The sequence below is a fragment of the Alnus glutinosa genome, chromosome 14 (genome assembly GCF_958979055.1).
Source record: "Alnus glutinosa chromosome 14, dhAlnGlut1.1, whole genome shotgun sequence".
Taxonomy (NCBI): domain Eukaryota; kingdom Viridiplantae; phylum Streptophyta; class Magnoliopsida; order Fagales; family Betulaceae; genus Alnus; species Alnus glutinosa.
Window position 1 is genome coordinate 17798630 of NC_084899.1, and position 71897 is coordinate 17870526.

At 38.8% G+C, this 71897-nt stretch overlaps 4 protein-coding genes across 5 annotated transcripts; 1 reads left to right on the forward strand and 3 right to left on the reverse strand.

Moving 5' to 3' along the window:
* Positions 1–22818: 22818 nt before the first annotated feature.
* On the forward strand, positions 22819–23378 carry LOC133857867 (uncharacterized). Its single transcript, XM_062293228.1, has one exon. The coding sequence runs from the start codon at positions 22894–22896 to the stop codon at positions 23164–23166; it is 273 nt and encodes a 90-aa protein (XP_062149212.1). The 5' UTR covers positions 22819–22893; the 3' UTR covers positions 23167–23378.
* An 8309-nt stretch (positions 23379–31687) lies between these two features.
* Positions 31688–42685, reverse strand: LOC133856758 (probable serine/threonine-protein kinase At1g54610). Its single transcript, XM_062291806.1, has 7 exons — positions 42281–42685; positions 41221–41505; positions 39837–40154; positions 38765–38989; positions 35622–35713; positions 33468–33576; positions 31688–32065 (listed from the first exon to the last, which is right to left on the reverse strand). Exons 1-7 carry the CDS (start codon positions 42683–42685, stop codon positions 31688–31690), a joined length of 1812 nt encoding a protein of 603 aa, XP_062147790.1.
* A 4989-nt stretch (positions 42686–47674) lies between these two features.
* On the reverse strand, positions 47675–56166 carry LOC133857614 (TSL-kinase interacting protein 1). 2 transcript variants are annotated; one of them, XM_062292883.1, is made up of 8 exons: positions 55872–56166; positions 51240–51381; positions 50732–50955; positions 50391–50629; positions 50072–50312; positions 49184–49681; positions 48481–48600; positions 47675–48389 (listed from the first exon to the last, which is right to left on the reverse strand). In XM_062292883.1, the coding sequence occupies exons 2-8, from the start codon at positions 51364–51366 to the stop codon at positions 48297–48299; spliced, it is 1542 nt and encodes a 513-aa protein (XP_062148867.1). In that variant the 5' UTR covers positions 51367–51381; positions 55872–56166; the 3' UTR covers positions 47675–48296. The 2 variants fall into 2 exon arrangements, with proteins under 2 accessions (XP_062148867.1, XP_062148868.1); XM_062292884.1 differs by having other exon boundaries at positions 51240–51417.
* Positions 56167–60171: 4005 nt separating this feature from the next.
* LOC133857312 (uncharacterized) lies at positions 60172–66196 on the reverse strand. Its single transcript, XM_062292529.1, has 3 exons — positions 65858–66196; positions 64485–64565; positions 60172–60730 (listed from the first exon to the last, which is right to left on the reverse strand). The coding sequence occupies exons 1-3, from the start codon at positions 66014–66016 to the stop codon at positions 60323–60325; spliced, it is 648 nt and encodes a 215-aa protein (XP_062148513.1). The 5' UTR covers positions 66017–66196; the 3' UTR covers positions 60172–60322.
* Between the last annotated feature and the right edge of the window lie 5701 nt (positions 66197–71897).

Consider the following 71897-nt stretch of genomic DNA (forward strand, 5'->3'; position numbering starts at 1 on the left):
ACTTCAACCCATAGATGATGCACCATCTTGGGATTCAATAGCTTACAATGTGGAGTCCTTTGACGAGTTCAACGATCAGCACCCTCTCTTATTAGTTAATCAGTCATCAGGGATGGGCGGACGACGGCCACAAAAGCCTTTGCAAGTAAAAAGGGTGGTAGTTCTGCAAATGCGGGCTCTGAAGGTTTTGCTACAATAGGAATGTCCACGACAGGAGTTTGTTCAGAAGCTGTGGTCTTTAACTTAGAGGTTAGGGCAAATGCGGTCTCAAGAGAGGAGTTTTTACAATTCACCAGTCCTTGATGCTTTGACAAATAGTCCTTCTAATGGTGAGGGCATCTAGGTTTTGTTAGGGGACTTTGTAGCGGTTCTTTTCCAATGGCTACGCGAGCCAGTCATTGTGACCCGCTCCTCGAAGCAGGTAGAAGTTCATTCTGGCCGCCACGTGGGGGGTTTTGGACTGAGTAAGCGGCATTTTGGCAGGCCGCGATTGGACTACCCTGGCCTGTCTCAGGGACAACATTGATTAGGTTCTACGGAACATGCACCTGAAAGATTCCTTAGGGTACTGCTCGTAGCGTACCCTTTCTACAGTGGAGTAAACAAAAACGAAGTTGAGGGTCGCCGTAGTTCCCAGACGGTCCGTTTACCTGAGCATGGTGCCAGGCGTGCTACCAAGTGCTTCAACAGCATGGATGCTGGGCCGTAAGCTGTCTCAAGTGGGGACATCGATTAACCCATTGACCCCTGACAGCGAGGGCATCCAATTTTCGTCAGGGGGTTTTGGAGCACTTCCTTTTTTGGGGCCTGATCGGAGTCGTCAAAGTTCTTTCAAGCAGCCACACGGGGGGTTCCAGACCAATAGGCAGATCTCTGGCAGGGCCAAATGTTAACTTGTACCACCCCCTTTTTAGATCGCTCTGTAGAAGTTTCAGACATTAACCTATAGATGATGCACCATCCGGTGGTTCAACGGCTTATAATGTGGAGTCCTTTTGCGAGTTCGACGATCAGCGCCTTCTCCTATGAGTTAATTGATCATTAAGGGTGGGCGAACTACACCCTCAAAAGCCATTGCAAGTACAGAGGGTGGTAGTTCTGCAAATTCAGGCTTTAAAGGTTTTTCTATAGTAGGAATGTCCTCGACGAGAGTCTGTTCTGAATTGGTGGAGTCTTCAACTTAGAGGTTTAAGGCAAATGCGGTCTCGAGAGGGGAGTTTTTGCAATCGACCGGGCCTTGCTGCTTTGACAAATAGTACATCTGATGGTGAGGGCATCTAGGTTTCGTGAGAGGTTTCAGATTGAGTAAGCAGGATTCTGGCAAGGTTTGATGTTAAGCTTTACCACCACCTGCAAGGCTGGTTTAGAAGAACCCTCGGACACAATGAGATTTTTGATGCAGCATTCGGGGGTTTGGTAGCCTATGTTGTGGAGTCCGCCAATGAGTCCGACGATTTGCTGAACTCTGCTATAAGTTCATCAGTCATCAGGGGTGGGCAGACTTCTCCCTTGGAAACCTTTACAAGTGCAAAGGGTGGTAGTCCGTCGAATGTGGGCTCTGATGGTTCTTCTAAGTAGGAGGGTTCACGGCCCCAATCTATTCGAAAGCGAGTTTTCAACTCAGAGATTAGGGAGAATCACGGCAGCTCTAAGTTGGCCCAATTTTCTGAAGTTGTTTAAGTGCCTCCATGCGATTGGCAAACAACATTCATGAAGGCCTCAGAACTTGTGCCATCTGGGGGCATTGACGTCGATTGATCCTCTTAGGGAGTGGTGTAGGGGTTTTCTACCTTTTAAGAGGACCAATTGGGGGCACTAAGAACTCTTTTTTTGGTGAGGTAGGGCGGAGGCATTGCTTGCTGTTTCGGGGATAAGGCTTAGGGGCTATGCAAGACGTTGGCCAAGATATTTATTAATCAGGAAGCGGAGCTGTTTTCTTCTCGAGGACGCAGAAGAGGGTGCATCCTAAAGGGTCGATGTAGGCGCTTGCTTGGCCCATTGCTGCCCGAGCATGCATGGAGAGAATGATCAAATGGGCTCACGATTGGACTACTAGGGCCTGTCTCTATGAGAACAATGATTTGGTCCTTTGAAATGTGCACCTGGAAGAGTCCTTAGGGTACTGCACGTAGAGTACCCTTTCTATGGTGGAGTAAGCGGAAAGGAAGTGGAGGGTCACCGTAGCTCCCAGAGGTTCCTTTTACCTGAGCTTGGTGTCGGACGTCCTACTGAGTGCTTCGACGACATGGGCGAATGGTCGTAAGCGACCTCGAGTGGCGACATTGGTTAACCCACCGACCCCTGGTGCTTCGACGTTGTGTCCTTCTCACTGCGAAGGCATCCAAGTTTCGTCAGGGGACATTGTAGCACTTCCTTCTTCGTCGGGTTGTCGATGCAACCCACTCTGCAAAGAGAGTAAGGTTCTTTCAACCAGCCTCACAAGGGGTTCTGGGCCGAGTAGGCGGTTCTCTGGTACGGCCAAATGTTAACCTATACCACCGCCTATTTAGGTGGTTCGGAAGAAGTTTCGGACATTAACCCATAGATGATGCACCATCTGAGGGTTCAAGGGCTTACGATGTGGAGTGCTTTAACGAGTCCAATGATCAGCGCCCTCTCCTAAGAGTTAATCGGTCATCGGGGGTGGGCGGACTACGTCCTTAGAAGCCTTTGCAAGTACAGAGGGTGATAGTTCTGTGAATGAGGGCTTCAAAGGTAATGCTACAATAGGAATGTCTACGACGGGAGTCTGTTCAGAAGCAGAGTACTTCAACATTGAGGTTAGGGTAGATGAGGTCTCGAGAGGGGAGCTTTTGCAATCCACTGACCCTTGTTGCTTTGACCTATAGTCCTTCTGATGGCTAGGGCATCTTGGGTTCATCGGGGGACTTTATAGTAGTTCCTTTTCCTGTGGCTACGTGAGCCTGTTGATGTGACCCACTCCGCGAAGCAGATAGAAGTTCATTAAGTCGCCACGTGGGGGCTTTTGAATCGATTAAGCAAGATTCTGGCCAGGCCTGATGTTAAGCTTTACCACCGCTTGTAGAGTTGGTTCAAAAGAAGTTTCAAACATTAAAAGATTTTTGACGCAGCATCCAGGGGTTTGCCGGTCTATGTTGTGGAGTGCAACAATCAGCCAAACTCTGCTATGACTCCATCGGTCACCAGGAGTGGACAAGCTATTCCCTCGGAAGCCTCTACACATACAAAGGTGGTATTCCGGCGAATGTGGGCTCCGATGATTCTTCTACAATATGAGGGTTCACGGCGGGAGTCTATTTGGAAGCTTAGTCTTCAACTTAGACCTTAGGGAGGATCACGGCAACTCTGAGTTGGCTCATTTTTTCTGAGGTGGTGCAAACACCTCCAAGCGAGTGGCAAACCATGTTCATGTAGGCCTAGAACTTGTGCCATCTAGGGGCGTTGCCTTCAATTGATCCTCTTGAGGAGTCGAGTGAGGGTTGTTTACCTTTTAAGGGGACCAATTGGGGGCACCGAGAACTCTTATTTCGACGAGGTAGAACGGCAGCGTTTCTTTCTGTTTCGGGGTTAGGATTTAGCAGCTATGCAAGATGTTTGCAAAGATATTTTTTCTTTTCTGGAAGCGGAGCCTATTTTCTTCTTGAGGAGGCATAAAAGGGTGCATCCTAAGGGGTCAATGTTGGCTCCTGCTTTGCCCGTTGTTGACCGAGCAAGCGCGGAGAGAAAGAGCGAATGGGCTCACAATTTGACTACTAGGGCCTGTCTTTTGGACAACATTGATTGGGTCCTTCGAAGCGTGCACCAGGAAGAGTCCTTAGGGTACTGCATGTAAAGACCATTTCTGTAAACTGCAGTGGAGTAAGCAAAAACAAAGTGTAGGGTCGTCGTAGCTCTTAGAGGGTCCTTTTACCTAATCTTGGTGCCAGGCATGCTGTCGTGTGCTTCAACTACAAGGACGAAGGGCCATAAGTGATCTAAAGTAGGGACATCGGTTGGTCAACTCACCAACCCCTGCTGGTTTGACGTAGAGTCCTTCTGACAGCGAAGGCATCCAAGTTTCGTCTAAGGACTTTGGAGCACTTCCTTTTTTAGGGCTAATCGGGCTTGTTGATGCAAACCGCTCCGCGAAGCGGGTCAAGGTTCTTTCAAGCAGCCACACGGAGGGTTCTGGATCGACTAGGCGGGTCTTTGGTAAAAACTGATGTTAACCCGTAGCACCACCTGTTTAGGTTGCTCGGTAAAGGTTTCAGACTTTAACCCATAGATGATGCACCATCTAGGGGTTCAACGACTTACGATGTGGAGTCCTTTGATGAGTCTGACGATCAGTGCCCTCTCCAATGAGTTAATCGTTCATCGGCAGCGGGCAGACTATGCCCTCGGAAGCCTTTACAAGTACAGAGGGTGGTAGTTCTCCAAATGCGGGCTCCGAAGGTTCTGCTACAATAGGAATGCCCACGACGAGAGTTTGTTCAGAAGCAGTGGAGTCTTCAACTTATAGGTTAGGGCAGATACAGTCTTGAGAGGGGAGTTTTTGCAATCCACCGGCCCTTGCTACTTTGATGAATAGTCCTTCTGATGGCCAGGACATCTAGGTTTCGTCAAGGAACTTTGTAGCGGTGTCTTTTTCTGTGGCTACATCGGCCCATCGATTTGACCCACACCGCGAAGCGTGTGGAAGTTCCTTCGAGTCGCCATGTGGGGGATTTCAGATCGAGTAAGTAGGATTCTGGTAGGGCCTGACGTTAAGCTTTACAAGAGCAAAGGGTGGTAGTCCGGCGAATTCGGGCTTCGACGGTTCTTCTACAATTGGAGAGTTCATGGTGGGAGTCTATTTGGAAGCTGAGTCTTCAACTTAGGGCTTAGGGCGGATCACAACAACTCTAAGTTGGCTTACTTTTCTAAGGTGGGGAAAACACCTCCAAGCGAGTGGCAAACCAAGTTCGTGTAGGCCACAGAACTTGTGCCATCTGGGGCCATTGACGTCGGTTGATCCTCTTGTGGAGTGGAGTGAGGGTTGTTTACCTACTGAGGGGACCAAATGGGGGTACTTAGAACTCTTATTTCGGCGAGGTAGGGCGACAACGTTGCTTGCCATTTTCGGGGATAGGGCTTAGCGGCTATGCAAAACGTTGGCCAAGATATTTTTTGATCAGGAAGCGAAGCCTGTTTTCTTCTCAAAGCGGCAGAACAGGGTGCATCCTAAGGGGTCGACGTAAGCGCTTGCTTTGCCCATTGCTACCCGAGCACGCATGGATAGAATAATCAAATGGGCTCACGATTAGACTACTAGAGCCTGTCTCTGGGACAACATTCATTATGTCCTTCGAAACGTGCACCTGGAAAAGTCCTTAGGGTACTGCACGTAGACTACCGTTTTTTGCGGTGGAGTAAGTGAAAACGAGTGGAGGGTCCTTCTGCATGAGCTTGGTACTGGGCATGCTGCCGAATGCTTCGACGGCAAGGACGCAAGGCCGTAAGTGGTCTTAAGTGGGTACATCAGTCAACCCTCCAACCCGTGCTCCTTTGACGTCGAGTCCTTCTGACAGCGAGGGCATACAAGTTTCGTCGGGGGACTTTGGAGCACTTCCTTTTTGGGGTCTTAATCGGGGTCATCGATGCAACCTGCTCCGCAGAGCAGGTCACGATTCTTTCAAGCAACCACAAGAGGGATTCCAAACCGAGTAGGCGAGTCTCTAGCAAGGCTTGATGTTAACCTGTACCACCGCTTGGTTAGATGGTTCAAAGGAAGTCTCGGACATTAACCCATAGATGATGCACCATCTAGGGGTGCAATGGCTTATGATATGGAGTCCTTTGATGAGTCCGATGATCAGTGCTCTCTCCTATGAGTTAATCCATCATCAGGGGTGGACGATCTGTGCCCTCAGAAGCCTTTGCATATACAGAGGGTGGTAGTCTTGCCATTGTGGGCCCCGAAGGTTCTTCTGAGGGCAGCAGGGCTGCTTACCTTTTTAAGACTAGGTCTTAGCGGTTGTGCGAGATGTTGGCCAAGATATTTTTCGATTGGGAAGCGAGGCCCTTGTTCTCTCCTTGAGGAAGCAGAAGGGGGTGCATCCTAAGGGGTCGACGTTGCCCCTTGCTTTGCTTATTGGTACCTGAGCACGTGTTGAAAGAGTGATTAAATGGGCTCATGATTTAACGACCATAGCCCGTTTCTACGACAACGTTGATTGGGTCCTTTGGAATGAACACCTGGAAAAGTCCTAGGGGTACTGCAGGTTGCTTATGCTTTCCGCGGAGTAAGCAGAAACAAGGGGAAGGGTAGTTGTATCTCCTAGAGCTTCCTTTTTTTCGAGCATGGTCTCAGATTTGCTATCGAGTGCCCCGATGCCAAGGACACAGAGGCGTAAGAAGTGTCAAGCGGGGACTTCGGCCAACCCATTTGCCCCTACTATTGTGATTGAGAGTTGTTCTGACAGTGAGGGCATCTTTATTTCTTCGGGGGACTTAGGAGATGTTACTTTTCTGGTGGCTACGCAGGCCGTCGATGCGACCCGGTAGGCAGGATTCTGGTAGGGTCGGCAAGAGTCTATTCGAAAGCCAAGGATTCTTCAACTAAAAGGTTTGGGCAGATCACGCAGCTCTGAGGTGACCCACTTTTTTCTGAGGTGGTGCAAAAACCTCCAAGCAAGGGGCAGGGCATGTCTGTCCATACCACAAAACTGGTGCCATCTCGGGTGGTTGAGGTCGGTTAATCCTCTTGGGGTGTGGAGTGATGGTTGTTTCCCTTCTTGGGGGCCCAGTGGAGTCACTAAGAGCTCTTATTTCAGTGAGGTAGGGCGCCGTTGTTGCTCGCTGTTTTGAGGATAAGGCTTAGAGGCTCTATGAGACGTTGGCCAAGATATGTTTTGATCGAGAAATGAAGCATGTGTCCTCCTTGAGGCAAAAAATGGGTGCATCCTAAGGGGTGGACGTAGGTGCTTGCTTTGCTTGTTATGGCTCGAGCACGTGCAAAGAGAATGATTAAATGGGCAACCCCCTCCACAGAGCAGATCAACTTTCATTCAAGCCGCCACATAGGGTTTCCGGACCGAGTAGGCAGGTCTCTGGCAGGGCCTGATGTTAACCTGTACCGCCGCCTGTTCGGGTGGTTCGGAAGAACTTTAGGACATTAACCCATAGATGATGCACCATCCAAGGGTTCAACAGCTTATGATGTGGAGTCCTTTGACAAGTCAGATGATTAGCTACCCTCTCTCCTATGAATTAATCGGTCATCAGGGGTGGGCAGACTACGCCCACAGAAGCCTTTACAAGTGCAAAGGGTGGTTGTCTGGTGAATGTGGACCCCGAAGTTCGTCTACAATAGGAACGTCCACGGCGAGAGTCTATTCAGAAGACGAGGATTCTTCAACACAGAGGTTAGGGCTGATCACAGCGGCTTTAAGATGGCCCACTTTTCTGAGGTGGTGCAAACACCTCCAAGCGAGGGGCAAGCCACGTCCTTGCAGTCCGCAAAACTGGTGCCATCTGGGGGCGTTAAGGTTGGTTTATCCTTTTGGGGAGTGGAATTAGGGTTGCTTCCATTCTTAGGGGACCAAGTGGAAGCATTGAGAGCTCTTATTTCGGCGAGGTAGGGCTGAGGCACTGCATGCCGTTTAGGGATAGGTCTTAGCAGTTGTGTTTGACGATAGCCAAGATATTTTTTGAATGGGAAGCGAGGCCCTTGTTCTTCTTAAGGAGGTAGAAGGGGGTGCATTGCTTTGCTCATTGCTGCCCGAGCACGTGTGGAGAGAGTGATTAAATGGGCTCACGATTTAACAACTAAGGCCCGTCTCTACGACAACATTGATTGGTTCCTTTGGAATGAACACACTTAGAAAAGCCCTTAGCGTACCGCAAGTTGCTTATGCATTCCGCAGAGGAGTAAGCAGAAACAAGGGGAAGGGTAGTCGTATCTCCTAGAAGGTCCTTTTTTCCGAGCAAGGTCCCTAGCCTACTGTCGAGTGTCCCGAAGGCAAGGACGTAGGGTCGTAAGCAGACTTGAGCGGGGACTTCGCCCAACCCATTTGCCCCTGCTGCTGTGATCGAGAGTCCTTCTGACAGTGAGGGCATCCAAGCGTCGAGGGACTTTGGAAAGGTTCCTTTTATGGTTGCTACGCTAGCCGTCAATGCGACCCGCTCTAAGGAACGGGTCAAAGTTTGTTCTGGCCACCATGTGGTGGGTTTCAAATCGAGTAGGTGGGATTTTGGCAGGGCCTGATGTTAAGCTTTACCCGTTTGATCATGCAGCATACGGGGGTTCGACAGCTTATGTTGTTGAGTCCTCTGTTGAGTTTGACTATCAATCGCATTTTGCTATGAGTTCATCGGTCATCGGTCATCGGGGGTGGGCGGACTTCTCCCTCAGTAACCATTGCAAGTGCAGAGGGTGGTAGTCCGGCGAATGCAAGCTCCAAAGGTTCTCCTACAATAGGAGGGTCCACGACAGGAGTCTATTCGGAAGCTGAGGAGTCTTCAACTCAATGGTTTGGGTGGATCACAGCGGCTTTGAGGCGACCCACTTCTATGAGGTGGTGCAAACACCTCCAACCAAAGGGCAAGGCACTTCTGTCCAGACCACAAAACTGGTGCCATCTAGGGGCGTTGAGGTCGGTTAATCCTCTTGGGGTGTGGAGTGAGGGTTATTTCCCTTGTTGGGGACCTAATGGAGGCACTAAGAGCTCTTATTTCAGTAAAGTTGGGCGGTGGCACTACTTGCCGTTTTAGGGATATGGCTTAGTGGCTGTGCGAGACGTTGGCCAAGATATTTTTTTATCAAGAAGTTGAGCCTGTGTTCTCCTTGAAGAGGCAGAAAAGGGTGCATCCTAAGGGGTGGATGTAGGTGCCTGTTGTGCTCGATGTGGCCCGAGCACGCGCAGAGAGATTGAAAACGGCTCACTCTATATTGTCTCTATACCGCCGCCTATAAGGGTGGTTCGAAAGAAGTTTTAGACATTAACACATAGATGATGCACCATCTGGTGGTTAACGGCTTATGTTGTGGAGTCCTCTAACAAGTCCAACGATCAGCCGCCCAATGGTATGACTTCATCAGTCATCAGCAGTGGGCAAACTGCGCCCTCCAAGCCTTTGCAAGTGCAGAGGGTGGCGGTCAGGTGAATGCGAGCTCCAAAGGTTCTGCTACAATAGGAGCGGCCACAGCAAGAGTTTATTCAGAAGCCGAAGAGTCTTCAACTTAGAGGTTAGGGCTTATCACAGCAGCTCTAAGGTGGCTCACTTTTTCGAGGTTGTGCAAACACCTCCAAGCGAAGGGCATGCCACGTCCGAAGTGTGTTGTCAATCTTGGGTGATCTGTCGTACTTCAATTTTCGATCATGCTTGATGATTTTTCAAGCTTGAATTCCCATCATGCTTGATGATCCAGCTGCTTGTGCCTCATGGCACAAACTAGTGCTACCACGTGGCAGTTGCCACATGGCGGCCGGCCATTTGCTGCCAGCTGCAGCCCCATTCTCGGCCTAAATCTGACATCTTAACATGCTCTAATTGACCTGAAATTTTTTGAGTAGGTAGATAATTCTGAGACGATCGTTTTGATAGCTCATTCAAAGCATTTAGAGTTTGTTTTCCTATTATTTCATGTGTTTGGATATTCAGGTCACAAAGTCATTTAGCCTCTCTTTTGACCCCTTAATGTATTCGAATTGATCTACTATTTTATGGGTAGCTAGATGACTCTGAAACAAACGTTTTTACATCTTAGTCGAAGCATTTTGAGTTCATTTACCTATTGTTCCATGTGGCCAAATATTAAGGTCACATAAATCACTTTGGTTCTCTTAAGACTCAAATATATCCCTATTTATATAGCATTTTTATAGCACGTTCCCAACACGTATAAAAACAAAATGATAATATATTTTTATCATTTTATTGAAGCTTCTCAATTATTATACGAGATTGAATTTCTCGGGTGTCACATCCCTCCCTCCTTATAAAAATTGTCCTCAAAATTTAAGTCCTAACATGTAAGCATTCTTATAACTTAAAATACTCAAAATAATAGTTAAAGTATTTCTTACTTAAGCTTCCTTTTTCATATCTTGCTAAAGCTTCCGTGAAGCCTCTTCTACACCAAAATCTTGAAACTGAGAATTTGCAAAAGTATCATGCACATATTTCTATAGCATAGATACACAGAATACATCATGTACTCCAACTAACTCAGGTGGTAGCGTAACTCTATATGCCACAGGACCCACAACCTCTTTCACCTCAAAAGGGCCAACATACCTTGGGCTAAACTTTCCCTTTTTGTCGAACAGCATCACACCTTTCAATGTGAAACCCTTAAAAATGAACAGTCACCAATTTCAAATCCCAACCAGCAACGATTTATCTGCATATCTTTATATGCACGTTACTTATCTTTAACCATTTTATTCTAGTCCAACCTTCTAAGCATGAATCATAATGTCCATTAGTACCTTAAGGTCATTCCTATCTCCCTTTCTTACTAACCTTGCTATTTCTTTAAACATTCATTGCGCCCTAAAACCAAGGCAACAGCAGTTCGAAAATGGATAAGAGAGGAAAAAGGGTGTGAGAAAATAATATTCTATAACATCTTCCAACTCTCTTAATCCATTACTTACTTTCAATTTCTAGTTTATACTCAACTTGTATTATGAAATCCTCATGATTCGTACGTAAACCCTGTTGATTTTAAGTGCTGCCTTTGCACTACCTCAATAAACCTTAAGGATTATCTGTGCCAAGCATACCATTCTTGCTATTAAAGCCACATCTAAGTCCTTACACATGGCTTATTGGCATTCATCCTTATAACTCATCTTGTTACCCACTCCACCTCATAACCGAGCGATTCAAATCTTACTACAGCATCTCCACTCCTTAATAAACCTCATGATAGATGTTACCACAACTTTTTTGTAGGTCAGCCATACACTAAAGTCCACTCCACTTCTCCACTTTAGTGTAAACGTCAACTCTTGACAGGGTTCCTCGCTCAAACCAAATATCTTGTACTCTATATTAAGGGGACTAATTTTCAGTCCTGTGACCCTTGAACATCCATCAAGCTTCCAACTTGGGTTACATGTTTGCAATACTTTACATTGTTAGTTGCAGTTAATACTCGAATATAAATCTGTTTCCTCAATTAACCACCTACTAACACCTTGTAGCATTTTTTTTCACTTCCTTAAAAATCCACTAGGCATTGTCGTCTCCTTTTATGTTCCTTTTATGTTAGTGATGCATCATGACCTAATCATTAAATTGTCATAATAGATCAAGTAAATATTCCAAATTCTCAGCTCATCATTTGTTATTGAAGTTACATCTCCTATACCTAGGAGGAAACCTTATTCATAACCTATAACCTCGACTTTCCATCATTACGACATGCGGTCATTCATAATTATTCTTAAGCTTTTATGCGGTTAGGATTTACCACATTCTAAAACCCTTTAATCTTAATTGGGGCCTAACCATCCCCTCTTTCTTCGAAGAAGTCTTAACTCCGATTTCTCTTTTATAAAGTCCAAAACTCTAAGTCGGTCCCTCGTGCTGAGGAGTCACTTTCCTGGCATCATGATTTGTTCCTTAACACTTGACTAAGCAACTCTTAATTCTCTCTTATATGAAATTTTAGTAGTAGACAAGACGGTGTTGTCGATTAGATTTTCAAAAATGCATGGTCTCCTATCTTGATTCATACGTCGATCTTTAGATGTAAACCTTTGCAGTGACCCATTAGTTGTGCTCTTCAAACACTGCATATGGTGGTGGAGAACTCTCTCATGCAATTGTACTAAACCAGTCTCTTATTGACATTGTTCTTTTTGTCACAATTACTCGGTTGTGGCAAATGACAACCCAACAGATGTTAGACGAATTACTTGCCCTTGCTTCTAGATTCTTGTAAGGTTGAAACGTCCATTCCATAAACCTTTTCAATTTCTCGCTTAGTCACCCAACCTTATATAGTACCATGATCTATTTCTTGTTCAGGTATAGACACTACCATCCTCAAGAGGTAAACTGATTAGATCTCTAGATTTAATCCAATTTAACTATACCTTTAGTTGTACCTCAATCATGACAAATCACTTATTTTATTGATTTGTCCAGCATACTTTCAAAACCATACTTTCTATTCTTGGAGAAGGGAGCCTTCCCAAGAAACCAACTCAAAGTCCATCATATCTCTAAACTCACAACATTACTTAACTTAGATTCTTGGTGTGCACATGGAACCTTCATAACCTACTGATCTGATATACTAGACTTTTACCTTTCCAAACTAGTTATGAATTACTTAGTCCCCAAAATATGATTTTCCGAACTCCTTAAAGTTTATTTGGGAGTGTATTAACACCTGAGGATTCTCCCCTTTAATCCAAAAATTGCTTCAACTGAGTGATATCGAGGGGTTAGGAAAATCTCTTTCCTATAAGCACACAAAGTCTTAACATAGTGCTTAGTTAATTTATTACCACAACATTTCTACTGGCCTGCAAAAATAGTAAGCACCCAAAGTCTGAAATTATTTATATATACTCCCCAGTAGTATCATTCATGATTACACCTCAAAAGTGGCACTAGATGCCAATTCATCCTAGACAAACTGTCGTTCTAACACAATGCCTCAAGTTGGCCAAAGTTTGGCGCTGTCTAAATAATCTCAAAATTTGCGCCTATCCATTGCTTCTCTAGGTGTGCAACTGGTGTCTCTGTAACGACCCACCCCAATGACACAATATTGTCCGTTTTTTGCTCCCCCAAACCAGACTTCCCAGGAGGTCAGACTTCCCAGGAGGTCAGCCATCTCGGTACTATTCTAGCAGAAGTACGCTTAACTGCAAAGTTTTGATAAGTTCATGGCCATTACGGCTTTAAAACGCATTGTGTCAAGAATTGTGTGTTTATACATATAAGCATATTCCCATTTCCAGGCAATGTGGGACATCATAGTCTCCTTGATTACCTTACTCTAGCAAGGGTATGATGCTCCCTTTCCACAGGGCAAGACTCCTATGCTTCGGTACATACTGGTGCATGGGTGGGTTGCTTTTGTTGATAGCCGCGACGCTGTGACCTTGATCTTCCAGCAGCTGCCATAGGGCAATCCTTTTGATAATGGCTAGATTTACCACACCTATAGTTCCAACAGCTGCCATAGTTCCTGCCCTACACTCTCCAAGATGCAGCTGTCCACATTTGGCGCATGGAGGTTTCTGGCTTCTTGAATAGCCCGGAAACTTCTTTCTATAGTTTGACCACATTGAAAGCACCCACTTGTTCCAATCCTGCATTCCCCAATGCATTTCTTGCCACAACTGAGACATAATGGCCTTGACAAGAACTTTGGAAGAGGGCCCAAGAAATGGTCTCCTTGTTTCCCAAGTCCTTCGCCAACAAATCCTTTTGGGCATGCCACCAAAGTCTAGCTTCTCTTGTCAATGTGTAGGTGGCGTAATTAACCTTCTGTTCCACCGGGCAATCCACAACTCAGCAATTCCTTGATACTCACAAGCCAATCTTATGCTCCAGAAGGGTGTAGAACTATAGATTACCACCGAACATAGGATATAGATGTTTATTAAATTCTTTGAAAGAACATCTTTTATTATTGCTCTAGATCCTCTCCTTCTGGATGCTGAATATCATCCCTTCTAGTCGATATGCTATTCTTTCTAAGGCAGGTACAACATTCGTTCTTGGTTCCATCTCCCAACTGGATACACTCTTCTTTATCCATGCCTGCTTAAATACCTTTCCCTGAAGTAGAATAACTATTAGTATATTCTTATGAAACATTCTTTTACAATATCCTTGTGCTAGACCCTTTGGAAAAGGACTGCACAACTTTATACTTATTACTTAGACCTACCGAGTATAAAACTTATCCCATTTTTAGACTAATCATAGCCTATCCTCTGGAATAGATTCAATCTCATAGCCTAAATCCTATAGACTCTAATAAGATCAAATCCTAGGATCCCCAAAGCCAAACTACTTTGATACCAAAACATTAACGCCCCGCCCTATAGACTCTTCTCTTGTATTTGATGTACAAAGGCGAATCTTCTAATGTTAAATGTTAGTGGTGCAAAAGAGGGGAGGGATGTCCCATGTGTAAAGTGTGCTAGGTTTTTGTGTAGGGGTTTTTAAGGAGTGGATAAAAGGCTATCTTAAGGTCTTTAACAGGTGTAATATTCTTTTATATATATGTGTGATGCTTGTGTCTTGTTTATAATGTGGTCTTTTGATACTCTATCTGAATCTGTAGATTGAAACTTGCTAAGTTGCAAAAATATATAGAGTGTTCCTCAGTTTATGTACTTAGCCAAGAATTTGAACCTGAGTTTAAGACGTCAATGCTCTAGAAAGAAGAGTATCATTATGTGGAGTTTAACCATTCCTCCATGCACTATTAATTTGCTTATCTATATATTCTGATGCCTTTATTTATTTTATATGCAAAAATCAACCATATGTGTTTCTGACTTTGCTATGTGTACTTGGTTATTAAGGGTACTCATACGATTCTTATTTATAAAAAATAAAAATAGAAGTACATAAATGGCATTAATTTTCTATAGGGTGTTTGCAAAACTTCGATCAATTTCCACAACATAGATTATTGGATTAAAATTGCGATTTCATGGAATGCAATTATATTACATTCCATCTATAAAACTTTATGAGGCAGAGCAGTGCAGGCAGTTTAATATCCATGGGACATGTAAAAGAGCCCCTTTTTGTGCTTCTCTGACATTTTATGTCCAAAATTATCTCACTATGCTTATATAATCTAAGATATTAGAAGGGCTTATTTTGCTACTCTGGCATATCTATAGCCTTTTTTGGAAAACCCTTGGTGGGATTTTCAAAAGGGAAATTTTGTTTTAGGGTACTGCTTTGAGTTAAGAGAGGATATTGCATTTTTATTTAAGAAATGAATTTACACCTACAATTTTCTGTTTACTGAACAAAATCTAGATGATCTAGACCCACCTAGATAAGTTATTGGATTCTTAAATTGCCTTGTGAATTTGTCTATGTAGTTGCATATGACAATTCAAAATATGATGGTCACCACTAGGAAAAGTTTAGTTCACAAACCTGTAAAAATGTGTTGCCACATGCCTTTTGTAGCCAAATGGTATTTCTCCCCCCTTCAAAGGGCAGAGGCCTGGAGTTTAACCATTGTTTCTTTTCTTAGGGATGGGGAGGGTGTGTTGATCTGAGGAGGGGAGAGCTTCCCTCTACATTGTGTAGTTTTACCATACTAGAAATAGAAAAAATAAGGAAGAAAAAGAGTTTCATCCGGTTCAAGGTTGGTGATGGATGCAGGGTGTTTCTTTGGTTTGATCAGTGGCATCTTGCAAGATACCTTCTTGACAATTTTGGTTTTCGGGTGTTATATGATTATGGCCTGCCTCTTACTTCTAAACTTGATGCTATCATTAAAAATGGGGACTGGTATTGGTCACATGCCCGATCTGATGCTCTTGTGGAGATTCAGAGCAAACTTCATGAAGTGGAGATAGGAGGTGTTGACATGCCTGTATGGAATTCTAGAAGTTGACAGTATTCTTATACTGAAACGTGGGAGAATTTAAGAGAGGCACATCCGGTTGTTACTTGGTGGAAGTTGGTCTGGTATCCATGTCTATCCTTCGGCACTCTTTTCTTCTTTGGTTAGTCTTTCGTGATGCTTTGGTAACCAAACAAAGAATGTGTTGCTGGGGTTATTCAGGCAAGAGCCTTTGTCTTTTTTGCCATGGTTGGCAAGAAAGTAGAGAACATATTTTCTTTAGGTGTAGCTTTAGCCGTCGGATTTGGACTTGTGTTATGGCTGACTGCTCATTCTTGAATGTTTCGTTAGATTGGGATAGTATTGAGAGTTGGGGCTCTGCTATTCTACATAGAAAAAGCCTTAAGGCTTGCTTGGGAAGACTTTGTCTTGGAGCCATGGTTTACCAACTTTGGAGGCAAAGAAATGATCTACTACATTGTAATACCCCACGTACAGAAGAGGCTATTTTGGCTCAAATTAAGTGGGAAGTACGAGCTAAGGTCTTGGCTAAAGGACACTTCAAGTGTATTAGGAAGAATCTGGCTATAGTGTATAATTGGAATTTACACCCTTTGTTGTAAAGATTCCGCTCTGTTTCTGCAGATTCTTGGGTATCTAAGTCTGTTTGTGCTCTTGTAGTTGGCTGTGTAAGGGCTTATTGCTGCTTAGTATTAGTAGATTTAACGGCAAATTTAACGGCTAAATTTGTGCTAGATTTGTGCTACCATATTTAGTCCAAACTATATTTAGAAGTATATATTGTACAATTTGGTAGGAGTTATTTTTACCTTGTATAGTTTTATTCTTTCCTTTGTAATGGCTGATTTCCTGCCGTGTAATGGTCAACAGTTTCTATATAATGGAAGTAACTCTTACAAGGAGAGGCATTCAAACCAAATCGCTATTTTGACATGGTATCAGAGCCCCAATTCTCTCAAGTTGAGTATTTTTTTTCTGTTTCTTTCTGGGTGTTGGCTGACGTATTCTTGGAATTTTTTTTGTCGATCGGTTTCTCGGCCGATTGGTGGTATTTCATGGTGGTTTGGCATTCTCGACCCTTTCTGTTTTAGTTGTTGTCAACGTTCGGAGATTTGATTGTTGGCATTTCTGTTTTGCACGAAGTCTTGTGCATTCTGGTCTGTGGCGTGGTGCAACGTCTTCTGGTTCAGTGGTCCTAGGTTGTTCAGTTTCTTCTTCTTTTTTTCGGTGGTTCAGTGCTGCTTGGTGATCTGGCCGTGTCTGTCTTGCCGTGCTGCTCATGTAGGTGTGTCTTCTTCGTGAACTGTTGTGTGTGAGGGCAAACGATCGTGGGTGTTTGGACGATCGTGGGTGTCTTTCTTCTCTTCACATGTATTTTCTTCACGTGGTGGGGTGACTCAGGTCTATATTTCTAGCTCTTATTTTCGGTGCAGTGCATTTTTTTGGGTATTGTTGATGTTGGTTATTGCGTCTTGTGTGGTTGCTATTGGGCTATGTTTCTTGGGTTTATTTGCTGCTGGTTTTTATTGGCTATTGGGTTTCTTGCTACTGGATTTTATCAGTCTTAGCAGCCCTACAGGCGGTTCACTTTGAGAGCCAGGGGGATCAATTCTCAATGAAACTCCAACCTGAGTTTGAAAATGCACGTGCTGAGTTAATTAATTGCACACTTGTCCCATCTTTGGAGGTTTGTTTGGGTGAACTCTAGCGTAAAGAACAACGACTTGCCTCCCATCTTGGTCTCGCTCAAGATGCTAGTAGTTTTGAGATGGTTAATATGGCGTATGCGGCCCAAGGTAGAGGATGATCCAAATCTCTGCCACAGTGTTATAATTGCAAGGAATTTGGGCACATTTCAAAACATTGTAGGAAGAAATTCTACAATTATTGTAAGAAGGTGGGTCATATAATACGGGATTGTTCTATGCAGCCTCAGAATCAATCCGCTCCTACTTTTCATACTACTGTTCAGTCCACTTTTGTGCCTCCATCTTCCGCACAATGCATTGTTCCAGGCTCTTCTTCCAACATTACACCCGAGCAGGTTCAAGTTCAACAGATGATTATTTCAGCTCTTTCTGCTCTTGGTCTCCAAGGTAAGCCACATTTTCCTTCTTCTCCATGGTTAATTGACTCTGCGGCTTCCAATCATATGACTGGCAGTCCGGCAACTTTACATGATGGTAAACAACCTATTCAGATCACCAATGGTAGCATTCTTCCTATTACAGCAGTTGGAAGTTTGGGCTCTTCCTTTACTAATGTTTTTGTGTCTCCTGATTTATTTTGGAATCTCACTTCGGTTGGACAATTGGTCGAAGAAAATTGTTCTATTCATTTTGATCATTCTAGTTGTTGTATGCAGGATCAGGTGTCGGGACAGGAGATAGCGAAGGGGCCTAAAGTGGGGCACCTTTTTCCTCTTTAGTCTTTTTCCATTCCTCGTTCATTTTCTGTTGGTTATTCTACTGTTGCTAATAATAATAGCCAATTGTGGCATAAGAAATTGGGTCATCCCAACTCTGTAATTCTGACACATCTTATGAAACATGGTTATTTGAATAATACAAATGAGTTTTCTTCATTGTCATTTGATTGTGCTCCTTGTAAACTTGGCAAAAGCAAATCTTTACATTTTCCTCTGCAAGGTAGTCGTGCTTCTACCTGTTGTGAAATTATTCATTCTGATGTTTGGGGTATAAGTCATGTTATTTCTCATGCTCATTACAGGTATTTAGTGATATTTATTGATGATTACAGTCGTTTCACGTGGGTCTATTTTCTTCGTTCTAAAACTGATGTGTTCTCAATCTTCCAAACTTTTGTTGCTTATGTAGAAGCCCAATTTTCTACCTGTGTTAAGATCTTACGCTCCGATTCTGGGGGAGAATACATGTCGCATGCTTTTCAATCTTTTCTTCAACAAAAGGGTATTCTCTCTCAGCGTTCGTGTCCTTACACTCCTCAACAGAATGGCATCGCCGAGCGTAAGAATCGTCATCTTTTAGATGTTGTTCGTACATTAATGCTTGACTCTTTTGTTCCTTCTAGATTTTGGGTAAAAGCCTTATCTACAGCTATCTACTTAATTAATCGCCTGCCTTCTTCTACTTTACATCTTGATTCTTCATACTCTCGTTTGTTTGGTGTTCCTCCTGATTATAATTCTCTATATGTTTTTTGTTGCATTTGTTTTGCTCACTTACCTCCCATTGAACGTCACAAGCTTGCTGCGCAATCTGTTCAATGTGCTTTTCTTGGCTATAGTAATTCTCATAAAGGGTTTGTGTGTTATGATGCAGATGCTAACAAAATTTGTATTTCTAGAAATGTATTTTTTTTTAAATCAATATTTCTTTCCGTCCCGTCCTAATCTTGTATCTTCATCTATTTCACTTCCTCTATTTCACTACATCCTTTTGATGACGTCTCTAGTATCCCTTCTCATTTTAAGCCAGGTCTTGTGTATCAGCGACATCGCCCACTGCCTCTTCCTTCCTTTGAACCGCCACCTGATCCTATCGTGCAAGCGCCCCAACAGTCTACTTGGGTTTCCCAACCCCCAGATTGGTATGGTTTTTCTTCTGCTCTTTAGGCTACTCTTGATACTACTTCTGTGCCTAAGTCTTATTCTCAAGCTTCTACTCAAGAATGTTGGCGCCAAGCTATGCAGGATGAACTTCAGGCCCTTCAGGACAATCATACTTGGGACATCGTCCCTTGTCCTACTGGAGTTAAGCTTATTGGGTGCAAATGGGTCTACACTATCAAGCTACGAGCTGATGGCTCTATCGACCGACATAAAGCTTGTCTGGTGGCACTCAGGAATCGGCAAGAGTATTGGCTTGATTATGAGGAAACATTCGCTCCCATGGCCAAAATGACTACTATCCGCACTGTTATGGCCATTGCTGTTTCAAAAGGTTGGTCACTTCGCCAGATGGATGTGAAGAATGCATTTTTACATGGTGATCTCAAGGAAGAAATATTTATGTCTCCTCCTCCTGGCTTGTTTCCTCCCTCTTCTGTTGAGGTTTGTCGCTTGAAGCAGTCTCTGTATGGTTTAAAGCAAGTACCCCAAGCTTGGTTTGAAAAAGTTTCGTACTACACTCATGTTTACTCAGAGTCAGTATGACTCCTCTCTATTCTTTCTCAAGACTACCCTTGGAATTGTTATCCTTCTTGTGTATGTCGATGATATTGTGATTACAGGATCTGATCTCCAGTTAATTGAGCAACTCTAACAGTGCCTCAAATCTTCGTTTCATATGAAAGATCTTGGTCCCCTGTAATATTTTCTAGGACTTGAGGTTCAATCTTGTCCGAATGGCACGCTCTTACATCAGCATAAGTATACTCAAGAACTTCTTTCTTTAGCCGGTCTTCAAGACTATAATTCGGTTCTTACACCTATGGAGGTAAATTTGAAGTTACATCAGGCGGATAGTGATCCATTATCTTATCCTTCAATGTATCGGCAGCTGGTGAGCAGTTTGAATTATTTGACTATTACTCAACCTGATATCTCGTTTGCTGTTCAGCAAGTTAGTCAGTTTATGCATGCTCCATGCCAAACACATTTGGCCACTGTCTGTCGTCTCCTTCGATATCTCAAAGGGACATCTAGTCGCGGCTTGTTTTTCCTTTTCGGGAATTCTTTACAGTTGGAGGGTTTTAGTGATGCCAATTAGGCTAGTTATGCTGATACACGTCGTTCTATTACTGGTTGGTGTATGTTTCTTGGCGATGCTCTCATTTCTTGGAAGAGTAAGAAGCAGCCTCGTGTCTCGAAGTCATCCGCCCAATCTGAATATCGGACTATGTTGTCTGCATGTTCTGAAATTGTATGACTTCGAGGGTTGTTAGGCGAACTTAGCATTCCGTAGCTTACTCCTACTCCTCTTCATGTTGATAATACTAGTGCTATTTAGACTGCTACCAATCCTGTTTTTCATGAGGCGCACCAAACATATTAAAGTGGATTGTCATTCCATTGAAGGCTCTTCAAGAGATTACTCTTCCTCACATTTCCACTGAACACCAAACCGCTAATGTTTTCACCAAGGCTCTCTCTTGTCTTCGCCATCAGTTCTTGATTGGCAAATTGATGCTTCGCAATCGCCCAACATCAATTTGAGGGGGGATGTTAGCAGATTTAACGGCTTAATTTGTGCTAGATTTGTACTACCATATTTAGTCCAAACTATATTTAGAAGTATATATTGTATAATTTGGTAGGATTTATTTTTACCTTGTATAGTTTTATTCTTTCCTTTGTAATGGTTGATTTCCAGCCGTGTAATGGTTGACAGTTTCTATATAATGGAAGTAACTCTCACAAGGAGAGGCATTCAAACCAAATCGCTATTTTGACACTTAGTGGCCTGTGTCCCAGTTTTTACCGAAGGGTTGTAATTGTGTGTTGGTTTTATAAAAGCTATTATTCCTCCAAAAAAAAAAAATAAGGAAGAAAAAGAGGGCACAACTATTTTAATATTTACTGAAGTAATGAAATTTTACACGTTCTTAACAATAACATATAAAATAGAACGAAATAAAATTAGAAGTTCGACTGGATACTGATATATCTTTCAACATTTGTTAGACATCTTGCAAGCAGAGCATAGTGTTATTTAGATATGAATACTGATATGCTTCCTACTTGATAATTTAACTTTGTGTTCTGTTGGCTGCCAAGAAATGACCCTCAAATCCTAGTTTGTTTTCCTCTATTCAAAGAAAAATTAACATCTTTAGTTGGGTCTTGTATCAACTGACAGGTAAAGCTGAATTCCTGAATTCCTCCGAGTAATTTTGTTGAATTCCTGAATTCCTGAATTCCTCCGAGTAATTTTGTTGAATTCCTGAATTCCTGGATTTCTTGGAGTTGCGGCTGGAATCCACTCTTGCAGGTGGTCCTCAATCTCATTAGATAGGCATGTTGACAAGCTGATGTGAATTAAATGCATTACCAGAATATATGAGAGAGGGCCAAGATGAGAGAGAGGGGCAAGTTTGTAGGAATTTCCTACGATCTAATTTGTAGGAAATTTTTCGTTGGGTTTAAATTCCACCCTTATACACGATGAAGGAATTTTTGGGTGGAAAACTAATCCTAGTTTGTAGTCGAGCCAAAAAATAAAATAAAATAAAAAGCAAAATGCTATTTAGCATTTCTCTAAAATAAATACCGGCCTCGTTATTTTTCACAATGTGGGACTCGGCACTTGTGGAGGTTGGATCCTCCACAATCCAATTGGGCCTCGTGGTCCTCACCACCAATACTTTGTAATAAATAATAATGGTGGGATGAGCACTTGGCAGACCTCCTCCTACGGTTGCTATAGTTGCACCACCCCAGCCAAACCAAAGATGACCCACCACTACTGAAACCCAAATGAACACATCATTGGTGGCATATTGTCATGAATAGCATCAGCCACCACATCCGGCTACCAGTCTCTCACCATACATCATCCTAATGAGCAATACCCTCATATCAACTGCAAAATATTGGCCTCACTAAATAGTAAATAGGGCCCATCATGTTTAGATTCTTTTTCTCTTCTTCATTTTCGATATTTAACATGAAATTAGAGATATTTACAAGTAATCATAGGTTTGTATGGTGCTAAATTTGAAAAAAAATTATTTTTGTCATGACTATGCCATATCACCTGTTAAGCCTGCCAATGAGTATCCAGCTCATCAACCAATGAACCCAGATACAGCCACCCAGCTCTACACCGAATCCCATCTATTAGGGTGTCAGCATCGGTTCCCATTATCCTAGCAAGAAGTGAAGGTTTGCAAGGGTCATGCGCCCCTAGGGAACACCATGGCAAAACTTCGAACCAATGCGTGCCACCTAGCCGGCAGCTACGACAAATCGACTATAAAAGGAGGCGAATAGCAGGTAAAGAGAGATATCTCCCGTTATTCTTTTTTTCAAATACACTAACTTAGGCATCAGAGCTATCTCCCGCCTGCCCAATCCAACAAACTATTGTACTCGTCTCTCCCCACTACTTCGCCACGGTCAATTGTTCCAACAATATGTAAGTCCGACTTTCACCCACTATAAACATATTAATTAGACTCGCACTGATAACACTCCTACATCATCTAACACTATATATATTCAAGCACTTAAAAGACTCAGGAATTATTGTCTGCCACTTTATTAAATATGCGTATCTTAGCATCGAATCACCTCCTTATGAAGTATGTGGGTAATTCAATATTTAATCATCAACTAAACCCCTCGACGTGGCCCTTGCATACCACACATTTGCGTATAAAAACATTATCCCAGAGAAATCTCTTCCTCTAAAATTTCTCGAACAATTTAGGCCATGGAAAAGAGCAAGTCATTCTCAGGGTACTACTCCACCCCCTACACAGAAATACGGTCTGCTTTCGACCTCGACAGGTCCAAGTCATTCAGCTTCAATGGCGGAAGTGGCAGCAGAGATGTGTCGGGCACATCTGGCAATCCAGAGCTCAAGAGGAGGAAAAGGGTGGCGTCCTACAACATGTACGCCAAGGAAGGTAAGCTCAAATCCTCTTTTCGCAACAGCTTCAAGTGGATCAAGAGCAAGTTTACAGACAACTTCGACGACGAGTGAAGGACGTCAAATCATTTGTTCTTTCTCTTTATATATATATATATATATAAATTCTCTCTATCTCGTTGGATGCTAGAGCCTGATTGAACACGCCAATTAAGCGCACTTGTAATTGAATGGACTTTTCTTTTTCGCTTCATTAATTTCAAATAATTGTATCAAGAATGTTCTACTATCGAATGTGTTTATAAAGTTTATGGGTTTGTATTGGAGACCTGATATTCATCCCTGCCTTCATTTTTGGTGGGACATTATGGTCAGTGGGTATCTCCGTAAGAAATGTGAATTTAGAATATTTCTCCCTATCAATTGAGGGATCCATATATTGGTATTTATAACCACTAAACAACCTTACAACTTCTACATCAATAATGAAATGTTATAACTATTCATCTCCTATTTAACTACACATATTCTAACATATGAATTAATAGGAAGTGAAGTCTCTTCAACTATCTAATCATTATCTTTAACTTTATAAATTTTATGAATGGTCTCTTCATTGTCTTCATTGGGATGTTTGTCATTAACGCTGTGAGTTGGAACTTTAACTGTCTTTACGATAGAACTCTGCTTTGAATGGAGTTATGCTTCAACAATCTCTAATGTTGGAACAGTTTTCGGACAGTAGAGCTCCTACAAAATAGAGAAAGAAGTTGTCAAAGTCTATTAGTCCCTCGTGCCGATGTTAAGTTAGTCTTCTGCCTGAGAGAGTGAAATGGGTTGGAGAGTTTATGAGAGACAGAATAACTTATACCTCTGTTTGGGTTGTTTTTGGAGAGTATCACTTTTATAGTGAGTGTTAGAGAATATATTGATACCGTATATTACGGGACTCTCCATATATTAGAGGATTTGATTTAATCATCATTAATTGTAATTGATTATAATCAAATCAGATTTGAATACATTCAATTCTGATTTGATTATATTATATCTACATACCATTTTATATTCTCTCTATATCCCTATAAATAAGGATCATTTGTATTGTAAATTAATCAAACAATAAGAGCAACAATGTAGCCATTTGGGCTTTACTCTGTGGACGTAGGTCATAGACCGAACCACGTAAAATCTTTTGTCTCTCTTATTTTATTATTTCGCATTTTATTTCTTTTAGGTTTCAGATTTCTTTTATGGTATTAGAGTTAAAGGCTAACACTAATGGTCGATCAAAGGTCATGTGAATTCTTTTTATTATTATTATTCTGTTTTATTGCCTTCTCCTTAATAGTATGCAAATCTCCTCATCATAAATTTTGCATACTTCATTTGATGAAGAAAAAAAAAATACTCCATTGTTTTGTTGTTTTTTTCTTCACCGCATAACCTGTTTGTACTTCTCTTTTTTTGTTTTTCTTCATTTCCCTTTGGTTTGTGTTTTGTCAAAGTGGTGTACGTGAGTTGGAGACAAGTTTTACTCCAACCCACGCCACCTGTGTCTCATGTGGAGACAAAACAAACCAAAATCCCCTCGCTTTGTTTCCACCCTTCACAGCCGGGCTCGATCTCTCTGCCGCCGCCCACGTCTCAGATCCGGCACCTCCTCCTTTTGTTGTGCAAGCCCAGCGTCAGTGCTCATTCCTCTGGCCATCTATGGCCCGTCGCAAGTAGAGCTTCTCCTCACCATCACAGTCACCACCTTACCACTCCTTCACCAGCTATCCATCAGGCCCACCGTCCTCTTCAAGGTTGCAATCGCTTTGCTCTTATTCCTGTCACCTTCTTGTAGCTAATGTTGGTAAAGACGATTGTTGCCCCTATGATTGTTGTTCAGAGAAAAGGTGTGAAAAAAAAAATAAAAATAATGGATAATTGTACCGTTGATCCTTGTGGTATGCCATAATTATTTTTCACTCCATATGATTTAAAAAGTGCATGGGAGGTCCTTGTGGTATGCAATAATTACAAATCGATCCCTGACGTCAAATTCTGTTAAAATTTTTAACAGATTCCGTCAAATACCACGTCAACGCCACGTGTCGCCATCTTATTGGCGACACGTGGCGCTGACATGCACATCTTAATAAAATAATATAAATTTATTAAAAAATAAATAAATATACTTATTTTTTAAAAAAAAAAAAAACAAAAACAAAAAATGGGGCAAGGGGGTGGCAGCCACCCCCGAAGGCCACTGGGGGTGGCTGCCACCCCTTTGCTCCATTTTTTCTTTTTTTTTCTTTTTTTCTTTTTTGTTTTTTTTAAAAAAAAAATAAGTATATTTATTTATTTTTTTAATAAATTTATATTATTTTATTAAGATGTGCATGTCAGCGCCACGTGTCGCCAATAAGATGGCGACACGTGGCGATGATGTGGTATTTGACGGAATCTGTTAAAAAATTTAACCGAATTTGACGCCAGGGATCGATTTGTAATTATTGCATACCACAAGAACCTCCCATGCACTTTTTAAACCATAGGGAATGAAAAATAATTATGGCATACCACAGGGACCAACGATGCAATTATCCCTAAAAATAAATAAGGAGAAGTTTGTGCGGCGCAGGTACAAGTCTTTCAAGTTTTAATAGGGGTTAGGGTTGTTTATGTGTAATGATGATCTTTATGGTGGAAAAAAAAATGAGGGAAGACAAGTGAAAAAAATAAATAAATAAAAAGAAGCCCATAAAAGAGGCCAAAGTTGCCCACATTGTCCTGGCCATATGTTGGCCCATTACTTGTTTTCGACCTTTGTGGTATTGTTTCAAACCCGGGCCCATTTCAACTCATTATTGGCTTCTTATTTTAGCCCATAGTTGGCCCATATTATTTTGGCATTTATGGTATTCTTTAAAACCCATGCCATTTTAGCCTATAGTTGGCTCCTTTTTCTTTGGCCCATAGATGGCTTCACCTTTCTTTTCTTTTGGCATTTGAGGTATTCTTTAAAATCCATGCCCATTTCAGCCCATAGTTGGCTCATTTTCTTTGACCCATTATGTGTTTAGCTTTTGAGGTACTACCTGAAACCTCACTACCTAGGCTCATTTAGCCCACAATTGGCTTGAAGAAGAAGACAAAGAAGAAGAATAAACATTTAGCCCACAGTTGGCTCGAGGAAGAAGAAGACGAAAGTTGTTCTCTAAACTGAGTTATATCCGACCCAACATTAAAAAAAAAAAAAAATCAAACTCAAGATTTCAAAATCTTCCACCTTGAGTTTGCAGTATATTACAGTACTCTCTATATATTGGAGGATTTGATTTAATCCTCATTAATTGTAATTGATTATAATCAAATCAGATTTAAATACATTCAATTCTGATTTGATTATATTATTTGTACATACCATTTTATATTCTCTCTATATCCCTATAAATAGGGATCATTTGTATTGTAAATTAATCAAACAATAAAAGCAACAATGTAGCCCTTTGGGCTTTACTCTGTGGACGTAGGTCATAAACCGAACCACGTAAAATCTTGTCTCTCTTAATTTATTATTTCGCATTTTATTTCTTTTAGGTTTCAAATTTCTTTCAATGAGGAGATTCTGAATATGATGCTTGGATGCTTGCTGCGTGGCAGTTTCATATCCCTTTTATTGCTGTCATGTAGTTGGCTGTTTTAGTGGGTCTTTTATATTATACGATACGTTTACAATTTTTGTACAATTTCAATAACTTTTTTTTTCAAATTAACCATTGGATCTGTTTTCTTATATGTGGATCCTACATATTCAATGATTGATTTTTTTTAAAATGAAAATAAAAAATTTTTGGAGTCGTACAGAAATTGTAAACATATCATATCTCTTTTAAACTGGGCCCCAATGTCGAGTGGGCCGGGTATTCGGGTTTCCAAGGCCAACATCTAGTATGAATAGGGGAGGATCATTCTTACATTAGTTTTCCTACGCAACTGAATTCAGAAAAACAAACAGGAGAACACGTAGTGTACAAAAGAAATATGTGATTGAAGCAACTGATCTTCTACAAAAGGATAACCTGACATAACTCTCTGCATATAATACAATTATCCACCATATTCACGTTTAATTTCATTGAAGATTCAAAGTTGTGATCTTTCAAAATTTCCACCAAACGATGATCGGTATTTTCTTTGGGCATTTGGGTTTAATTGCCATTAAGCAATGATTTTCCTGAGCATCTATGAAAGATGTTGTGATCTCGCTATAAAGGAATACGTTCTCTTCTTAGTTGTAATGTTTGAAGTCGAAAACTAAATTTTCTGGGGAATAGTATCCATACTCCCTTCAAACTATCACTCCATTGTCAATGTCCCCATAAACTATTATTGATTGAGCAAATGTCCTTAGCACCCAAACTACCAAAATTGTCAATGGACCCCAATGACAAAAGTATCCTCAATAAAAAGTTTTTTAAAAAATAAAAAATTGCATATATATTTTTTTTTAAAAAAAATAGTTCTTCTATGGGTGGCTCGAACACACCCTTGTCCATTGAGGGGAGGTTCGGTCGCCCCCTCAATTTTTTATTTTTTTTTTCAAAAACTCTCAAGCCACCCCCGATGGCCACGAGGGTGTTTCAGCCAAGCCACTCTCATTTTGGCGAAGGGAGTGGCAGACTGGAAGAACCTTTTTAAATATATATAAAAATTTGTTGTTTTTATTTCCCCCTTTTTTCAAAGTTATAAGGATATTTATGACTTATCAAAAAAAAATTTAAGATCTTTGTCTTTTTTGTAACATTAGGAAGACATTGACAATGAGGTGATAATTTGAAAGAGAGATATAAATTTTTTTTTCAAATTTTATACTCGATGCAATCGTCCTAAAATTTGTGCATTCATATAGATAACTAGTTGTCGTGTCCTTGATTTATGTGCCAATGTGACCAATTTGTGCTTACAAAAAGAAAATCTACTAATTCAATATATAGGCGTCTTGTGCACTTGTGCGGTTCCAAGCACAAATTCGATGCAGAACTCAATTTCTCTATCTGGAGGCAACCCTGGCAAGTTCTAGGAACAGGTCAGATACTCCACTACATAAAAAATAAAAAATAAAAAAAAAATAAAAAAAAAAAAAAAAAAGGTATTTATGGATGATTTTTTTCTAGACGGTTTTAGAAACCGTCTAGAAAACAAAATTTGCAAACGGTTTTTTTCAAAACCGTCTGTAAAAAATTTATTATAGACGGTTTTTACTAAACCGTCTGGAAATTTTCATTTCTAGACGGTTTCATAAAAACCGTCTATAAAATTATAAAAAAACCGTCTGTAAATGTTATTCTCAAAGAATTTTATGGACGGTTTTTATCAAACCGTCCATAAAATTCCAGACGGTTTAGTAAAAACCGTCTGGAAATTTTCATTTCTAAACGGTTTTTACCAAACCGTCTAAAAAATTAAAGTTCTAGACGGTTTCTTTTGAAACAGTTTGGAAATATTTTTCCTCATGACATGTCATTAATCCGCGTGATGCCTCCAAATTGAACCACATCCATCCGATTTTTTTCCAAGCCAAAATCACAACCGTCCGTTTTTTTTTTACAATTAAGGAATAAAACTTTCCCAGCCAAACCAAAACAAATAAAAAGGAATATGGCCTGGCCGGAGGTGGCTAGATCAACGACGTCTCCAAGCTCTCCGAGGTCTACAGCTTGAGCAAGAGCGTATCCACTACAACCACCGGCCAAGAGAGACGAAGATAAGGAGGTCCAATCAACCAAGAGAGAAGAAGATGAGCGTATCCACTACCACCACAGCTTCCACACCTCCAATCCAAGATCGCACGCTGTCGGACAGACATCTCCGACGATGACTCCCTGTCGTCCCCCTCCGCCGAGCTTGAAATCAAACTGAGTCGCGAAGCCCGTCGTCCCCCACCGTCGAGCTTGAAATCGAACTTAGCCATGAAGCCCGTTGTCCCCCTCCGTCGAGCTTGAAATCGAACTGAGCGGTGAAGCCCGTCGTCCCCCTCCGTTGTCCTCTCCGCCGTCGACCTGGCCAAGCCCGATCTGTTGCAACCACGGCGGCATGGGAGTATGGGGGGTTTGCTCGATCAAGCCTCATAAAGGAAATTAACCTAATTATCTTAACATTACTGGAAAAGAAATAAATAATTTAAAAAAAAAATTAATTAATTAATGATAATAATATATATTAATAAAAAAAATACATCTCCCAAAAAAAAAATGGGGGAGGGGGGGGGGGAGGAACCGTCCAGAATCAATTTTGGACGGTTTGGACAAAACCGTCTAGAATTTCAGACGGTTTGGCTCAAACCGTCTGGAAATTCATTTCGTGACACTTTATCCTAGACGGTTTTAAACCGTCCATAATAAACCGTCTGGAATTGTTTCCAGACGGTTTTTTTTCAATTTCTAGACGGTTTAAAACCGTCCAGAATTTGTTTTTTTTTGTAGTGCTCCCTTACTTTCGAAATGTCTTGTAACTTCACTTTTATGTCTTGTAACAGAATATCATATGCTTAACAAAAAACATAACCTACCTACTCAAGAATCATCATCAAACCTCTAAAATTCGTCATAGAACCTTTAAACTACAAACCCATATGTTAAACTACGAGAATACATCCTAAATAGTAGCTAAACAAAAGTTAATCACATACACACTCCCTTTTTTTTCTATTTAAATGAGGAAAATTGTTACATAGAAGGGTCTTAAACTCCAAGGTCTCAAGCTTTTCAAAGCTTGGGTCTTTTCATGGAGGACACATTTTCCTCTACCATTCTTGCCAAATACACAAAGTCATTAATCAAACACCCACACACCATATAAATCTCGAAATAGTAAATACATGTACCATAAATCATTAGAAACTTAAAGAAAAGAGTGTTAAGATCTTACCCTTGAAGTTTGCTCTAAGCCCTCTTGCTCCAAGCACACTTCCTTCTCTTGCTCTCCTCTCTTTCCTTTCATTTCTTTTTTTCTCTGCCTAGTTTCACTCTCTAGAGGCTATTGGGTTGCGTTTGAATGTTGGGGGAGCACAAAATGGAACCCGAGCCCCCAAACAGCCTTTTTTATAGCTCAAAAAGTGCATGGTCCGCATCAATCAATCATGTTGACTTTCTGCAGATTTGACACATCACACAGTGTTTAGTAAAACAAGCATAACGTTTGCTACAAGTCTTGAAATTGTGTGTGCGACCCATTTTGAAAAGCTATTTTCGAGACGCGTGTCATGGTAACCATTCCAAGCTTGGCGAGTGTCATCTTAGATCCAAAAATTCAATATTTTTTCCTTTGAGACGGTGTTTCCAATGCTTTCATGCCTATTAGAAAACCTACCTTAACCTTGGCACCATAAATGATTCCATAATCATTATCCTAATTATTCCCCTTTAGTTACCACGTATTTCCATAGAATTTATCAACCTTACACTTGATTTCACATTTTAATCTATGATTTTGAAGTGGAGTGCTACAATATGTTACTTCGGCTCGCCCCGATATAGCTTACTATGTGAATCACCTATGTCAACTGATGCATCCCTCGACAAACTGCCACAACACTGCAGCCAAATGGGATGTTCGATATTTGAAGGGTTCCATTGATTTCAATTTATTTTACAACAAGTCTAAGATTCAACTTCATTTCTACTGTGACTCCGACTGGGCTGGCATCGTGGATGACAAGCAATCCACTAGTGGATTTGGCATTTTCCCTGGTCAGTGTCTTATTTCCTCGTCCGCGAAGAAACAGAATGTTGTCTCCTAGTCCAGCACCAAGGTTGAGCACCAGTCCATGGCCCTTACCACCGCCGAACTCTTCTGGTTACGTATGTTACTACAGGAGTTGCACATACTCATACCCATTCCTCCTACATTATGGTGTGATAATATGGGTTCCATAGCACTTGCTTCCAATCCAATCTTTCACGCTCAAATCAAGCACATCGAAGTGGACTTTCATTTCATCTGAGAGAAGCTGACCAACAAGGATATTCAAGTCAAATATATTTCGACTTTTGATCAGGCTTTCTGACATTTTTACTAAGGTGCATATTGCTACTCGTTTCATTATTCTTCGTGACAAACTGAAGATCCTCCCACCCATCAGCTTACAGGGGGATCTTGGAGAGACGACACCTTCGAACAGTGATAGAGTCATGTGTAATTCAAAGCAAATTGATGAAGATATAATCATGTGCAATTCAAGTGAAGATGAAGATAAAGTCGTGTGCAATTCAAAGCAAAATGGAGATGAATCAATCTCATCCACTCAACAGAGTAACTACAATATTTTGAATTCCTCTGCTAGTGGTGGATAGCAAACTTATATATACAGCAATACAATATTCTGTTTAGATATGCAAACCTAAAATAGGTTTCGAAAATGTCACAGAGATAATATATGCAATATAATTGCTTCTGAATGAGTTTATACTTTAGAGAACATATTTTCTGCCAACGTGATGTTCAATAGAAAAATATCTTCTCTTATTTCCAGAGAATTATCTGTATGAAATTCAGTTTATAGGCCAGCTTACAAGTTAAAGATCGATTTTAATAAAAAAGCTAAGAAAAAAAGAAAACGATAAAAGATAAATGAAACAACTCAGAATTATATATCATCTTGAGCTAAAAAAGCATCATTCTTGGTGGCCTTATCTTTGTTGACTCGAAATAATTTTGTTATCTTGTCTGGATCATGATTTCGGAGATCCATTTCAGAAAAAGACCTGCGATATTGAGCCAATATGTTGCCTCCATTCGGGTTGATGATATCTGTTATAGAGGCATGAAAAAGGGTAAGATTCTTGATGTTCTTGAGAGCATTAGGATGACCCTCAGTTTTTGGTGATTGTATTTTATGAGAACGAAGAACTGGGGATAGGGATTCATGCAAGTTCCCTCCATGCCTAGTCGTTTGTGCACTAGAGGAAGTGCTACTTGCCTTGTAAACCATCTCTTGGCTATGTTGTGGCTCTTCATTCTTCGACTGCAAAAGCTAAAGGAAAACAAAAATGGAGCAGTTCATTTATGAGCAGGAGCATGTAATTTAATGTGAAAAGACAAATGGGTTAAATTTGATTAACCAAACTAAAAAATAAAATAAAATAAAAATTGAAAGAGGAATAATTCAGCTTAGTTAAAGAAAATAATCTTTAATTGGTCTATTGATTAGATTAAAGATATTTTGCAGCAGCAATGAAAGGAGTGATAATTTAGCCCTGGCCTAACAGTAAAATGCAGTTTCTATTTGGAAAGATATTTAATTGTAGTGCAGTTTCATGTAGGTGAACGGATCTGCTTTTCAAGAATTAATGTAAAGCAACATGCTTGAAATTTATGAATCAGAATGTGTTTTAGAAACTCATAAATCAATAACCATAGTGTACTACAATGATTTTGAAGTATCTCACCATTAAAAATTAAAAATTAAAAAATTAAAAAAAAAAAAAACAAAAACCTAATTGTATTAAGAATTGTCAAATGAAGTGGATGTATCCCTTGCCTGTATGGGTATACAAACGGAGCGGTTATAACCGCATAACCGTTTTCAAACGTGATTATAAATAACCGATAACCGCTTGATAACCGCCTAGGCGGAAGCGGTTATAGGGGTTGTGAAAAAATGGTTAATAACAGCTAACCGCCTACCTATATATATATAATAAAAATAAAAAATAAAAAATTTATATATATATTTAAAACTTTGAGGCGTAACAAACTAACAGGCTTGTTTACACGATTTTTAAAAATTTAGTATTATGACCAGAATGTTTTGGTAAATCGCCGGTTATAAACACAATAACTGATAACCGGCAGTTATAAAAATAATCGCCTCCGCTTAGGTGGTTAGCGGTTGCGGTTGGTAAAATGCAATAACCGCCTTATGTGGTTGCGGTTAGCGGTTTTAGCCAATAATCGTTGGTTATAACCACTTGTACACTCCTACCTGCCTGTTAGGTTTGGTATTCAAGGGCGACAAAGCGAAGGTGACACCCATGGCCCTATTAATGTCTCTATTTATTTTTTTGGAGCTGCAGTTCTACCTGTTCTCTTAAGGATTTCTCCTGTAGGAAATGTTCCCAAAAAAAAAATCTAACTAAAAGGATAATTTTAGTGGAGCCAGGGTGTAATTTAGCTAGAAAAACAATCTGATAGTGTAATTTGGCTAGAACTATTAATAGAAACATTATTTTGTAACTTAAATAAAAATCTGACTAAGACACGTTATGCTTTTCAACAGATATGGTTGGAAGTTTGATCCATTATTTGAACTCAAATAAATACTTCTCTTCAATACCCAACAGAATTCTTTCTTTCTTTCTTTCTTTTTCTCAAGAGAATATATCCTCAACTGAAAAATGTTGCTCAAATGTATTCTTTCAGGATGCTTTTACCTCTTTAGAAGCGTCAAAATCTCCACTGGCTTGATCAATTAGGTCCTCTGTCCGATGACCTTCACGATTTGTTTGAGATGGTTGCTTTGTTTTAGGCCTGCGCCTGTAAGATGGAAAAGCACAATGAAGTAACTCATGGAATTTGATACAAGTACAACACAATTTACACAGTAAAGAGCCTATGAATGTTTTGGTAGCATTTTTTCTTTTATGAATCAATTTACTACACATTCCAGGAAGATGCTAGAACCTCTGATGCTAAATAGAGCATCAGTTACAAGTAACCACCACCTCTCTGCAGAACACCTTCTCTACCATCAACAACAATTACAAACACAATCCAGCAACTACTAAAAGCACTAGTTCTAAACAACACATTTACCTACAAAATGCATCAAGATTCCCTAAACTAACAACAAATGCACAATTCATCTTTCTACAAACAACATTATCTCTGCTTTATACAAAACAAGTCTCATACACTCATTCCATTAACAGACACTAGTAGCCATCAAGACAAAGCATTTTGAGAGATATATACCCAGCTACTACAAATAGCCACATTCTCATCAGTTGCCTTAAATTTCCCCTTCCCCACAATTCTACTCCTTATTTGGTTCCCATGTTTAACATCATTTCTCTGCCTCCAAATGTCATAAATTGATGCACCCCAAGCCAACTTGCATACCACAGCTTGTAAGCTCTTACTCCTCCATTGATTCTTTAATCCATTTACTTAAGATTTCCTCCCAACCAGTAGTAATATCAATCTGAAGAGGCATTTCTGCATCACTTCCCTCCATAACCTTTTACTAAAGCCACAATCAAAGAACAAGGGATCTCTACCTTCAATGAAATTTCTACAAAACAAACATCTTTCCTGACCTTTAAAGCCCCACTTCAACATTCTATTGCCTGTTGAGAGACAGTTTTTTACTGCCAGCCACAATATAAATGCTTGTTTTGGAATAGCCATGGAAAACCAAATCAACTTTCACCATTCAACCCTTGGCTGCTTCTCCCGAATTGCTTCCCAAGTTTCCCTGCTTGTATAACTGTTTGACTTTGAAACCATCCATAAAGGTTTATTACTAACCCCTAGTTTTACCAAAGGCAGCTTAATTACCTTGAATGTTAACCAAACTTTCAGACCTAGTAGGTAGCCATTCACACTCCTTCCCTTTAATGATACTTGATGATTTTGCATCCAATCTACACCTTGCATCATAAAATACTCTATAACCATACTGAGCATAGAGTATACCATCTGGATGCCAAAAATCCAACCATAAGTATATGCTGCTACCATCACCCACCAAGAATTTTAGGAATTGCATGTTTTGATGTGTCCCTAAGCTTGAGAATCTTCTTCCAGCTCCATGTATCATCTTGCAATACTTGAGGCAGCCAAGTACATCTCCCTTTAAGCATGTTCAGTTTGACTGACCTAGGCTACCCAAAGAGAACCTGATCTAGTGTATAAATTTCAGGTGTGCTTCAAAACTGCTGCCTTATTCCAATCATCTATTCTCTTCAACCCTAAACCACCTTCCCTCTTTGGAACGCAAATCAACTCCCAAAAACCCTTAACTTTTGCAGGAGTTTTGGTAGCATTTAAATGAAATTACTTGGTAATTTTGATGGTTTAATAAGGCCATGCGGGATGAATGAAGCAATTTTGAAGTGAGGACTTCACCTTTGCAATAACTTAAATAAAGGGGATGAAGTTTTACCTCCAAAGTGTAGCTAAAAACTTTTACAAATTTGGCAGTTAATACCACCAAAGAAAATAAATTCAGAAAACCTAACATCTAGCATAGGAATGAAAGGGAAAATTTAGAAAGTTGATGGCCGGACATAGAATATTTAATACCAAAAGCATCAATAAAGAATTGTTAGGATTTTATTTGTGTTAAAACAAAAACAATTTTCCATGCTGCTAAAAATCTTAATTCTAGAAAAGCAAAATTAATAACAAAATATAACATATTAATACATTTAAATTCAAGTCCATGATTTAGGTTTCCTCTTCTTTCTCTTTAATATCTTAAAGACCAGTTTGATGGAGACATCATGATCGATCCTTATATAAAATTATTCATCATAATATTGAGGAAAATAATTTCATGTTATGAACTAATAGCGTACTTCTTACGACTACTTGTTCGAGATTCATCCTTTTCTTTCCCGGGTGCTGGTAGAGCTGAAAGGTCACATGCCAAGGGACTTGAAGTAAAGAACTGAAAGCAGAAAGAACTACTGATCAGAATAATGTATGGAATGTTTTGATTAACATGTAATGCAAATAAGCAGCAGGAAGATTGTAGAAAAGTTCATATGGAACACTCTCTATTTCTCTTTTGCTATCTTTGTTCACTTTGCTTCCATATAACAAAAGTTCAATTTAAATAGCACTTCATCTTTCAAATAACCCTCAATTGTTCCCCTATGGTTTCTCTTAAACGATCCTCAAGTTCAAAAGCAAAGTATTATTCATGGTATGTCATTTCAATTTAGCATGATGAACCAATTAAGGTTGCTAAAGTCAATGAGAAGACCCATATTCACCAAGCCCCGGATTATTTTAATTTTGAGAAAACTTCACTTAACCCCCCTGAACTTTCATCACTTTTGCAATATCTTCCAAAATTCAAAAACTCTCAATTTAGTTATCGAACTTTAAAAAAAATTCAATTTCACCACTTCATTAGGATTTTCCATTAAATCCTAACGAGGGCTAAAAAAAAATTTCAAAATAGCCTCATTTTTTTAAAAAAAAATAATAATAATTGTAATTTAATGGTAATTTTGTAATTTTATAAAGTTTACATGAGTATAAGGATCACTGTACTCTTTGACTGTCTGATTTAACCCCAAACCCTAACGAGAGGGTGTAATGTATTTCTTGTTTTCTGTAATATTGAGTACTTAATATAGAAGAAGAATAGAGAAGGATAGAGAAAGGTGGAGAAAGATAAAGACTTGATTAACAAAAAACACAAGCCTGGACACTTGGAGAGGTCCAGAATCTCCAAGCTTTATTCAAGGAAAGCCTAAACTCCATAGACACTGTTTACACATTGACAAATTCGATAATGGTTAACTAGTGGGCTCTGAGTTATATACACTTCACAGTTGTAATAACCCCGTATCTAACAACCCAACTCACTAGTTTATAGCAACTAACTCTACATTTCAACCCACTAACTCTTTTGCAACTAACCTTAACAAGGCCAAAGCCCCTAACCCAATACCCAATATCCCTTGTATTTATCCCTTACATTCCTCACCCCTTCGAAACAACTTGCGCGCAAGGTGTGGCTTTACAAGAAAAGCCTACTTGAGAAAATTCTAAAATGCACCTCCATGCACACAAACAGAATTGCTCTTCTTCTAAGTTCTCGGATCTCGGTATCTTCAAAAGTTGGAAGTTGGAACCTGTGCTACTCCTTGGAATTGAAAGAATCCACACCGCATCACTTCTAGAATGATCTAAGAGTGTCTGACACATTGATTTGAAAAGGCTATCCCATTTCATCTTTCCAATGGCCATTGATGTTCATTTTCAAAGTCTTCTTCCTACAGCCAACTCGTCACTTTACCCTGTAGAGAACTCTTCACTTCACATCAATGAGCAAAGGATCCACCTGTGACTCAAATTTTGCCTCAAGCATAATCCGGTACATGCTATTGTACAGCATCAAGTGAAGCCGCTTCCTGATCACCAATCCCTTCGATCTTACCCTCTCATCTCTCATCAGATCGTGAACAACCAGATCTTTGCTTCGGAAACTACGTTCTTCTACCCACTGGCAAGGTTCCCCACCAGTTTTCCAACGCCATCTATGCTTCCACATAACAAAAATCACACAATCTTTAGTCAAGGATTGGAACACAAAGGAGCTCAAAACCAAAAAATTCTGCTGCACCTTTAATGGCTGGGTTGAAGGAGGAATTGATGTCAGCAAACGATTCCTGATTCCTGGATCAAAACTCCATTTGACACACCAAAAGAAGAGGATACCATCCTCCAAATCTTTTTCTAGCTTTTTAACAAACACATTCTCTGCAACCCAATACCGCGCCTCCCCGGGTGAAAAAAAATTCCCAACATTTTTCTTTAACATATCTTCGACGTCTTTCTTGTTTTCTTGAATTATTTTTCGGTCACACGCCTCTTCTTTGTTCTTGATTTTTTCTTGGTTTTCTTGATTATTGCCGCCACCTCCCACTTCTACCTTCTCAGTAGGTTGATGGAACCCTTCAAACTCGATGGAGTCAATCCCTGCGGCGCTCCCATTCACGGGCAAATTCCCGGCCTCTGGAAACAAGTTTTGAAGTTTATCTTGAATCTCCTCACAATTTTGCTGAGATGCTGAAAAGATTTTATCCAGTCTATCCTAAAATGCTGAAAAGGTTTTATCCATTCTATCCTGAGATGCTGAAAAAAATTTACCCATTCTATCCTGATACTTCTGACAAGTTTTATCCAGAGTTCCCTGAATAAATTGCTGCAGTTTTGCCTCATTCTCAGCTAATTGGGATTCTCTGGTGCCAACCGCCATTTTTCTCCAAGATCGACTAATCTGATACCACATGTAATGTGTTTCTTGTTTTCTGTAATGTTGAATACCGAATATAGAAGAAAGAATAGAGAATGATAGAGAAAGATAGAGACTTATTAACAAGAAACACAAGCATGACACTTCGAGAAGTTCAGAATTTCCGAGCTTTATTCAAGGAAAGCTTAAATTCTATAGACACTGTTTACACATTGACAAATTCGATAATGGTTCACTAGTGATATACACTTCACAGTTGTAATAACCCCTATCTAACAACCCAGCCCACCAGTTCATAGCAACTAACTCTACAGCTCAACCCACTAACTCTATTGCAACTAACCTTCTAACCCAATATTCAATATTCCTTATATTTATTCTTTACATAGGGGTGAAATTGTAAAAAATTAAAAATTTGATATATTAAATTGAGAGTCTTTTAACTTTGAGAAATAATTACAAAAATGATGCAAATTTAGGGGGCTAAGTGAAATTTTGCCTTATTTTTAAGTGGAAGTACTCTATGGAAAACATAATCAGAGTTTTTGCAACTCTTGACCAGCTATACTCTCATAAATGTTTTAACAATTTCGTGTCCAGCACCAGATTTTATTTTTATTTTTTTGTTGGAACTTTCTGTCCAAAGCCATAGTCAGCCGAAGAAAGGTCTGAGAAGCAATTATACCACCAGCAATGAGTACAGAACAAGAGCTTTCCATGTTTACTTACTTCACTTTGGAGAGCAGAAGCAGCAGTGCCTCGAGAGGTTGGGTCTAGAGCAAGAAGTGTTGTCAAAAGACCAAATGAAGAGGTAGGAAAAGCCCTGAAGGCTTCTTGAAAACTAGGTTTATAATGCGATGGCGGTCGGAAGGTTGTCGGCAGCTTCATTTTCTTCCAATATTCCTCCTCTGAGGGTTTACCACAAAGTTTGAAAATCTTATGGAGCTGCTCAACCTGATTAATTACAATGAAGGGTTAATTAATTACTATGAAGGGTTAATTAATTATAAACTTTAGAAAAAAATGGTCAGTATAAAATCGGAAGAACTTTACTTACACCCCCAAAATATAAGCAATTCTGCAATTATAACTTCGAAGTTTTAAAATTTTGAATGTTTGTATCTCATGTTTTAGACCCTTTTAATTTCATTATATTTTTGCTAAAATGCCCAAAAATGCTCCTTAAAAAAAAAAAAGAAAGGTTAAAATTATGGTGACCTGTGCCATGGATCAATCCATATCCATGTCGTGGTCATGGGTCAATCCAGATCCATGGCTAACCGTTGGTCACCATAATTTTTTTTTTCTTTTTTATTTGAGAATTTTTACTTTAATAGGGTATTTTGAGCATTTTAACAAAAAATGAGTGAAATTAAAAGGCGGTGAAACATGAGATATCAACATTGTAAATTTTTAAAATTAGAGGTCATAATTACAAAAAACTTATAATTAAGAGGGTGTAAGGAAAGTTTCTCCTATAGAATCATAATTGTCTGCATGTCATAGTGAAAAATGTAGTAACTTTGTGATGCATGGAAACATGAGAATACAATAGACCATACTCAATTTCATGGAATGCCCAAACACATCTATTATGAATGGTTTTGGGCGTGTCGAGAAGTGCTACACTTACCAGATTTTTTTTTTTCTAAAAATTCATTCCTAAATGATGTGTCAATTATGGATGAGATCTATTATTTTAAAAAATGTATCACCATCTCATAAGATGCTGAAACATCATTTAAAAACTACTTTTGAAAAAAAAAATTAAAAAGTAGAGCATTTTCCATCCCGATTCTACCTCGGTTCTCCCGGGCATAATTGGCCTTCCAACAAACATCTCTGCCAATAGGCATCCTGCACTCCAAAGATCAATGCCAACTCCATAATCTGTGGAACCTAACAGTAGTTCTGGAGCTCTGTACCAAAGTGTCACAACTCGACCTGTAAGGGGGCATTTTTTGTTTGGAAGATAAAGATTTGCAAGCCCAAAATCAGCAATTTTCAACACTCCATTTTTGTCTATTAACAAGTTGGAAGGTTTGATGTCTCGATGTAAAACTCCATTCTCATGGCAGTGTTGCAGACCAGAAAGTAACTGCTGCATGTAGCGCTTGACCTGTATCAAAAAACAAGATATGTTAGAAATACTAAATTTTTTATCAAGAGATGTGTACCAAAATGATGTAAAGCATTTTCATTGGTATTCGTAACATTTTTTTTTATTAATTGTTTGGATCATCTCCAATGAACATGTCCCACATTATCTTGGTATCCATCTCTTGGTAAAAAATTTGGTATCCCATTTCTCATCAGAAAACACCATAATCATTCATAAGTGTGTTGATTATAATTTTGCTTCTCAGTCACTTTAAATATTTTCATTCAAATCTTAATATGCTCTACTGATTTGATTTTAATACTGTTGTGAAATTGAATAAGTTATCATGCATGTGGTTGGTCACAGTAGAATATTATATATGTTCACAACAACATTTGGATATTGTTGGTTTGAAAAACTAATTAACATTTTATTTAAATTCACATTTTCTAAGTGTATTGTGAAGCCTATAATTAATTCAAATTTTTTATTTATCCTTTAATCATAGGTAAAGTCCACGTACACCTCAAGCATATGTTTGTTGGAAGGCCAAATTTTCAATTTAAACAATGTTTCCAAACTACTAAAAACTATCAATATTCCTCCAATAAAGTAAATACCCTTAGTAAAATAAAATAAAATACTAAAATTAAAAAAAAAAAAAAAAAAAAAAAAAGTAAACTAAACTAAACTAAACTAAAAATAAATATATAAAAAACAGGGGTGGCCAAATTTAAAAATTAAAAGAAAATTTGTAATTGTCACTTTCTTTTTAAAATTAAAATTTGTGTTTTTTATAAAAAAAAATATATATATATATATATATATATATATATAATCGAAATGTCATTTTTGTCTTTTTGCTTGATTTTGGGACGTTGACAACTTTAATTGTAGTAAGTAGTTTGAAGGTGACATTATAAGAAATATTTTCAATTGATTGATAGTTTGGAGTTACGTGGTATATGAACTTTTCTTTAATCAACTAGAGTTGGTTTCATGTTTGAAGATTTACTTCCTTCCCCACCTTTTTGGGCAGCTGAGAATTCAGGAGTAGTCAGTGATCGGGAGGAAAAATACAAACCTGTGCTTCATTGAGCCTATCACCGGGACCGGAGATAATTTTAGTTAAGTCTGAGTGCATGAAATCAAAAACCAGATAAAGACTATACTGCATCCTTGACGTGGCTAGTCCTTCAAGCTTGATGACGTTGGGATGATCAAGCCTCTTTAACATCATTATCTCTCTTGCCATGAACTTCACGCTCTCCGGCTCCGATGTGTTGAACCGCACTTTCTTCAAAGCCACAATCTTTTTCGTGACCCTATCTTGAGCTTTGTACACGTTGCTGTAAGTTCCTTGGCCGATCTGCAGAAGCAAGAAACCTAACATGTTTCAGACAACATCTTTGTTTCTTCCTTGTGCAACTCAACCCCCCAACCCCGGCGGGCCGGCCGGCCGTCTTCTTTCTGATCATGACCCTATCCCCTCTTAATTTCAGTCTTGTTAACAACTGGTAAATTTAACAAGTCTTGCAAAGAACTAGGCAAAAGAGACCACAAATATTTGGAAGAGAAATGCTACATACATTCTTCAAGTATATAAATTCAATGGTAATTTTCACTGTAACGAAAGTGCAGTAGCATTTTGAAATTAAAGGACAAAAATTATATACAAATCAATCTAACAAAGTTACATGTATTCTTAAACCATGTAAGAATCAAAGTAAATAACTTATTATTAATACTACTAAAAAAACATGTGAGAAACTCATGCTATTAAATAAATATGTATGCATTTCTTATATACTAAGGAACAAATGTGACAAATCAATTTGTAACTAATTTATGTCAATTTGAAATGCTTAAGAAGGACGACAAATGAAGCATTTCCCACCGGCCACTTTGAGCAAGATGTTCTCTCTCTAGACTCTATGACAAGTTGTTTCCCATATATATATATATATATATATGATACTGTTTAGATCAGAAATCGTAATCCAAATCTCCTCATTTGCAAATGCAGTAAAACAGATTTCTTTACTAAGAATACCACTTCTCAGTTCTCATAGAACTCTGAAGCCATCAATTTGACATCCTATATACTAATTAAAAGAAAAGGATCATGTAATATCAACACTAACCTTATCAAGTTTATCATAGGAATCAGCACTCTTGGCAACCAAACCCTCCAACAGATCTCCAGGAACATTATCAACCAGCCACTTTGGCCACCCATCCACAAGCTCATCTTCTCCGATCTTCTTCGCCGGCTCAACCCTCCTCGACACGTTCTGACTACCGCTACTCCTCTCCCTCTCCGCCTCGCTCAAAACCACCCTCCCTTCTTCAACCAACCTCACTCCCACAACATGCTTATCTTCCAGTTTTCGAATATCCTTCAGGCTGTATTCTTCCAAATGAGCTAATGATCTCGTTATGGGTATCCTTTCTCTGCCTCCCTTAACATACCCACCATCCAACTTCAGCTTCTCAATGCCTTGACCATGAGGAGAGTATGTAGAAGGCCTGGCCTGAACGCATCCCATCGCGTTTCAGAAGAATCGAATTGATGCTTTTTTTCGTTAAAAGCAAGGCGACATGGTGTGGATGGTGTGGAGTAGTTTGATGAGCACAAGAGAAAGCAAGTAAAGTCAAAGAAGTCGATGCGCGCCGTCCTTGGGCCGGCATGTTTGGAGTTATGGTAAAGGTGAAGGAGAAGAATTAAGAGAGAAGCGGGGATTTACGTGGAAACAGAGCTCCCTCCATGATCAACGTCAAGGGCTGTATTTCTCGAGGAGGTGGCAGTTTGTGAAATTATATGTGTAAATAGGGGGGCTTTTCCCGTTTCTTTTGGCGGGTACACGTGGGTATTCGAGGATGGTTGCCGTATTAGGAAGGGGGCAATTCGGGCCTTCTGCAAAGAAACGGCCTGGAATGACAAGAACGCCCCTCTAATTGATATACGAGGAGTTGACTGCTCTTTCTTGTAACATTCGCTTTTCGCGATTTTTTTTTTTTTATCTATAAAAAAAATGAACAATGAAGAATTTTTTAAAAATGTCTCCGGCCGTAAGAATCCCATGTCTTTTTTTTCTTTTAATATAAGCTATATCAAAAAATTAAAAAAAAAATTAAAAAAAAAAAAAAAAAAAACCTAAATCTGTCACATGCCTATGTGTAGGTGGTTTACGTGGCAAGTAATAGCTGCAAGCACTTATGGGCTGCTGAATTGGTTAAGGGCCCCGGTTGTGGGCTATTAGAGTGAGCTTATTCAGTTTAGTAATCGGACTGAATTGTTTATAAATAACCCAGAGCCTCTATAAATGTTTGTTGAAGAAGAATTATTGTTTTAATTCTTAGTTTAGTTTAGTTAATAATTAGAAGGCCATTCTTCCTCGAATTAGATCAGTTTAGCTCGTAAATAAATCATTTCTTCATCATCAATGCAATTTTGTGTTTTTATTGAATTTCATTGTTGATTCTTTTACAAGTTTTATAAAGAAAATACCTTAAAAGTTACAGGTGTGTAACAAATTGGTATCAAAGCACTTTTTTTGGTGACGAAATGCAAGAAATGAGTTACAATTTTCACGATTGTCGAAGAGCGAGATTCCAGTACCAAGAAGACCGAATTTTCGAATTTCATTACCAGCAAAGCGGGAAGTTCTTTCCAAGAAGACCATTTTTTGGGAATTACCAAACCAGGCTACAAAATCCAGAACTCAGGCAATACCCAGGGCCCAGAGGACGGATTCCACCGCCCAGAACCCAGGATGGAAGAATTTCACCAATATCAAGAATTCAAGCAATACCCAGAACCCAGAATGGACGGATTCCACCACCCAGAACCCAGAATGGAAGAATTTCACCGTTATCAATCCAGAATTGGTGCGAGTCATTAGCAAGGAGAGTTCTTGCCAAGAAGATTCCAGTTTCATGAAGATTGACCAGGAGGGGTCCGGTATCAAGAAGATAGGAATGTTGGTGGATCCAAGTACAAAGATGACAGAAATGTTGGTGGGTTCTGGCACCAAGATGACAGAAATGTTGCTAGATTACGGTATCAAGAAGACCGTGATATTGAAGCTCCTTTACTATATAATCAAGAACCCAGACATGGGGGTTCCAGATTCAGTACTGTACAGCAGCATAGAGATTTTTTTCCAAGAAGGCAATTCCATACAGATAATAATGGTGGTGGCTGGCAGCAAAGTTTTCATTCACAAAGGCCGTATCCTGCAAAGGTCAACAGCTGGTTTCACAGTTATAAAGATGTCCACGAAGACTTTACAAGGGTGAACCAGTTTTCAGAGAATTTTGGAGAAATGAAGAAAAATTTTGCTGAAGAACAGATGAAAGCAATTGCTGAGGAACGCCAGCGAACGGAGGAATTGCGTGAGCAAGAATACCGACAGATGATTTGCGCCTTCGACAATATACTTAAGATTTGTCAAGAAATCAAACACGAGGAAGCAATTGAAGAGCTAGAGGTAGTTTCTCTAGAGATTAAGAGCCAAGAAACTCTTGTGGAGAAGCCACTTCCAGCTCGTGCGGAGCCAATTCAAATCTGGCGGGCGTTGGGTGTCGACAACCCACAAAATCAAGAAATCATGAAATCCAGAATGGCGAAATGTAACCAGCAAAATAAAGATATAAAGAACGACGAATTGTTAGAGCAAAATTTCAGGAAATTTTTTTCAGACAAGGAGGAACATTCTGGTATTGCAGTGAATTTGTTTGATATACAGGTCAAACGAAATTTGGAGGAGGGTGTTCTATTTCAGTGGTGAGGCAGGTGGTGTTTTGATCCAAGAAAGAGACCTTTCTTTCTTCAAGAAAGCTTCTCCACTCTCATGTCCAAGAAGATCAAGTACATGGAGCTTGAGATGCTACAACTAGCTTCCGAGAATGCAGGGAATAAGGCTCCGAAGGTAATCGTGATGAGCAAGAGCGAGAAGGCGAGCATAGTGGTATTGTCATTCCAATCCAGTTTGGGGTTACAAGAACGCCTTTGTGTCAAAGTCATCGGGTCTGTACATGCCATTTGGGTTTTTGATCCACGAGGAGAAAAGGCATTACGAGAAAGAGGAAAGGGACTAAGCATTCCAGTCCAGTCTGGGTCTTTCCATGCGATGGTTGATCTTAGGAGTGTTCATTCCGTAGCTTTAGAGAAGAGAGCTGGCATGGGAATCTTCAAGTAGATGGATTGGTGCGTGACAGATGTGTTGTACAGCTTGCTGGCAGTGTGTGCATGTGGAACATCATCAAGTGAACACATGAATGGCTTTTTGCATTGAAAATGGAAGAGGAGAGTTTCCAAGCCAAATAGTGCATTGCCTGAGTGTGGAAAAGTCAGAATTTTAGTTTGAAAGTCAAATTGTGTCTTGATAGCTAGATAGGTTTGTCACCAGCAGGATTCACGAGCCTGTATAACCAAATTGGCTGATCTGTTGAATTACAACAAATGGTTTTTCTTTCTTTGAACAGCACCTTGTGGGCATGGTGCCTTTGAAGAGATGAGTAATGTCACATGCCTATGTGTAGGTGGTTTACGTGGCAAGTAATAGCTGCAAGTACTTATGGGTTGCTAAGTTGGTTAAGGGTCGCGATTGTGAGCTATTAGAGTGAGCTTTTATTTAGTTTAGTAGTTGGGCTGGATTGTCTATAAATAGTCCAAAGCCTCTGTAAATATTCATTGAAGAAGATGTATTGTTTTAGTTCTTAGTTTAATTTATTTGATAATTGAGAGGCCGATCTTCCTCGAATTAGATTATTTTAGCTTGCAAACAAATCCTTTCTTCATCATTAATGTAATTTAGTATTTCTATTAAATTTCATTGTTGATTCTTTTACTAGTTTTATCAAGAAAATACCTTAGAAGTTACAAGTGTGTAACAAAATCTCACTAATCACAAATCACGTTTTCAAAATGGATTAAACCCAATGAATATATATTAAACCCTTTAGTAAAGGGAAAGGATAACATTGGAATCCTCAATGAAATATCATGGGTTCCACTCTACACGGGTGGAACTAGAAAAATAATTTTGGGAGGTCTAAAAGTAAAAATGTAAAAATTTTGAAGGTAAAAATTAATTTTGAGGGATTGACTTTATAAAAATACCTAAAATTTAGAATAAATTTTCAAAATTTTATGATTTTTTTTTAAAAATTTTAGAAGGGCCCGAAACCCCCCAGCCTTGGAGTGGTTCCACCCCTAGTTCTACACGTGGGATTCAAATCTTAATTGAAATATCTAGCTTCATTTATTAATATATTAAGAGTATTTGTAGTAAGCTCCTCAAATTTAACTAGAAAAATCCTCATTTTCTAGTTTAGATAGCCATTTTAAAAAATAAAAAAATCAAAATCAAAAATCAAAATAAAAAATAAAAAATCAAATATCCAGCTTTCTAAATCTTTCTCTACTTCATTTTTTTTTTTTTTTTTTTTTTTTGGAGTTAGCTATGCAAACATTATGTCTTTGCTTTCTCCCAAGTTTCTCTCTGTGCATTGTCTCTCTCTCTCTCTCTCGCTTTGCTTGTTTTCTACTGGTTATCTACCTCTTGATCTCAATAGGTCTAGGATCTTGACTGCCAGTTTTGGTTTTCTCTCTCTCTGGTTGTGCAACGAAGGGGAGGGGGAGAGAACAAAATAACATTAAAAAATGAAATAAATTTCACTTTTTGGCTCTTGATATTCAAGGAAGGGAGTCTGACAAATGTTCAAATAGAGAAAGATATATAAAAGCTTGATAAATGGCTCTTTGGTGAGTTCTCTCTAAATTTTATATAAAAGCTAGAAATAAAGAGCTTACTGAGAATGTTCTAATTAATGTTGTCAATCAGTCATGTAATAATCTGCTTGACATTAAAAAGAAAGAAAGTAAAGAAAAAGAAAAAAAGGAAAAGGAAGTATTAGTGCTGCTAGCTAAATTATATTGTATAAGCATTCACATTGGACTAGTCAAAGTTTAGCTAAATTTTAGTTTAAAGGTTTTTTTTTTTTGTTTCTCTATTTTAGCTACCCACATTTTCAAAACACCATACATCACACACAAAATCTTTTTCTACTATATTAAACTAACCTTTCCAATAATTTTACATTTACTTTTTATTTTATCTCATCTTTCTATCTCTCTCCACATTTGGAGTACAAAAAATTAGCAAAATAATTTTAGAGAGTGCTACAGTACTCAACAAACTGTAACATTTTGTAAAAAGCCTCTCCAAAATTTTAGGGTCATTTTTGTCCTTTTATTAGTCTTAGGAAGGGACATTGACATGTATTGACACAATTAGTGGTTGGGAAATTGACAATTGAATGACAACTTGAGGAGGATATGTATATTTTTTCCAAACAAACATTACTGTGTACACATGCCTTCAGTTGGAGCTTAGAAAATTTTCCTGTAAATTGGATTACCTGAATGCCAAGTATGACAAGGAAGTGAAGCTTACATAAAATTACTGACCCCATGGGCAAGCCTAGTCACAGAAAGACAAATAAGAAATGAGCAAACTGCAAGCCAATCATCATCCCAAAACAAAACAGGGGATAGCTAATCTCAAGTACTAAGATAACAAATTCATAAGCTACTACAATTTACAATCTCTGTGAATACAATACTCAATTCTCAAAAGCATTTTTCTTTCACCCCCAAAGTAAGTTTCCCCCGCACGCATGCAGCCACTGTCGGTATACATTTTTAAGAAGAAAAAAATTTGCTAACCATCTCCAATTTGATACACAATCTGAATCTGACAGCCAACTGATATTCATATTCAAGGCCAAATTCCCTGGAGAGGAGAGTCAACTAATAGACTTTGCTTGGATATTACCTTCAAGTGATTACCACGAAAAGCTGACAACCAGCTGTACAGATAAAATCCTTTCAGAGCATTGGAAGTATTACGTAGATATTACATTCCCAAGCATTTTATACGCGCACACACACACCCTGATCTGATAGCCAGGTACCTTAATGTTGCTTCCAGATGCAGCCTGGGTTACTTGCCTTCATATGCTATAATTGTTAACCCACCCATCAAGCTTCACCTTATTCATTTGTTAGTTTCTTTGTGTACTACATTCTCTTATCTTCGACAGGAACCTTTCAGCCTCCAACGAAAGTGGTTCTGGAATGCAGCTAGACTGCTATCTAACAAATCCACTGATGTTAATACTGTCGCCATTGGTAAGCTTCTGAGAGGTGGGTAGACCAAGATCAAAGGGTCCACGCGAGTCAGTCTGTATTGAGCCGTCAAAATATAATAAAATTTACTATTCATGAAATCATACATAAGAATCAATGAATTACTTCAGTGAAAAATTCTAGTACCCATTTAATGCCTGACAGGCCAAGACTACTTTCATCATTATATGTTCGTGAACAAAGCAACAGGTCTGTTTCAGATTCTTGATGAGCATGATCTTGTGAAAACCCAGATTGACAGTTGATCTGCATAACATAGTAACAGATATTATTATATCAGTCCTTGGAACTTATTTCGGTGCAAACTGGGTTGATACTAGTAACTTAAAGCCCACTAGTCTCATGCTGTTTCAAGTCTCAACGAAGCCTTTATCCCAGCTACTTGATAAAGCAACAACCAAAAATAACCTCACCAGATGATCTTAACTACAATGACAAATTAGTCTAACTCTAAACAAGTTACATTCAGAAAGTTCTACCAAACAGATGTTTAGGAATCAATCCACCCTTACATATACTGTCAGATTCAAAAGGTTGACTCCTAATAGTCTTGAGTCCTAACCAAACCCAAGGCAAAATGTCCACAGGCATCTTTCAAGTCCACCAGCCCTCGTCTTCCATTAAGAATCAAGTGATACCCCACCCAACCTTTGTATCAATTTAATAATTTCTAGAGCACCGATTACTATTCATTACAAACGAAACTTGCAACATTTAAAAACTATCTGAATACTAAGCCTGTTAGCATTTCAAACCCATATTTTAGCCATGTAAAAATTTCAAAATCCACAGTAAAAGAATAAAACACGTAAAACAAAATTGAGCAAACCTCAGCTGCAATAGAAAATTTGGATGACTTGGAGCCAGCATCCTGGCTGCAGCCCCCAGAACAAGCACTTGCATCCCAAGGCAAAACATCTTTCCCCGAGGATGAGAATTTTTGAAAAGGAAACGCTTGGCATGTTTCTTCAGCATCCAATATAGATGAGCGTGAGTCTTGAGTGGAAAACTTTGGACCTTGAGGACAATTTGTTTGGGCAGCAATATATGCATCAAAGGAATCAGATATTAGTTGAGTCGGCTGCAAGCCTGAAATACTCCCTACTGATTTTGGATCGTAGTTATTGGACTTTCCCTGTAAGGATGCTACAGACAAGAGTCCTCCAATGCTTATATCGGTTAGACCATCACTGATGGGATCAGAATTTTTAAACTTTCCCTGTATGGATGCCTCAGAGAGGAGGCCTCCAATGCTTATATTAGTTAGACTATCAGCCCACAGGTCTGATGATTGTCCAGGGCCAGCATCCATCCTCTGTTCATTATCCTAGTTAGAACAAAATGAGCATGTTTTAGAACAATAGGATCATTTATGACCATATAAATTGCAAGAGAATCTCTAATAGAACCACAGGTTATTGGCATTATAGCCACACAAACACCAGTTCAAAAGAAAAATGAGACTTTATCCAACAGTTCTATGATCATTTTAATATCTCATCAAGTTTATAAGAACTTATGAATGCTCAATCCACATCCACTTACAAGGCACATGTAAAAAAACAAAATGCTCATGGAAATTTTAATAATTATATTCATAAATTTCAAACTTTAGCTTAAGAAACACCCAAAAAACACTATATATATATATATATTAAAACAAGGGGGAAACAAACAACAACAGAAACAAAACAAAAAAAGGGAGCACAAAATATACCACGGGATGAACTGGTCCATTTGCAACCTTCTCAGCAACAACTGCAGCTGTTTTTTCACTTACATTGATTCCTTTGAGCTCTTCACTTGTTACCTCAATTTGTTTCCCTTTGCTATATGTAACCTCCATATTATTGTTGCAACCTTTCTGTGCGCCCTCAGATTGAGGGCAATCTTCAATGGGAGTTGATGAAGAAAGCTTACCAAAAGTTTTAGGTTCAGAATAAGAGAACCAGCCATACCTTCAAAGAGAAATCAAGTCAGGAATTTCACATAAACCACTTGATCACATAGGAAGAGAAAATGGCAAGTCCTTATACCTTAGGCAGAAAATGGCAGGGTTTCCAACAGCTTCATAGACATCTCCTGCACTGATGTCATTGTCATTCAGAGTCCATCTTCTGCAACCGGAAACATTTTTAAGTATGTTGTATGGGAAAACCATAGGCTCCCCAAGAGCAATACTTGAACTGCCCCACTTGCTATTTAAGTGCTTAAGCACCGAAGAAATCTTTTTCCGAGCACTTAACGTAAGTTCCAAGTACGGATGATGTCCATCCTACAGAAAAGTTATAATTTGAAAAAAATAATAATAATAATAATAATAATAATCAAAACCAACATAACTAAAAGTTCAACGCTTAAGGGTTCTGTATTTAACCTTTTCCAGTCCCATGCGAGTGTCTTCATCTATTGGGAAAAGCTGCAACTTTATCTTTGCAGACGGAAGAAGTCTTGGTCCTGGATAAAGCTCAAGTAGAGGTGACCTTTTTGTTTTTTCTGAAACACGTCTACTTTTGACTGGAAGTTCTGGACACCTTCCCTCAGCTATGCTAGAAAGTGGAGATTGCTTATCCTTTTCAGCCAATAACTCTTCAGCTTTCCCTGAAAGATGAGCGTTCAAGAAGTTAAGCAGAATGCAAAAGATAACTTGTGAAACTAATGTCCCATATTTCTGTTATTGTTTTCCTTTTCTAAGCCAAGCATATAAATGAGTCCCAGCCATGTTAGAACCGACAGGCAGTCCATGAGTTAAATTTACAATGCTCCGTAAATGAAATGGTACGGACAGTTAATCCACTTGTACAATGATTAAAAAATTAATACAGTTCAAAAAATAAATTCCGCTTAGATGAAATTCAAGCTCAAAACTTAGAGATACACCTCACCTGCTGATTTGTAACTCTGCCCACCAGTTCTCTTTGTGGATTTCTTTGCTCCAGTGTGATCTATATCTGCCATGCACTTTGAGGGAGCTTTATCTGCCTTCCTGTTCCGCTGTCTAGCAGCATTCATGGTGATTTAGCTTTCCTGTTAATTTAGACAGCCGCTGAAATCATCATTATCCTTCTTGTAAAAAAAAACGATAATATTTCAGATCCAAGCTTCCAGACTATCGGCGATTAAAGATCATTTACTGCATAAGTATTTGAATTGCTTCTATTTGTCCAAAACCACATCATGTAAATAGCACCATATAAAAGGAGGTAGGATTTCCATGCTATAGAGCGCAATAATTTACATAAAAAATACCTAACATTCACAAACTAGATACAAAACTAACTTAAAGTGGTAAAGTTCAAACCAGAACACCTCCAAGTTTTGCTTGCAGAATTAAGAGAAAACTTCTACTGCCGGGAAGGGGTGGGAATTCGTGCTTGCATGCCGGGTTCAGGTTGTGTCAAAACATAGGTATAAGACTATATAAGTCAACCATAACTTGACCCATTTAATTAAATTGGTCAGACCCTTAACCCTAATCCACTAATTTCGTGTTTGACTCATGCCGAGTTCGTGAGTCGTGTCAATAATTGTCAACCCTTATGTCACATGTCAAATTCAAGTCGTGTCGATATATAGCTGTATACTATATAGGTCAATCCTAACTTAACCCATTTAATTAAATGGTTCTGACCCATCATCCCTAACCTACTAATTTTGTGATTCGTGTTAGGTTCACAAATCGTGTCAAAAATTAACAGCCCTACAGTTCCTAAGGACAACAAGTTTTCACACTCTTTTTTTATATTTTTATTACTTATCAAAAAAAAAAAGTTTTCACATTCTTCACCACTTCCACATTAACCAAATAGAATCTAAAACAACAAACCCCCCCCCCCCCCCCCCCCCCACCCCTTTGTTTCTCATTAAATTTATCATCTATGACTCCTTGAGCTCTTACACCATAACAGAAATCCAATATTATGGGTTTCTCTTTCCACTCCTTTAAGATAAAAGTTTAATAACTTCTTCTTTTTTTATAGGGTTAAACATCTTATTGGTACATGTGGTTTGGAAACTTTATTTTTTGTCCCCTGTGCTTTCATTTGTATAACAAATGATACCTGTGATATGGGAAAAGACGGAGATAGTACTTCCATCCATTTTTCTGTCCAAAACTAACGTCTGGCCATATCATCGGACAAGTGTCAATGTAATAATGCGACACCTGTCCCCAAATGCAACGGTCAGTGCTGACGTGGCTACCATTTTTTTTTATTTTAAGGATTTAAATTTTTAAAAAAAAAAAAAAAAAAAAAAAAAAAAGTTTGGCTCTTAGGGATGGCCAAACCACCCTCATTTTGGCCCAAAGGGGTGGCTGAGCCACCCCTACAAGTTTTTTTTTTTAAAAAAAAAATGATAGCCACATCAGCACTGGCGTGGCGCTGGCATTGCATTTGGGGACAGGTATCGCATTATTACACCAACACTTGTCCGATAACATGGTCAAACGTTAGTTTTGGACGGAAAAATAGACGAAGGTATCATCTTCGTCTTTTCCTATAGCACAGGTATCATCTGTAATACAAATGAAAGCACAGGGAACAAAAAATAAAGTTGACAAACCACAGGTACCAATAAGATGTTTAACCATTTTTTATAAGTAATGTCAATTCATTAATAAAGCACATAGAGGTGCAACCCTAGTACACATGAAGTATACAAGAGAACCTCTAATAGGAACGAACAGAAAATAAATTTAAAAAATATGCGTAAGTAAAAATACTCAAGCTATGATGAGCCGCTATCCAAATATATAATGTGTTAAGCAAACGTTTCCGTAGTTCCAACATTGATGTTTCTACATCTTCAAAGTGCCGCGCATTCTGTTCCCGCCAAAGACACCACATAAAACACAACGGAACTAACTGACAAACTTCCTTAGCTGGACCACACTCAAATGAAGCGCCCTAGCTAGTCAATAATTCCAGTACCCTTCGTGGCATAACCCACTCTACCCCAAATAAAGTAAGAATGTAACTCCATAGATTGCGAGCAACTTTGCAATGAAGTAGCAGATGAACAATGGACTCTCCACTCTTTTTACACATACAGCACTACTCAATCAACACGACATTCCTCTTTCGCAGATTGTCATGCATCAATTTTAATTTTTTTTTTTAAAGTAAAAAACCAATATCATTAAAAAAGCATAAGGCGCCCCTTAGTACACTGGGAGTATACAAGGAAACACCTAATTAGAAAGAGAAAGCGAGCAAGAAAGTCAACAAAAGTAAAAGACAAATGGTGGACATAAGCCGTAGTCCAAAAGTACAAAGTAAGGTAGAACGAGGATAGAATCTCTTCCAAGGTACTTTCTAAATCCTCAAAACTCTTATTGTTTCTTTCCCTCCATAAGTACTAGAAGAGGCAAATATGTGTTATTTTCCAAACCGCAGCGCTCCTTGGCCTTCCAAATTACCACCAACAAGCAAGCAAGTCGATAACCTGTCTGGACATAACCCAAGACATCCCGAAACGACTGAAGAGAGAACTCCACAAAGCAGAAGCCATATCGCAGTGGAGAATAAGATGATCCACGAACTCCTCAATCTTTTTATACCTATACCATCTGTTTATCATGATAACATGCCGCTTCCTAAAATTGTCCAGGGTAAGAATCTTGCTAAGAACTGCGGACCACACAAAAAATGCAACCCTTGAGGGAGCTTAAGTGCGCCAAACGCTTCTCGAAGGAAAGCGACTACTCCCAAAGCAAGCTAAGGAGTAAAAGGACTTAACTTTTTTTGGAGGAGACCCACCACAACTTATATTTGCTTCTTCTACTCACTTTGACTAAGTGCAACGCCTGGAAGAAAGAAACAAAATCATCCACCTCTCAATCGTGAGCCTCCCTAGTCAAGTTCACGTTCAACTGGTTGGCGTCAAAATTTTATGTAACGTTGTTGTCCATACAAAAAAAGCCACCCTCGCCACAGCCTTAACACGCCAGATCCTCTTCCAAGGAAGTGAAGGGCCATCTTTTCTATTTAACACTTCATAAAATGACTTCACTTCAAATAGACCCCTTTGGAGAGGCTCCAAACTAACCTATCATCCTCTCCATGTCGAACCAAAATAGAATAAAGCTGAGCGAAGAAAGAAAGTACTATCTCCATCTCTCAATCCTAGACTAGACGCGTAAAAATGACATTCCACTGAGTAACCCCATTTTGAACAACCAAATTATTTGCCACCTACACATCTTTATTCCTCACAATACTAAACAAAACTGGAAAACATTGCTTCAAAGATCTATCCCCACACCACAAATCATGCCAGAAGCTTACATGTGACCCAACTCCAACCTCAAAACGAACAAAGTTATGAAACTTATCCCACCCCCTTCTAATATGTTTCCACAAGCCCACTCCAAAAGTACCCAACACCTCTTTAGAACACCACCCACCCCTTACACTCTCAAATTTGACTTCAATCACCATTCTCCATAATGCCTCTCTCTCCCTACCATGCCTCCACAACCATTTTCCCAAAAGAGTTCGTTTAAACTGGATGAAGTTGTGAACTCCCAACCCACCTGATTGTAATGGAATACAAAACCTGTTCCAATTCACTAAATGGAATTTTGCCTCATCTCCAATAGCATCCCATAAAAAATCCATTTGAAGTTTATCAAGTCGATTAGCCACACCCATTGGAATAGGAACGACGACAAGTAATACGTAGGAAGGTTGGAAAGAGTACTTTTAAAAAGAGTCAGCCGACCACCCTTCGACAAATACATTCGCTTCCATCCAGCCAACCACCCTTCCATTTTCTCAATAACACAATTCCAAATAGAAGTGGCCTTATAAGAAGCACCCAATGGCAAACCCAAGTATTTCATAGGCAAAGATGCGACCCGACATCCAAGGAGTTAAGTACAGCTCAAATGAAAAGTTTAATAACTAATAAGCTTAAGCTCATGAATTGTGCAGGCCCTAACATAATATACTGACAAATACATCACGAATTCCCAATACCTATCCAATTGATAAACCATACCAATTTACAAATTCTAAGTCTTCCATAAACTTTAGGTGATCTTTGAAACACCAAAAGTTTGCAATACCATTTCAGAGTACAGACCTTAGAAAGCAAATAGTTTCACCATTAAACCACCATCCCAAGAAACCACCTACTGATAAAAATTAAAAATTAAAAAATTAAAATAAAAAATAAAAAAATAAAAAAAGAAGAAGAAGAAGAAGAAAGAAAGAAAGATTGTATCGCAATAAAAGAGCATATATAGAAAATCAAAATGCCAAAACAAGGTCTATTACGAGGTCAAAATTCGGCATATGGACAAAAACCCTAACTTCAGGGACACGGGTAAGAGTATGCTCAATTTAAAAACCTGTCATATCCCGAGCTAGGGTTTCGGCATACATACAGAAATCAGAGTAGCTCAAAATCACGACCAACACTTACGAAATCAAAAACGGATTATAGAATTAGACCAATATTATATTTAACTTGTCTCTAAAGAAAATAAAAGAAAAAAATATATATATACATACAATTTTCAGCGAATAGGCAAAAGAGATTGAACAGTCTGATCGAATTCTCACAATCAAAGGACTTGAATGCTCGCGTTCCTGAGTCGAAACCTCTTTTTGAGAGAGAGATTTTGAGTTTGGGAAAACTGATTGGCGGGAATGTTTTATGCGGGAATGTATAGGGGCCTTTGTTTGGGTGAGAGAGTCGGTCTCACTACCTTCACTCCTTCCCCAAAGAGAAAAAGTTGGGTTTCGCACTTCGTACTTCTTTGGGCCCCTTAATAAAACACCAAGAAATTGTGGGGATTTTGGGCTCCTTTCGGCCGTGTAACATTTCAAGGGTAGGAGCCCATGATTTGAGAATGAATAATTCTACATGTCACTTCATATTTATCTTGTGTCTCTTTAAATTAAAATAATTTTTAAAATTAATTACTGTTAAATTTTAATTTAGTAATAATTTTAAAAATTACATTAATTTTTGGGGACATAGGATGACTTTTAGAATTGTTGTTTGAGAATATATGAGAGATCGGTTATTAATTTCTAATAGGAAAAAAATGTAAAATCAGTTTATGCGGTTATACCGATTTGTAAAAAGCTAATTGAGTTTCAAAAATGTTTCCAGATCTCACTTGATATGCAAAAATAAAATTAAAAAAATAGATTATTGCACTCAACTTCCATCTAATTTTTTTACGAAACCTGTCAAACGTTACGTCAACACCAATCAAGTTATAAAAAAAATAAAAAATAGGGGTAATTACATTTTTCCCCCATCAACTACCAGTCATTGTCAACATGCCCCCATGAACTGACACCTCGGCCAAAAGAGAGCATCCAATTACCAACTTTACACACTTTGCCCCCTTCCGTCAGTTTAATTCATATAAAGACATAAATGCCCTCAACTTTTTTAAACATATTAATTTTAATATTTTTTTATTAATTACTGTTGGAAGGCATTTTGGTCTTTAAACCAAAATTAACGCCCAAAAATGAAATATTCCGTCCAAGTTAACGGAATTCCTTGACGGAAGGGGGCAAAGTGTGTAAAGTCGGTAGTTAGATGCTCTCTTTTGGTCGAGGTGTCAATTCATGGGGGCATGTTGACAATGGCTGGTAGTTGATAGGGGAAAAGGTAATTACCCCTAAAAAATAAAAAGAAACATAGGTGCCCGGTGGTCAAGCCATTTTGGTCAAATGAAGGGTAGTCAAACTACCCTCAAATGGCTAGGGTTGTTTCAAGCACCCCCCAAATGGCCTACAAAAAATAAGTTTTAGGGGGTGAAGGAACCACTCTCAATGGCCAAGGGGTGATTCAACCATCCCCATATAGGGCTAGCAATTTTTGACACGACCTGCGAACCCGACACAAAGTTAAAGGGTTAGGGTTAAGCTTAAAAGGGTTTAGGTCATAAAAGGATTAACCCGTTAGACCCGTTTAATAAAAGGGTCATTACAAGGTCAACCTACTTAACCCGTTTGACCCGTATACTTAAAACATTTTTTTTCAACATTAAAAATTTAATTTAAACAATCATATTACCTCTCTCTTTCTTTTACTGTCTAAAGAGTAAATACTAAACTAAAAATATATATATATATATATATCACAAAAAACAAAACTAGTCCTTTTCTTTTATTGAGTTAGAACTTGAACAAAAAAGACAAAGACTAAAAAAAATTAGCGGAGTTTTTTTTTTCTTTCAAGTTTTCGAATTTAGAAGTTGAACCAAAACAAGTAAACAATAAAACAACTCAATATTTTATATTTCAACTGTGAAATAATATGATTATTCAAACAATATTATTTTTTTTTTTAGTTTAAATTTGTGTTTTTATTTTTATTTTTATAGACTTTATTAATAAACCAGTCAAACGGGCCGGCATGTCAACCTGTTATTTAGCAGGGCCGTGTTAGGGTTTAAGAGTTTGACCCTTTTATCTAAACAAGTCTTGTCAGGGTTGACCCTTAACGTGTTTGCGGGTCAAACGGGTCGGGTCAGCCTGTTTTGACAGCCCTATCCCCGTATAAAGTTGACAATTTTTTGTACGACTCGCGAATTCAACACGAACATAACACAAAGTTATAGGGTTTAAGTTTAGGTTAAACGAGTCAACCCTCTTGACTCATGGGTTGACCCGCCAACCATTTTCTTTTTCTCTTCTTTTTTCTTTTTTTTTTTTTTAAAAAAAAAAAGAGAGGGAAAGTGAGAGAGACATTAATATCTTTTAAAAGCCATGAACAGTCCTACTGCATCCCTTTAGGTTCTTTGTTCATGTTGTAACAAATTGGTCTTTGTACTAGCGAAGAATTTTTAAAAATAAAAAAATAGGATCAGGTCAAACGGGTCATGTCAACTTGGCACGATCTGTTAGCTAAACGAGTCAATCGTGTATAGTGTGGTGTCGAGTTACCTGACTCATAAACGTGTCGTATTCGAATTTAGGGTATCAACTCATTTATCTAATCGTGTCGGGTTCAATTGACCCTAACGGATTGGCGAATCGAACGGAACTCGACACGCAAATCCGTTTCGTCATCCCTACCCCCAGATATGTTTAGAAGAAGTGGTCAACTTAGGTGTAGCAGAGCCAACCCTAACCATTTGGGGGTGGTTTGCTCAAAGGGAATGGCTCGACCCCCTATGTTCCAATTTATATACATTAATTTGATTGAAGTTGACATGTCATTGATAGTTTTCGTCAAAAAAAAAAAAAAAAATATATATATATATATATATACATACAAACGTTGAATGCATAAATCTATTTGTTATTTTCACATACAACAGTACGGAACATTTTGCAAATGGATATAACTACATTGATGATTTTACAATTTTTTCCTTTCTAGTTTCTACCCCGTGAAAAGTCGACTGTTGAACATACTTATCACAGGTTGTCAGAAAACCAATTTATATTTTGTTTCGTATTAGATTAACAATTGCTGTCAAGGAATGTATAGCTATTAAGGATTGTATCGCTATTAGTATAGGGTAGGGCTAAAATTGCAATTTTTGGGAGTTTGAAACTGATTCTAGCACCCATATAACAATAGCCAATTGGGATGGGTGTGCTTTGCTATTGATTGAAATTCTTTAATTTCTTGATCTTTTGGGAAAAAATGACTTCAAGTTACTTGATTCGCCAAATCTTCATATCATGAGCAAGTTTGTTTGTTTTTTGTTTATTATTATTATTATTATTATCAATGATGGAAGAACCAAAATCCTATAAAATTAAACTCAGCAATCAGCATCTGAATATGTAAAATTTTAATTTTAGAGATTTTTTTTTTTAAAAAAAAAAAAAATATTGGCCCTTGAGTTTTCACACATTTAAGATTATTACCTAAGTTTTTTTTTTTTTTTAAAAAAAAAAATCACTTCCTCAATTTTAGTCACTTTAAAATCACTCCCTCTATTTGCTTCTCTGTCTAAATTGTTGATGAAGTATTTGTCACGCCAATCAATTGCCAAAATACCCATAATTTTGTAATAAAGTTGACAAATCAAATTGATCGGTTCACGCAAATCTTCAATTATATCCCTAAAAATAATAAAATTACAAAAAAAAAAAAAAAAAAACTACCTATATGGGGGTGTGGAAGCTGGCATCCACCCTCCTCCTAGTGGGGATGGAGGGACAAAAAAAAATCACCATTGTGGAGTTAGAAGTTGACCTCCACCTCTTCTAGACTTGTGGAGGTGGATGGCCAAAAAAGAGAAAAAGAAAATGCTACCTTTGTTGGGGGTGGAAGCTGGGTCCACCGTCCTCTGTGAGAGTGGAGCCTCCACCCTCACAAAGGTAGGTGTTTGTTTGAACTTTTTTCTGTTTTTTATTTTTGTAATTTTATTTTTTTAAAAGATATAATTGATATTTCATGGTAAGTGATGGGTATAACGTGTCCATTTCATTACGTAGGCTTTAATGACTAGTTGATATGGTAGAAAGCCCATCAGCAATTTAAATAGAAAAGCCAAAGGAAAAAGTGATTTTTAAAGTGACTAAAAGTCTAAAACCGTAGTATCTTTTTTCTCTTTTTTCCTAAAAAAAATACCTACATAGAAATTTTTAAACGTTTAATAACCTACCCAGAGACCAATTTTTTTATTCTCCCCTAATTCATGACTTCACATAAAGGAATAGTATCATTTTTTTTCCCCGCTCTTATTCACCTTTTTTTTTTTTTTTTTTTTTCTTTTTTTTAAGAAAGCTCCTATATTACACAATTACAAGTAGACATTATTGCTCTATTTCACTCATTATCATTGGCCCTATTTTCAGATCAAACTACTGACTGTTAACAGAAACATTCAATAAATAAAAATTGAAATTAGCTAGATTTGCAGTGATTACAATATCTCTGACCACACAATACATCTGACCAAACGGAAATTTCTGCAAGGAAATCATTTTATCCTTTCTTTTTTCTTTTTCTTTATTCCTTGCCCTCTTAAGTAATTTCAGTATGAAAATTCATGACCTGGAGTATCTGCATGCATATCCATGCAGTCATTGGAGCTTGGTGAGTTGGTATCCCGGTTTTGGAGATGAGTAGAGTTCATCTCATTATTCCGAGGTCCTGTTCCACATGCAATAGTATTATTTGAATGGTATCCATCTTGTGCTAAGTGATAGGACTGAATGCTCCGACGAATGGGGCTGGAGAGAGCATTTGAAAATACAGAATTCTTAACTTGATTATCAGATTGCCCGGAACGACCTCCCTGTGCAACGGTTGCTAGCCCGAACGTTCCAGAAGAGACAGGGCCACCCAAATTAGACAAGTGCATTGCATTTTGGGCGTGCTGGTTCTGAAACGGAACCCTAGGGGACAATGGGGGCTCATCTGCTCCATATTCAAGCTCATTCTGCAAAAATAAAAATAAAAAATCAAGAAGTCACTTCATTTAGCCATGGAGATCCAATCCTTTTTTGACTGCCCTGCATTTGGGAACACCCAGAAGCAGGGTCATCAAAGTAGTTAAGACTTACCTCGCTGAAAAACAAATAGAAATGTAACTGATATCACTTTTTGAAACCGTTTAAATAAATCCATAGTAATATGCAGTAAATCATTCAATATGGAATGGACCCTCTCGTATAATACACATGACATGATGGAAATACTTCTCTTTCCAAAGCATGTCCAGTGGGTCAGTTACAAAGTAATTTTGTAGACATGCATAGTTCCAATTACTTCACAAATATATCTCACAATCATTACGGTACATCCCAATTTATAATAATAATGGGCTCCATATCTCAAGATCATAAAAGTAAATGTATTCATGTCACTAAAAGTATATCTTTGAATGAAGATGATTATAATATCATCCGTTTAGGACAAGGATACCCTTTAAGAAAAACCAAGGATCTGAGCCAGCACACATTATCTGATGGATACAAGGTAGTCAATGCCAAAACACCGGCCTCCTGAAGACATGGCATAAGTGAGGAATAGCATCCACTTGTTTTTACCTCCTAAACACTTTAGATAGTCACATAGGCATTGCCAAGTGATGAAAAAGGAAAAAAGAAGGGGAGAAAGAAAGGAAGGAAGATAGTTTGTACAATTTCATTACAGTAGATTTTTCATCCTAAATTGGACAACTGAAAGTAATAGAAAACATACAGAATGTCTTCTTCGCAAGAAAAGATAATAGAATGACTTTATAAGATTATAAGATTATTGCCAAAGTCCATGCCAATAGGTTGAGAAGAGTGGTAAGAAAATTATTTCAAAGCCTTAGAATGTCTTTGTTAAAGGTAGGCAAATCCTTGATTCTATGTTCATAGCAAATCAACGTCTGGATTGTAGGATCAGATCTGGTGGACCAGGGATGCTTTGTGAAGACCTATAATCATGTCAATTGGGAGTTCTTACTTTATTTGTTGAGGAGGTGCAACCTTGAGGAGAAATGGTGCTCTTGGATAGCGCATTGTATCTCTTCAGTGCGCTTTTCCGTTTTGACGAATGGCAATCCGTCCGGCTTCTTCGGTAGCTCTCATGATTTGCGACAAAGAGATCCTTTGTTTCATTTTCTGTTTGTTATTTTCATGGAGGCCTTAAGTAAAATGCTTTCTGCAACTACTGATGGGGTTTTCTCACAGGCTTTTATGTGGGATCTAAGCACTCTGGTATGATTAACATATCACACCTGTTGTTTGCGAATGACACTTTGATTTTTTGTGGGGCCAATCCTAATCACCTTCGCTATCTGTGTGCTTTATTTTTATGTTTTGAAGCTGTCTCCCATTTGAAGATTAATCTGGCTACGTCGGAATTAGTTCCTATAGGTAATGTGGATGGGTTGGCTGGCCTATTGGGTTGCAAGGTTTCTTCTTTGCCTTTGAAGTATGTTGGTCTTCCGTTAAGGCCAAATCTATTTAAGACAATGTCACTTAAAAGATAAGAGCGTCGGTTGGCTAGTTGGAACATGATGCATTTGTCTAAGGGTGGCAGGGTTACCCTCATCAAGAGCACCCTATCCAATTTACCGACGTATTTCATGTCTCTTTTTCCCCTTCCTCTGGAGTTGCAAACCTCATAGAGAAGCTTCATTGAGATTTCTTATGGGGTGAGCTAGGTGAAGAGTAAATTTCACTCGGTTGGCTAGTCCAACGTTTACTCTCCGATCTCTAAGGGAGGCTTGGGGTTTCGAAACTTGTAGATGTTCAATCATGCTCTTTTGAGGAAATGGTTGTCGCTATGTGCATGAAAGAGAGGCTTGGTGAAGAGTTGTAGTGGATTCTAAATTTGGCAATTAGTGGGGTGGGTGGTGTTCTAATGAGCCTCCTAGGCCGTATGGGGTGGGGTATAGAAGAATACCAAGAGGGATTTGATGATGTTTTCTAGGCATGCCATATTTGAGATGGGAGATGGCTCTAAGATTATGTTTTGGTATGATGTATGGTGTATGGTGTGGGGAGAAGGCCCTTAAGAAAGCTTTTTGCATTTGCCTATTTATATAACAGATCGTATGGTGGGCCATAAATTGGGAGAATATGTACCTACTCTAAATTTCTAAGGACCTGCGAAAAATGATAATAGATCTCGTAGTTAAAAGTCGTTTATATTTAATAAAATATAAATTAAAAATAAAGTAAATATAGATGCTTATCATTCATTAGTAAGAGGTGACTAGATTTATATAGTATGTTTGTGTGAAGGATGCTTCCGTAGTAGTTCATTTAGAGCTTTCTATCGGTTCTCTTTAGTGGAATGTAAGCTTTATTAGAGCGACTCACTATTGGGAGGTGGATATCTTTGTTTCATTCTTCAATTTGTTGTATGGGAAGGCGAAGACAAGCTTTGGTGGCCCCTCCAAAAAAGGGTGTTTTCATTGTTAGCTCCTTCTACAGTGTTATTGTCTGTAATGATGGCATTCATTTTCCTTAGAAGAGCATTTGGCGGACTAAAGTTCCTTTGAGAGCGGCATTTTTTGCTTGGTCGGCAGCCTTTGGGAAGATCCTTACCATGGACAACCTTAGGAAGTGGCATGTCATTGTGGTTGATATGTGTTGTATGTACAAGTGGAATTGAGAGACCGTGACCCATTTTCTTCTCCATTGTGAGGTTGTTTGTTCCTTATGGAATGCTTTTTTCAGTCGTTTTGGGCGGTCTTGAGTTATGCCTAGATGAGTAGTTCACTTGTTGATGGACTGGTGATAGCACTCAGAGTGCTGCTATGTGGAAGACGGTGTCTTCTTGCCTTTTGTGATGTCTTTGGAGGAAAAGAACTAATATAAGTTTCGAGGACCGCGAGAGGACGTTGGTGAAGCTTAAATCCTTTTTCTTTAATACTCTTTATATTTGAGCAATTGCGTTTGCAGCTCCTTTGGTGCTTAGTTTTCTTGATTTCTTTGTTCTTTTTCTCCTTTTACCTATATGTTTCTCTTGTATACTTCCTGTATACCTGGGTTGCACTTTTCGCTTTTAATGATATTCTGATTATTTATAATAAATAAATAAAAAAGGATTGTATGGCTCAAACTAAGGACTTCTTTCCTTACCAAATTAAAATTTAAACCTTAGAATATTCCTGAAAAGTTCCTATAGTCCTTCAATGCAATTAATAAGCTTCATGAACATACATAAATTAAATAAAACAAACCACCAATTTATTATGTGAACCTATCCCAAGTCGTATTCGTATACTTCTAATTACACTTGTAATAATTCATTAAGATGATATAAATGAACTCCAATTGCCTTGATTTAAGTAAATAAAACCTGAAAGTGATGACAAACAGCCTTCCTCTCATTCTCATCAAACTCTCTGTCTTCCAACATGTAAATCCATCTCAAATTGGAATTACATATTGGAAGATAGACCAGATTGCTTGCTGCACACTGTTTACTTTTCTAAACAATCAGTCCAAGAGATTAGAAGTATATGGCAATATGACCACAATACCAACCACATAATAGCGAGGGTTTCTAATATGCAAAATGCAAACATTCCAGCAGTCCACAAGTAATGGAAAGTAAAACACAAGCTAGGGATATAACATTAGCACAAAAGTAATAATCATTAAGGAAGTTACACCACAAATATATAGAACCAGAAATTAGAGCAAGAGATAACAAAAGGACCACTAATTAATGGAAAGCTAAGAAACCTGCAAATAAGTGACTATATCCACCGTTGTCACTCTTGATCCTTCTTCTTGTTGTCTCAAAATCCATTGATATAGTTTATCCTGCAAGAAGAATTGGGGGGAGAGAGAAAGAGTTATACAAAGATATATACAAAGGCTACAAGAAAAGGGCAACGATTGACATCTGCTAAAACAGACAATAGACCTGAACATTTAAGGCCACGTGGCAAATTATTGACGTCGAGTAACGTCTGCTTTTTATCCATGATTGACCATTTATACAAGAATGAAGTCCCAAAAGAATAAAACCAATATAAGTTAACAGTGATAATTTGAAGAATAAGAGCCACATATCAAGCAGTGCAATTCAAAAGAAGTTAAAATAAATTAAACTGCATCTAAGGCTGGAATAAGCAAGGCCATATCATGCATTCACTCTTATATATCAACGGAACATAAATAGGTCTCAATAATATGGAAAACTATCCACAAGTAACAGAATCAAGCAAAGTAGCAAACCATGAAGCATCTGCAGTGAAAGCATAAAACAAAAAAACCACAATAACAAGAAGTTAACAACAGCACCTATTTCTTAAAGGTAATTTCAAAAGATGCACATGCACCATATGTGAATCTCCGTGTCATCACAAGAGCTGCAGGTGTTTAAACAGATTGAAACCACATGCTGCTCAGCTTTTATATTAAACTTTGGGTTACATCCTCAGTTAAAAAAGTCAAGTTTCTGCTGTTTCAGCTTAAAATACGGATATTCAGAAACAACCGAGATTTGATCCATCCCGGGCTTCTATATTTATATTAAAAGATGGAGTACTGCCACCAAATAAAGTTTTCAAACAATATTTATGGAAATCTGCTAAGTAGGATAACAACTCTTTTATAAGTTAACTTTCTGTATGACACAGAACCATTTCATGAAGAAGAGAAGACTTTCACCATGAAGCAAATACATGGGGCCAAATTGACGACCCAATAAGCAAAATATCAAATAGCTCCGCTTGGTCGGTAAGAAAATAAAGGAAAATTGTAAATAAAAATAAAAAATAAAAAAATAGTCCCAGTGCCTTCGTTATTTAAACTCAACAAAACATAAGCCAGATACAACAACGCCTGATGCAACTAGTCGCCATAGTTAAAACAAACCGAGAGCTCAAGAAAAAAATCCGGAATTCATGATTTTCTTCAATTTTCTCGGTGACCAAACAGATGTGATATGCCAAAGAGAATACTATTACAAAACAAACCATCAAACAAAGAAAGTAACCGCATCAGATCAAACCCCTGACATGTATAAACATATAAAAATAAAAGCAAAAATTTATAATAAAAATAAAACTAATTATTATGTAGGGAAACGAAAAGGAAGAGGACCAAACCAGCGCGTGACGTTCACCGGCTTGGAAGGAGAGGCGCTGGTGGTTCATGGTCTGGGTGTAGAGCTGGGAGAGGGAGTTGGCGGCGCTGCAGAAGGTCGTGTACATGCTACGATCCACCTCGTCCAGGCGCGTGGCGTCAGACTTTCTCTTCTTCGCCATGGTCGGTGATATTCTTTTTTGTTTTTCCTTCTTTTTTTCTTCCTGTTCTTTCTATTTTACCTGTAAAAATAGAAACAGATAGGGAGACGTTCGTTGTGTGAAGGCTTGGCGTACGGTTAAAGACAATGATGAGGGGGGTCTAAGAAGTTGTGGAAGACAAGTTGGGAGAGCAAAGAAATGGAAGTTGGGGGGGGCTCTCTCTCTTTGATTCTTTTGGCACGTGGATTCTTCTATTTTTTTTCGTTTTTGTGTTTTTTATTTTTTTTTTCCCTCTTGGGCCTGAAAGGCCCAGAATTAAACACTCAGGAACAACATCGAGCTGAAGCTCTAGCCCAATTAACATTAGCCCAGCCCAATTACTTCACCAATTTTTTTTTTTTTTTTTTTTTTCAACATGGGGAGGGGAAAATGGGAGATTATAACAGTTGAAAACATAAAAAAGAGAAGGCAGCCTAAACAACAGCTCCCAAAAAAACCTAAAATTGGTACATAAAATAAATAACCAAGTAACCAGCAGAAATTAATCAAATAAATGACTCGGTAAATTAAGGGAACAAGAGCGGCCACAAATGGTTGTTGACAAAGACAAAGCAAAGGGTTTCGAAAAGGGCAAACCTCCCCATACCTTGCAAGTAACACAACACCATAATAGGCATTGAAAGAGGTTGGATTGAAGTTACTAGGAAAAAAAAAGCCACACCACAACAAACAATCTCCAGCAAAAAATAAAACAACACGACAAGGAGACTAAAATCCACGAAGGACAATAATAAAAACTAAAATACAACATAAACATTCAAAAAAAAAAGAAAGTAAAACACTGCAGCAACAGCGACAGGGAGGCACGGGGAGAGTGCTGCTTCTAGGTGGGGCATGAAAAACACGAACCTGTGAGTGAAGACCACGCGTCAGCGTGTGGTGGTCGGATGGAGGCACGGAGGAGGTCATCGTGAAGCAACGTCGCCAAAGGAGATTTCAATGAGACGCATTGGTAGGCAGGACTAGCGGAGGATGACATATCAGGCTTTATAAAAAAACCAATCTATAAAAAACTTTAAAACCAAGGCTGTTAGGAAAATTATCTTCCCCTAGGCAAATGGGCCTATACCCGAATCAGGGTCCAGTTGATCTTACTGGCCCAACTTGACCCGCTCAGTCACTAAGGTTTAATAGGATCCTATAACATGTTGAAGGGTATATTGGGAACACATAGGATAAGATACATGATTCAAGTATCCTATGAAGAGTAAGTGTCCCACTCTCCCTCTATCTCATCCCACTAAAGGTTCCACTCAACCATGATATGAAAGTGGAACCATGCAGTTGAGAATTATATGCCTATAAATATGTTGTTACTTCAGATACAAAATAGACTCAATTATTTTAAGTACATGTCTCTCTCTAAAATCATAATCAATATTCTCTGACTCAAGCATCGGAGGGGGATTGTCGACACCCTCCGACGCAGTTATTTGTTATTTTTTAAGTCATGAAGAACAAGACAAATCATCAGGCAACACGTCACCATGCTGGAAATTGCATCAACAGTTTGGCGCCGTCTGTGGGAACGACAAATTGTATCTTACAAAAAAAAAAATCCACAATGGTGACTTGCAATCAGATCACAATTTTCATCAACAGAGGCAGATTTACGCAAATTTGTGCCTACATACAATAGATATGAACTAAACATAACAGATCTATGATGATCACAGTATCAAGACTATGTTTACAACTCCAACATGTGTTTCTCGGGAAGTATAGTAGCAGATCCGCATCCATCCGGAACAAATTTGCAGATCTATGCTCACGCTTCATGGATCGCGTTCAATTGACAGATTTGTGCTCAACTAGTACTAAATCAGTGCTCAGCTCCATTAAATATGAGATAAGTTTTCTGCATTCTCATATTATGAGATATCTTATTCAGATCTATATTTTTGGTAATCCCGATAGAGAAAAACAATTTATTGACAGTCAATCTCGAGAAAAAAGATAAAAGTTTCTCTGAGTAATTGCCACATGAATATTGGAGCAACCGTCATTTAACACTACTTGTAGGAGTCTGCAGTTAATGTCTAGTTTGCTTATCACAAGGAGGCTTGCTACATAGGGGACACTCATCCGTCCCCTGTGAGTCTCTTTTTAATAAAAAATATGTTTTTTTATTAAAAAGTTGACTCTGATGTGACATCATAGCCAACTTTTTAATAAAAAACATTTTTTTTTTATTATAAATGGGTGCTAGGGGACGGATGAGTGTCCCCCAGCAAGCATTTCCCTATCACAAGAGTTGTGCTTGAATATATATATATATAAATAAAAAAAGAAAGAAAAAAAAAAAAGAGTTGTGCTTGAATGGTTCATTACTGTTTGCAAGTTTTGTCTTTAAGCAAGAGATTCAGGCGGCCAAGTCTCAAAGGGAAAGTTGTGAGAAACACAAATATTGCTTTATTGAATTTTGTGCAACTTTTCTATGCATTTGTCAAAATGATGCTTCCTAACAGCACCATTATTTATACAAAATTATCTCTTTAACAATGGGCAAATTTAAATGTTATCTTCCTTTTACATGTGAGATCTATAATTAAAAAATATTGATAAGAGTAATTTACAAACACCCTTTAGTCTCTGTAATAATTTGACCTTGTGATCTGTTTAGAAAATTATAGTATGTTCATTGGCTTTATATCTATAGTTATCGAAGCCATTCTCTAAGAATTTTGCACATTGAATACGTACAAAACCCACCAACTCTCTTGCTTTTAAGCCCCAGGTTGTCAGAAGTATATATATATATATATATATATATATATATATATACACACATATAAAAGATTGATTTGTGCTCCTCTATGTTCAATACCTCTGACTCAGGACATTACTGGGGAGACTTTTCTCTCCCAATGTCGTCAAAAATATCAATTCACAAGGGGAAAAAAAAACCCAAGTCACATGATTTCATTCCGAGTGGTTGCCCATTCAGAGTGGCTTCATTATGATGGAATTTCTAAGCACCGATAACTTTGCCACTCCTAACTTCGGTTATCTTCACTGCTAAGGAATCCCCACTACATGAATCTGCAAAAGATGAGGAGACAGGAAAGAGCGAACGGGAGCACCCTAATTATCTGTGCCGGTCAACCGAAGAGGAGCATCTCTCTTAAAATAAGTTCAAAAAACGTGTGAGATAAAACAAGAAGCTGGGCCTAACAAACGAGAGCTCACCTTTCGTGTGGGTCCTTCTGCACTCTCTTTGGGCATGAGTATCCCTTGTTCTGGAAAGGACTGAGCGATGAAATTAGAAGATCGAGAGGCATGGAAGCCACGGCACTAGCAGCACGTGCTAGGCCAAGGAGTTCTGGTGGCAAGCTACAGATTGTGCTAAGCCACGTACATCACTTGCCGAGAAGAGCCATTATGTGGTCCTTGTTAGGCTACATCATTCAACTTGCAGAAACCAAGATCAATGCTAGAGCCACCGACAAGAACAAAAAGTGTTACTGGGGAAGATTCGAACTACGTTACTTTGCGGTCTTCTCCACGAGCTTTGTAAGTTGCGGGAAAAGACCGAGAGATCCACAAAAATGGGGTCCGGATAAAACCAGATTTGAGCGTGAAGATTGGTCCAACTGTTTCAGCGTGAAGCGGCCATTCCACCTCGGTCGAATTGAACGAATTGATAAGCCAAATTCAAACTGCTTACCGAGACCTCTCTTCAATCAACATGATACCGAGCACCCCTAAAAAAAAAAATGGAGTCCATGGTCAAGCCCAAAGTGCAGCAACGCAGACGCCCAGTACTGTCAAAAACACGCTCTCATCTTTGCAGTCCAAAACCAACTATCCGCGCGGTTTCTGCATGGGGCTGTGACATGCGGAGACAATCAGAGAAGCTAGAAGAGCCGAGTCAGAGACGTCAACAACCTAGGGGCCACCATCGGGTCCAAACTCAACTGGGAGCTCCAAGGTCCCATCCTCATCCGGACCACAGAATGATCTTTCTTTTGATTTTAAAGATCAAGAACTGAAGAAGCGAGACCAGTGGATGATTTGTGTGGTGTCGTCGCCATCGCCAATATCAACAAGCTCCAAAACATTCTAGCGCTGGTACAAGGCTAGCTATCCCAGATTTAGCTGCCGCCGAGGTGGAATCCATAGCAGCGACAAGTCCAACATGCTTGAGGCGTTGGTGGACCGTGACACGTGCACCCGCCACGGCTCCAGCAACCAGCATCGCACAACCATTGACTGCGTGGCTGACTAGAAACTTTTGCCCCTCGAAGCTCTGTCACGAGCGTCGAGGCAACACAAAGTGGAGCAGCTATAGCATCTCGGTTTTCACCGAGGGTCATCGTCCGGCAATCACATCCTTCAGACATGGTTACAAATGCCACCGACCAACGCGGTACAAGGAAGGTTACCTCTATCCGACCTCTTCACCGATCAATGACTCACTGCAATGGATACACAGAGGAATGGGCTCTCGCAGCAAACCACAAGCCTAACGCTAGACCTGCGTTACTCTAAAGTCTCCTTGAATACGGATTCGACTAATAAGGGCTCGGCCAACAACGACGTCCAGATCATGAAATTCCCGAGATCGGTGAATTATCCATCAAAGGGCAGATTTTTTAAAGACTTAGCGTCAATCTAGCGGCTGATGAACCGCCTCACGTCTTCCATGAAGGATCAGACAGAGCCAATTAAGTGCAAGATAAGTTTATCATGTTCATTTGTTAGCTCAATATTTAGAATATACTTATCCTAGCATTAGCCTTAAGAGAAAACATGGGTAGGAAGCAGACACTCTACGTGTCTAATTCTCTTTTCTTGTTGGCTAGAGCCTTGAAGTGCCAACAATTAAAAGAAAAAAAAAAAAAAAAAGGAGGTTCCAACGCAAATATTCAGATTTCTAAACAATCTTAGTCTCAACGATAATTGTTAGACATGCTACTTTGTACAAAAAGCCTTTCAACTATACTTTGAGTTTTAGTTAGAATTATGCTCTTCTAATATTTGCTGACTCTTAATACTTTTCATTGAATTAAAAGTATATCTCCATTCTCTAGATCTGATTCTCTAGCACAAGAATAATTATTTTCAAGGCATGTGCTCACCCAAAATATCGGAAAGGTGTTTTGTTAATATCTTTTGCAGAAATGACAAAAAGGAAAAATCTGAGCTGAGGATAAATTTGATCGAGGCTCCAATCTGAGCTAAGGATAAAATTTGAGTCGAAGATAAATTCCGAGTTGTGGAAGCATTCCGAGCCAAGGGAGCAATCCGATCGAGGCTCAAATAAAACCAAGGGTCCAATTTCCCGAAGGATCCAATTTTTTCGAGGGTCTAATTTCCCAAAGGCTCAAATTCGACCGAGGGTCCAATCCGATGGCACATTTCAAAGGTCTCTTCCGAGAAGCCCCAATGCACAACTTCATCAAAATATTAAGATAAGTTCACTCTTTGCATTCTCGTTTATGCTAGCCTACTCATAAATTTTTAAATAGTCAAAAATATATCTCATGCATTGATTAGTAAAATTTAAACTTTCAAAAATGATTACACATCAAGTCTAAAAATTGGGGGGGTACCTACCTGGTGAAATAGAAAAGTGAAATAGAAGACTATATCAAGTCGCAAAATTGAATCTCAGTGCAATTTTGCGTACTTTGCATTAATAAATTGTTAGTTGCTAGACTTTGCTACATATATGCATACATATGTGCCGCTTAGACACAGGCGAGGATAATATTTCAGGCCAAAGGTCTTTATTAAGCGAGATTAGAAAATTCCGAAAAAAAAATACCCGCTCGTGAGCAAAACATGGCCAAAAAAAAAAAAAAAACATTTTGAATTCTATGTCACAACAATGGGGGGT

Coding starts and splice junctions, on each gene's coding strand:
- LOC133857312 (XM_062292529.1), bottom strand. CDS start 66,016: ATGGCGAAGAAGAGAAAGTCTGACGCCACGCGCCTGGACGAGGTGGAT. Junction 64,566..65,857: donor CCGGTGAACGTCACGCGCTG/GTTTGGTCCTCT, acceptor TTCTTCTTGCAG/GATAAACTATATCAATGGAT. Junction 60,731..64,484: donor ATATAGTCACTTATTTGCAG/GTTTCTTAGCTT, acceptor TTATTTTTGCAG/AATGAGCTTGAATATGGAGC.
- LOC133857867 (XM_062293228.1), top strand. CDS start 22,894: ATGGAAAAGAGCAAGTCATTCTCAGGGTACTACTCCACCCCCTACACA.
- LOC133856758 (XM_062291806.1), bottom strand. CDS start 42,685: ATGGGATGCGTTCAGGCCAGGCCTTCTACATACTCTCCTCATGGTCAA. Junction 41,506..42,280: donor CCTATGATAAACTTGATAAG/GTTAGTGTTGAT, acceptor TTGCTTCTGCAG/ATCGGCCAAGGAACTTACAG. Junction 32,066..33,467: donor ACGCTTCTAAAGAGGTAAAA/GCATCCTGAAAG, acceptor TAGCTTTTGCAG/TCGAAGAATGAAGAGCCACA.
- LOC133857614 (XM_062292883.1), bottom strand. CDS start 51,366: ATGAATGCTGCTAGACAGCGGAACAGGAAGGCAGATAAAGCTCCCTCA. Junction 50,630..50,731: donor CTCGCATGGGACTGGAAAAG/GTTAAATACAGA, acceptor ACTTTTCTGTAG/GATGGACATCATCCGTACTT. Junction 48,601..49,183: donor AATTTTCTATTGCAGCTGAG/GTTTGCTCAATT, acceptor TATGTTATGCAG/ATCAACTGTCAATCTGGGTT.